Raw genomic sequence first — 63,488 nt, forward strand, 5'->3', positions numbered from 1 at the left:
TACGCATATATGACATATGATGTGAACATGTACTATCTCATCCACCGAGTCCCTCACGGCAGGGCCGGGACACGTTATCTGTACATCTGATATATGACATGGATTTGCATGATTTTCATTTGAAGAGGCAAGTACTTTGATGTTCTAAAAGGGTCATACTTGATTCTGGTAATTCATTGTTTCAGTTATGATTCTCTTTTCTATATTCCATGCCTTACATGCTCAGTACATATTCCGTACTGACCCCCTTTCTTCGGGGGGCTGCGTTTCATGCCACGCAGGTACACCCAGATAAGTGGAAGATATTACAGAAGATGTTCCAGCGAAGTTGGCAAGCTCCGTTTTGTTCCTGGAGTGTTGTCGGGTCAGAGTATTATGTTATGATGTTTTGTTTGAAGTTAGAGACTTTACAGACAGCGTCGTGGGTATTGGTCGTCAGTCTGTAAGCGGCTCCATCAGCCGATATGTCATTCTGTGTTATGTAATAAATTTTATATAATAACGAATTTTGTGTAATTTTGAAAACGATAAAAGAAAGAATTCGAAAGCTTAATATGTATTTTACTTTTAGTTGATTTTCAGAGTCCGAAGAAATTATGTGTGTAATAAGAATCTGTGGGTTCGCTCGGCTCCGGATATGGGGTCGGGTGCCCATCACACCCTAGGGATATTAGGGTGTGATAAAGTGGAATCAGAGCAGGTCTGTCCTAAGGGTTGTCTGCAAAGTCGTGTCTAGTAGAGTCCTGTTTATGGTGTGAAGCCGGCCACATTTATAAACAGGAGGCTATAAGGCATCTAGGGATTGTTGACCTTCTTTCTGTCCTAGATCGTGCGATAGAGCCAAGCCATTGGAAATGAAATTTTTTATGTAAGCCTTACATACGACAGAAAAAGGTAAGTGGTGACATGGAAAGTCACAGGGGTAAGTATTGATATATTTGTTCTGTTACCCGAAGTTGGAAGCTCTGGGAGGCTGGAATATGTCATATATATATGTCCTGTGAGGCATTGTTGGTATTTACCGTGCGTAGGTTTGAACGATAAGAATAGTATAAGAGGAGCAAGGTCTGTTGGAGGATTCAGAGAAAGTTGACAAGCAGGTTGCTATAAATTATTATGTACGAATGGTGAGTGGAAATCTAAACAGGCTGATAACTGTGTATATATAAGCAATGGCGATGAAGGTATGTTTATTACCATTGGGACTCTGGGAACCCAGGACGGAAGGTAGTTATACATAAAAGTGAAAGGTGAACATCGGGATGGAGAAGGGTAAAATAGTAATTGTACAAAGAAGGATGTGTTACGAACACGCCCCGGAATCTGTAAAATTTTGACTTGCTCCAGATCATGTAATAAAGGTCATGCGAGGAAGTGGACGCGATTATATCAACGTTAAGGCACCAGATTCCATCGAAGTTTCGAGGTTAAGCATGCTAAGGTGGGAGCAATTCTAGGATGGGTGACCCCCTGGGAAGTATGTAAGAAATTCTATATATTCAGACATAAGAGACAAATGAGAGGTTAGAGTAGCCTAAGGGAAACTAGAGTGTACGGAATGGCTGGAAACCATAAGAAGACGCGTAGGACGAGAAAGACTAGATTGGTGAAGAGACGGAGAGTGCGTCACAGCTCGGGAATCAGGATAGGCTTGAATAGTGTTTGGAAGTATTTTGTGGGTTAGTTGATAATATATATATATATATATATATATATATATATATATAAATGTGTAGGATGTCCCACATATGATTGTATCGGTGAACATGTGAGTTCCAGCAATCGGTGCCACGGTAAAGAAGGCACCACATTAAGTAAGGGTACCGAAGTTCGAGGGACGGCAAAAATAAATGGTACAAGTGTTACCAGGTAAACTGCTATTATTTTTACTATAGGTTAAGGTTGGAAATTTTAGTATAACGATATTTGGAAAAGAAAGGGAGTGAATAAATGGAAAACGAATAGATCAAAGTGTCAGAAAGAGGTGAAAGGTAAGAAACCTCAGTAAGGGAAGCTCCCGAGAGAAACTACCGGCTAAGCACGAGACTATTTGGGTAAGAACTCAAAGTAGGCATGTGAAAAGGAAACTGGAGAGGAGTGTATGAGGTTCGACGAACAAGGATGGGGAGACTGAAAGCTGTAAGGATTCTGTGTTAAGAACAAAGTAGCGAAACGCTTAAGGAAAATGGACGCGCAGCTATAACACAAATACGTAGTTAAGGAAGAATTACGAGCAAGTGAGCTAAGCAAGTGAAAGGACGAATAGTAGATGGAAGGGAGTGGAAATGTGGACAAATGAGGATATAGACGGGAAGTAATAGGAAAAATTTAGGATAAGAAGTTTTCGACATGTTAGGCACATGAGGAACCCCTAAAAGGGGGGGAGAACATATTATAGGCTTCAAGTCCAAAAGAAGGAAAACTCATTAGCCTGGGGCCAGAGTTTAAAGCATATCGGCCTATCAAGAGAATACATGAAAGAAGCAGAAACGAGTTGGTGCAGTGGATTAGGAAACCTATGACACAGAATGAGGACTCGTGTAAAGACCGAGGAGTTTGACCAAAAGGGAAGTAAGGTGAAGGACAAGGAACAAGCACGAAGAAAAGGACAACTATAAGAAGGACCCCCCTCCGAAGTGTTATAAGACCCCGTAAGATCAGTTGAACATTCGAGAACGAATGTTCTAAAGGGGGGAGGATGTTATATCCCGTATTTTATACGTTAGGATATTTCAAGGTAGTCGTGACAAAGTTAAGGGAATGACCATCTTCCAAAAAATTTCTAATGTACAAGTTGGTTATGAATATTATTTTTGAACATTGGCAATATGGAAATGTTGAGAAAGGTTAAGGGTAAAAAGGGGAATTTACAAATGGCCCATGGTAATATTATGGAAGACTAGGGGCAAAATGGGAATTTCACAAAAATTTCTTGAAGGGTTGGCCGTGTGGTATGTATGGTGTATGTCCATGTTTTTTATTTATTTAGTGGGGGCTAATTATAAATTATAAGGACATATGGACCAAAGCTTACAAAAGAAGACACTTAGTCTTCTTTGTTATTTTAGGAAAATTCAAGAAAAAGGAAGAAATCTCTAGAAAAAAAAAAGACTTATTAGTCATGTGCATAGAAGATTCAAGAAATTTGGAGAAAAAGAATAAGGCCATGTGTTCATATTCTTATACTTGAGGGACTTAAGAATAAATACAGATAAATGGTGGGAAAAGGAAGATAAATAAGACATAAGGGTCTTCATCTTTTAGAGAGATGAAGAAACTTGGAGAAGGAGAGAAAAATACCAAGGCCATTCGGCCATACTAGGAAAAAGGAAGAACCTTGAGAAAAAATTCTCAAAAATTATTTTCCTACTAATTGGAAGGTCCCTAGCAAAGTGGAGTGCTTGTTGGAGCAAGAGAAACACCTATTCTTGCAATTTACAATTCTAGCCAAGAAGAAAGTTGAAGGAAAAAGGTAAGGTTTAATCCTTTTTTTCATGTGTTATAGATGATTCATGCATGTTGGAGTGTGTAGAAATAAATGGAATTCATGAAATATGTTGAGGTGATGTGGCCGTGCGTGCAAGGTGTTGGCCGTGTGTATGTGTGATGTTGTGTAAGAAGAGTGGATTGATTTTGTGTAGTATGTTGGTTGTTGTTGTTATTGAAATGTTATATATAGAAATGGACAAAAATGCATGAAAAAATGTATGATGTTACTATGGCCGAATAGGGGTTGGTTTGGCAAGTTATGGTGAATTGATTCTATTTGACATTTTAGTTGTTGTATTGTGAATTTCATGAAGAAAAATGAAGGGTTGATGGCTTAAAATAAAGTTGTAATCGTTATCGGAATATTGAAGAAGTTAATGCGACTTTGGCTTGAATTCTTACATTTCATGAGTAGTATTGTTAATGTGTGGTTGTTGATATGGTTTATGAATCTAGAATAAGAGAAAAGTATGTTGCCAATGTTTTTATTGAAGTTGGAGAGGTTCGGGCGGCATTGTATGTTGGTTGGATCATTTTGAATATTGTAGTGTTGCTAGAATAATTGTTGGCATTGTTGTTGGTTTGGCCGAGTTGAATTCTCGGATTGTATTGATAAATTGGCCGAGTTAGATTCTCGGGGATGGTATGTTTACAGGGGAGATGCTGCCGAAATTTTGGCAGAATATAAGAGAATTTATTTGAGAAGTTAAGACAAGTGAATGATAATGGATTTAATGATTATATGAATTCTTTTGTATGTAGACTAGCAAGTCGGAACAAATAAGCGTAGCTAGTTGGTCGTGGAACAGGTATGTAAGGCTTACCCTTTCTTTCTTTGGCATGTCCTAGAGCCACATAAGGTATGATATGAAATGCACTTTGGGTAAATTCTACTCTTGAATTCTGAGTTTTTGCCCCTAAAGAGTTATGTATGCGTAAATGTTCAAAGTTTTGTTTGATATGCTTCTGAATGGCATTTGAAAGAAAATTTGTACGATTAACATTTTGATTTGCAAATGATAGTACGTTTAACTATTCCATTGAGTCTTTACTATATTTTGATATGTACACATGATTCTAAAAGTTATATTTGATTTGATCCATATAATATCCGGAAGAGATTTGTTTCTGAGGTTCTATCTAATATGTTTCCGAGTTTGCCTAGGATTCTGATTCACTTCTGATCTAAGTATGTCTGATTTGATCATGTTTGTTATACGATTGAGTAACGAATTAAGTATAAAGAGTTTTGTTTCTGAAGAATTTTGTAAGTCATAATGTCCCTAACCTTCGGAAAAGATCTCATATTTGCTCTAAAATGCTTATAGAACGTTCTGTACTTCAAACGCTTGTAACTTTCTCATACAACGTCGGATTGACCTGAAACTTGTTCTGAGCCTTCAGACGTCACTAAGTGTACGTATCTATGAGTCTTGATTTGTGTGCATACGGTTTCGCACTACTCTGTTCGTGCAAGCTTCAGTTTGGATTTCACTGAGCCCGGGCCAGGACATGTTCTCGTGCGTATTCCACTGCATTGTTCACCGAGTCCCTCTCACTTGCGGGCCGGGACACGTTATATGTATATGATGTTATGATGATATGGGGATGGTGGCCAGGATGGCATATGATGATTTATTCACCGAGACCCGCAAGGGAGGGCTGGGACACGTTATATGTATCTACCGAGTCCCTCAATAGAGGGTCGGGACACGCTATATGTATACATGTATATGACATTGACATGCATGATTTCATCCACCGAGTCCCTCGTTCGAGGGCCGGGACACGTTATGCATATGTGATATACGATGTTGACATCCATGATTCTATCCACCGAGTCCCTCACTTGAGGGCCGGGACACGTTACGCATATATGACATATGATGTGAACATGTACTATCTCATCCACCGAGTCCCTCACGGCAGGGCCAGACACGTTATCTGTACATATGATATATGACATGGATTTGCATGATTTTCATTTGAAGAGACAAGTACTTTGATGTTCTAAAAGGGTCATACTTGATTCTGGTAATTCATTGTTTCAGTTATGATTCTCTTTTCTGTATTCCATGCCTTACATGCTCAGTACATATTCCGTACTGACCCCCTTTCTTCGGGGGGGCTGCGTTTCATGCCACGCAGGTACACCCAGATAAGTGGAAGATATTACAGAAGATGTTCCAGCGAAGTTGGCAAGCTCCGTTTTGTTCCTGGAGTGTTGCCGGGTCAGAGTTTTATGTTATGATGTTTTGTTCGAAGTTAGAGACTTTACAGACAGCGTCGTGGGTATTGGTCGTCAGTCTGTAAGCGGCTCCATCAGTCGATATGTCATTCTGTGTTATATAATAAATTTTATATAATTACGGATTTTGTGTAATTTTGAAAACGATAAAAGAAAGATTTCGAAAGCTTAATATGTATTTTACTTTTATTTGATTTTCAGAGTCCGAAGAAATTATGTGTGTACTAAGAATCTGTGGGTTCGCTCGGCTCCGGATATGGGGTCGGATGCCCATCACCCTAGGGATATTAGGGTGTGACAGATAAGATCAGCATTGAGAAACTTGCTTAGAGTTTTCTCAGATAAAGTAAGGATTATTTCTTGGCGAAAGAAAGTCATGATTTGGGCTTGTGGCATGTTTCTATGTGTTCTAGGGAATCTTCATGCAAAAGACGGTTTTAGAAGTGTGAAATAAAGGTTAGTAGGAGTAGAATGGTTTGCCGGAATAGAGCGGGCAATGGTTTGTGGCTACATCGGAAGGATCGTGTTGTTTGGGGAATAATTGTCGAACCTATCGATCGCAGTCAGAGTTGTGGTTATAATCAAATCAAGGAATTTTAGTGGAGGCCATTCCTATATTCGAGGATCAATTGTGAAAGAAAGTTCGAGTATGGAAAATTAGATCTTTGAGCTACGTTAAAGGAAGTTTTGATTGATAAGATGAACGAGTAGTGTTATCTGTGTATTTCTTACCTGTGGAGGCTTTTGTGAGTTTATAATAAAGATTTCTTCGTTGCCATTAGTGTTAGTACTTTCCTTTATCATTCAAGGATGAACGATTGTTTAATTGGTATCTGATGTAATGACCCGTTTGGTCGTCTAGATGTTTTACCTTTTTTACCCCTGTTGACCCTTCCCTTAGTGTCGTTAAAGTATGTTTCAGTTGCAGGGATGGTTGGTTCAGTTCCCGAGGTGCTCGGGGTATTTTGGTCCTTTAGTTAGAAATCTTATTTTGGGCGTTTGGGGGTTGGCCGGGTCAAGATGACCTCTTTTGGGAATTCTAAGGGCGCGGATGAGTTCATAGCATGTTTTTATTGTAGGTTGCGTGATTTGTTTATTTTCGGGAGGTTCATGTCACGACCCAACCCCGTAGGCCACGACTAGTGTCCGAGCTGGACACCCATACGTACCCATTGACCCAAATCAGCATATAAGTGAGGTATACAGATATAAAAATCAAACGGCTTGGCTAACTATCGCAGATAAACAGATATAGCGCGTCGAAGCCTGTTATACCCGCGTTTTTGCGCATTTGGGAAAAATTTGGAATAATCTTGCCTTGTAGGAAATAAGGCTATGTTTCTATTTTATTTAACATATGTGTGATATTCATGAAGAATATTGTTGCGGAAATACGGAAGAAGGCCAAGGGCAAAAATTGGAATTTCAGAAATTAGTTTCGGGAATTACAAAAAATAGGATCCATAATTATTTGGGCTCAAAAAAATAAGAGAGATGAGGCCCAATTCTTAGAGGGGTGGCCGGCCATGGCTAGGCCCAAACCCATGAAAAATAAATTCATCCATGTGCTAATTATATTTAAAAGAAGGGTCCTTTATCATTTCTCATTTAAGAAGCTTTAAGAAAGAAAACAATGGAGAGCAAAAAATAAAAAAGGCCTTCGGCCATGGCAAGAAAAAGAAGAAAAAAAATTAAGTCCTTCAACTTTGATCCCAAAAATCTCTTTCTTCTTGGATTCTTGATAAGCTCAAGACGCTCTTCGACGTGGTATAATTAGTTTAGCGAGAGGACGACGTTTGTGGCAAGTAGAAAAATTGAAGAAAAAGGTAAGAATTTATTCTTTTGTGTTATGGAATAAGTATCTATGTTATGATGATGGGAATTGGATGAGAATTATGGAATTGTGGTGTGTGTGTGCATGGCGTGTGTGTGTGTGAAGTATGTATGGCTGTGAGCCATAGTGGTATGGGGATGGTGAATTATATTTGTTTAGCTTGTTAGTTGTGTCGTTGTGGCGGTTATGACGTAAATAAAGGTTTAACGATTCGGGTTGGTATTGAAAATGGTTGTGGGTTGTTATGGGAAATTATATGATTTTTATATAGTTTTTATATAATTATGAAAGTAAGATTCTAGAATGTGAATTAATGTTATTGTTATTGAATTTGGAAGAAGACAATGCGATTTAGTAGTTTTGTCGCATTTGTAGAAGTTTCGGATGGAATATGGAATTGGCGGGAATACTTGAATCCATGAATATTGTTTGGAATGCTATTGAAATGTGTTTGAATAATCTTGAATTAGTTAATGAATATGGAAAATGTTGATATTAGTTTGATAGTGTAAAGTTGGAATGGAAGTGTTGCATTATGTAGAAAAGAAGAATAAATATGTTGAATGTGTTTAATTGTGGTTGTTGATGTTGTTGGGATTGTTGTGAGTGTTGGTTGTTGATATTATGGCCGAGATGACTCTCGGGGATGTTGAGTTTATAGGGGAAATGCTGCCGAAATTTCAGTAGGCAAATATAGACTTAAGTTTGAATTCCTAAAAGCTTATGACTTATGTTTGGCAACTATGACCAATTGTAGATTTTGGATGAAACGGGAATTGAGTTTGGGCGAGCGTAAGGCGCAAGTAAGGTATGTAAAGCTATCCCCTTCCTTCTTTTGGCATGTCCTAGATGTACTAAGTTTTGATTTGAGCCTCGGGGATCATTCTGTTCATAGAAATCCGAGTTTACTTTTAGCACTATTCTATTCAGTGAAATTGAATTAGAAACTTATGTTTGATGAAAAGAAATGTTCGAACATTCAAAATTTTCGTAAACATGATCAAATCACCCCTAAGCTTTCATGGATGACTCCATAGAGTCTAATGCTAGTAAATTACGTATGCCACCTCGACTTGACCCGAGGTGGGCCCACTACCCCCGAGATTTCCTTCGTTTGTCTGATTTGATCTAACTTCGTATGATATAATAAAAGGAGACTTTTGCCTATGAACCTAAGGCTCCGTTTGACTTGTTCCATAAGTTATTTGAGAATTCCTTAATGTGAATGATACTGAATTTTCAGAAAATGGCCTATGAAGTATTTTCGAAAGTTTTTGTAAAGTTAAAGGCTCATATCTTTTGTATACTAAATCCGACAGACTCGATACTTACTTTGAGATTTTTGATATCAAAAAAAAAATACGTATATGTATTTATTTGTCGAGTATTGGAATTTAACTATGTATATGCATATGATTTTCGCACTACTCTGCTCGTGCCTACTATTATGATATCGTTCGCCGATTCCCGGGCCGGTTTTGTAATCGTGCACACTATGACAAATTCGGCAGTATGCTGTGTTACGGTTCCCGAGACCTTGCCATAGGGCCGGGTACCGTTTATGGAGTTATGTTGTGATATGACTTATGATATGTTTGATGATGTGATGCGTATGATGATACGATGTGTTCGGGGTTGTACGGAGATTTGAAACCTTCTGGAATATGCTGTGTGTGGCACCAGCGTCGGAGTGGTGACCACGTTCTTGAGCCTTATGCATGATTTTTTACTTGCATGATATATATACATATGCTTTCAGCACAGACTCTGATGTACTGATTCGGTATTTTCTCTCTGTACCTTTTTATGTCAGTTATGGTTCGTATTTCTGTACTCTATGCTTTACATACTCAGTACATCTTTCGTACTGACCCCCTTTCTTCGGGGGGCTGCGTTTCATGCCCGCAGGTACAGAGGTTCGTGATCCGCCAGTGTAGGCCACATATTCTGCTATCACAGAGTGCTCCTTTTAATCCGGAGCCGACATTTTGGTACATATGTCTTTTGCTACGTATATGTTTCTGTACATTTGACTATTTGGGTACGACGGGGCCCTGTCCCGTCATATGTCTTCGTTTTGATTTGTAGAGGCCTGTAGTCATATATGTGGGTCATGGGTCAGGTGTGTGTGTTCGTTTGTTTATGATCTACGTCTTAATGCGGTCCCGTTTGCTATTATGGCCAAAACGGCCCATTCGTTTGTATACGTGTATGTATCTGGCGATGTATATTCCGCCAACCTATCAGATTTGGATACTGCCAGAATGGCCTGTATATTTGTATATGTGCATATATTCGGCGATGTATATTCCGCCGCCTCTTTTGGTTTTGATATGATATTTTGTACGCGAAATCGCGTAAGATAATATTTGTTTTTAGCTTTGTTTAAAATGATGAATATGAAATCTGAGTTAAGCTATAATATGACGATTTGGTTTGTAGGTCTGTTTGGGTGTCCAAGTAGGGCACCAGTCGCGGCTCACGGGGCTGGGTCGTGACAAAAGTGGTATCAGAGCGGTTTGTCCTCGGAATGTCTACAGGCCGTGTCTCGTAGAGTCTTGTTTATCGGTGTGTTGTGCACCACATCTATAAACAGGAGGCTACAGGACATTCAGGGTGTTACCTTTCTTTGAATCTTAGACCGTGCGATAGAGCCAGCTGTAGGAAATGAATTCCTTTCTACTAACCCTTAATTTCAGCTGGAGAACGGTATCGACGTAAGACAGTGACTGATGATGTTGGAAGCTACACAGTACACAGGTAAGCAATGGTATGAAAGATGTATGCTGGGTAAGGTATTTTGAAGTAAGATTGAAATATAAAGTTGAAATTTGAAAGGGAAAGTAAACAGGAAAGTGTAACAGGTGCAGTTTGAGTTGAACATGTGAGGTAAGTTTCGACATTTTCATACTTTTATTTGAAATTGTTAGCCCTGTGTGGCTATGACACGATATGATACGATATATATACGTATATGTGTTGGCCCTGTGAGGCATGGTTGGTATTTCCTGCGTGCAGGTTTTGGGATAGTAAGAAATACAGAGGAACCTCTGCCCAAATATTTCCAGAAATATGAAGAGGGAAAATGAGATATAAGTTCTTAACATGTTTTGAAAGTTGATACCGATAGGGTAAATCCATTATGTGGGATTAAAGTTTAAGAGATACCCTCCGTGTCATTCGTAAGAAGTATCATTCTTACTTGGAAAATTTTATTTCGAGAAAGCATATATGAGCAGCAAATTTGCAATTCATTTAAACGGACCAGAATACATCCCAACCACATCGTGTTTTAGAAAAGCCCATGTTGAAGGGCAAAAATGTCCAACGATTAAGTTTCAATTCATTTGAAGAATACTAAATGTATGACAGGCAGTTGGGAATTAAATGGTTCGCTCACGACTTAAAAAGAAAAATAAATATGGAGGTAAGTATGTGAATTAAGTGCTAAAAGATTTCGCGATGTTCGTCGGACTTTAGTTTTCTTTTGCTAGTGGTTGGAGAATGCCTTACAGTAACATTTTATCAGTTCTCATCGACTAATTGGAGATGGAATTTGTGGGATGAAAACTTAAATTTGTGGGCCGTCTAAAATTTTATATGTATATGCATGAGGGAAAATATTGAGGATTTACAGGGGGCGACACGGTGACTATATAGTCAGAAAAGTAAAAGAATCCTCTCTGGACCAGGGTGGAACCACTACGAGAACGTTTTGAAAGTTGTTAGGACCCCGACTTGCCTTAAATTACGTGATAAAGGCCGTGCGGGGCAATTGATGCAATTATACCGGCCTTTACACGTCTAAATGCATTAAAGTTTTAAGGTTAAGCGTGCCAGGACCAGAGCAATTTTGGGATGGGTGACCCCCTGGGAAATGTACAAAAATTTTCACAACTATAGATATAAGAGACGAATAGGAAATGTGGGGTAACCTAAAGGGAATTAGAGTATGTGGAATGGTTAGAAACTTTATAGAGGCCGCGTGGGCTGAGACGAGTTAGATGGGTGAAAAGGGAGAAAGAGCAACGCAGCTCTGGAATTAGAGTAAGTTTGAAAAAGTGACTGAAGATGTCTTGTAAATGAAATGGCAGTGATATATATATATGTGTATGTGTAGGACCCCCATTTATGACTATGTCGATCGATTGGTAAACTCTAATAGCCAATGTTGTAATATATGGGAGACATTAGCTGAACAGAATTTATGAGACAAAGCGAAAGGTATGGTACAGATGTTACGAAATAAACTGATATTCATTTTGCTACCGGTTGAGATTGGAAGATTCTAATACAACGATGTTGGAAAGGAAAGAGAATAATTGAGTGAAACGTAAGCATATCAAAATGTCAGAAAAAGTGAAAAGTAAGAAACGTAATTAAGCAGAGCCTCAAAAAGAGCCGACGGGTAAAGCACGAGATTATTTGCAAAAAGGAATTGGAATGTAATAGTGCAGGGCAAAAGAAAAAAAAAACCTATGGCATGGAATGATGAATCATGTGAATATTAAGTAATTCGACTATCGAGAAAATAGAATGACAGATAAGGAACAGGTATGAAGGAAGGATATCATTATTAAAAGATAAACTGCTACATCAATTACATTATTTGAGTGCCAGCTACCAGATAAGATTTTGTACTATATAATCGAGAGTTCTCATCGCCTCGTGATTTGGTTAAGGTCTTGTACGAAGAAAACCAAGTTATAGATTAGAAAGAAAAGTCATGGATATGGTATGAGTATAACCCCAAAGGGGGGGGGGGGATGAAAGTAAAGCATGTATAAACGGAAATAATTGACACACAGAAGATCAAGTAGTAAAGAATTGGCCTAGGCCTTTGACATCGACTGAGGTACGCAAATTTTTGGGATCAGCCAGATATTACAGAAGATTTGTGGAGAACTTTGTGTCTACCACGGCACTATTAACGAAGCTAACTCAGAAGGCAGTGGAATTTCAGTGAACCGGTACTTTTGAATGCAGTTTCCAGTTGCTGAAGGAAAAATTAATTACAGCTCCAGTTCTAGCTCTTCCCGAGGGGCCAGCTGAGTATGTTACTTATTGTGATGCTTTTGGTATTGGGATAGGTTATGAATTAGTGCAGCACAGTCAAGTTATAGCCTATGCTCCCCAGCAGCTCAGACCGCACTAAAGAAATTACCCCACTCATGATCTGAAATTAGCTGCGGTGACTCATGCTTTGAAGATATGGAGGCATTATTTATATGGGGGCCATGTTGATATCTATACGGACCACAAAAGCCTCCAGTATATTTTTAAACAAAAGGAGCTAAATTTGCAGCAGAGAAGATGGCTTGAATTATTGAAAGATTATGATGTCAATATTTTGTATCATCCTGGAAAAGCTAATGTGGTAGCAGATGCACTTAGCCGCAAGTCCATGGGCAGTTTGACTGATGTACAGCCTGATGAGAAAGAATTGGTTCGTGAAATTTATCAATTAACCAACCTCGGAGTCTGTTTGGTAGATTCTGAAGATACTGGATATCGGCTCGAGAAATTGTTGAATCATTAATTATGAAAGAGGTAAAACAGCGTCGGTTTGAGGATCCTATTCTGGTACAGTACAGAGATACAACCCTTGATGAGGAAGAGACCCAGTTCGAGGTTTCACCTGATGGATATTGCAATACAGAGGCAGATTATGTGTGCCTGATGTTGCAGGGCTGCGACGACCAATTATGGGCGAAGCACATAATGTTCGGTATTCTGTTTATCCTGAATCAACAAGAATGTACCATAAGTTTAAATGTTTATACTGATGGGACGATATGAAAAGAAGCATTACAGAGTTCGTTGGCAGTGCCCAAATTGTCAACAAGTCAAGATCGAGCATCAAAATCCCGGAGGATTACTATAGGAAATGAAAATTTCAGCTTGGAAATGGGAAATGACTAATATGGATTTCATTTTAGGTTTACCGCGCACCCCACGCAGGTATGATTCTATTTGAGTTATTGTTGATAGATTGACGAAATCAGCCCGTTTTCTCCTGGTCAGGAATACTTATTCGGCTGAGAATTATGCCAGATGATATATTAAAGAGATAGCAAGACTTCACGGAATCCCTGTATCTATTATAACCGATAGAGGTGCCCAGTTTATGGCTAATTTCTAGAGGTCGTTCCAGGGAGGACTGGGAACTCAGGTGAGTCATACCACAGTATGTCATCCTCAGTCCGACAGACAGGATGAGCGCACTATTCAGACACTGGGCTCCGGATAAGGGAGCACTCCAAGACAGCAGAGTAGATGTCCTAAGCGGGCGGATCAGTAAAACGAGCGTCTGTACCTGCAGGCATGAAACGCAGCCCCCGAAGAAAGGGGGTCAGTATGGAATATGTACTGAATATGTAAAGCGTGGAGTACAGTAAACCAAAGCATAATCGGAACAGAAGGTACAGAAAATGAGTGCAATATCCAGAATATCAAAATGCTTATTTACAAAACATAAATAATGCATGCCAGAACATATGCCATATCCGGTCCCATTATGGGACTCGGTGAATAGAACATGGTCGCCACCCCGTCACTGGCGCCATAACACATCATACTCCAGAGTAGAGAATAGCTCCGTAACATATCATAACATATCAGATGGCCATATCATATCATAACATCATATATCAGAATGTATGTACATAGCACATCATACTCCAGAACCTATGTACATGTAATACCGGCCCCCTCACATCGAGACACGGCGAACAATGCAGTGAAATACACGTGATAACATATCCTGGCCCGGGCTCAGTGAAGGAAGCATTGATGCATCCACGAATAGAGTAGTGAGAAACTAAATGCAATGTAAAATATAAAACACTTACACAGACTCGATCGAATAGTCCAAACGACAGGTCATTTAGAAAGAAGTCGGACGATAACCATAGTACGCACCTTTAGGATGTGGCGGTGGATTATGTCAAAACAAAACTTCCGGATTCGTTTGTACATATCGAAACATGTCATAGGACCCAGTGGAATAGGTAAAACACTCTCTTTTAGTAGTCAGAACATTAGTCAAAAGTTTCCCTCGAATGTCGCTCGAAAACAAGTCAAATAGGGCAATATGAAAAGGTCTCGGGAGTTGTGGGCCCTGGTATAATGTGTTGTTGTGATTCTTATGTCGTAAATGATTGATTGATGAATTAAATTGGCGTTGGAAAATGATTTTGGATATTATCGGAAAGCGTATACCTTCGGTATCATTATGTATATCATTGTATATTTAGGGTGCTAGAGACTTTAAATATGAACTTATAATGATGTTAATGAATTCGGAATGAAACGACGTGAGTTAGAATGTGCGTCGTGAATTTTTGATGTTTTTGAAGAATTATGGAAAGTAATGGATTTTGAGGCAATTTCGTGTATGGCTTGGATTGTATTTAGGATGTGATTGTATAAGTTTGAATGAGGAAATGAATACAATTATGTAGATATAGAGTTGGAGTTTTGGAAGTTTGAATGAAGGTTGCCAACTTAAGTAATAAAGTTGAACTTTGAACCTAGAGTGGTTTGATTATTGCTTGTGTTGTTTGTTGATGTGTGGGCTGTTGTTATTGATATATTTTGAGCCGAGCTAAGTCTCGGGGATGTTAGATTTATAGGGGAAATGCTGCCGAAATTTCGGTAGGCGAAAATGGAGTTAAAGGCATTTTTAAGCCTAAGAATCTCAATTGGTAACTTTGACCATTTGCAGAGTTTAGACGAAACGGGATTGGACTTTTGGGAGAGCATACGACGTCTGTGAGGTATGTAAAGCTTCCCACTCCTTCGTTTGGCATATCTTAGTATGATAGGCGAATCTGAGAACTTCCGGAGCATTTCTGCTCCTCGAAACCCGATCCACAGAAAAGTTACTATTCATTCAATTCAATTGAAGCCTAAGGGCTCTATTTTGGCTAGAATGCCACCACTCGTCCGAAACCTATCGAAATGTGATCGGGTAACTTAGAAATGATTATGTATGACCCTTTGGCCTATAAATGTTTGAAAAATATGTTTGCCACCTCAATTTGACTCGAGGTGGGCCCGCTAACTCCGAGACGCCCCATTTGTCTTATTGGGCTGTCCTTTTGAGTAAAGTTTGAAAAGATACTTTCGATTTTGGAAATTTCTCCTACGGGATATGGTTTGAACATTTCGATGCGCTAAGTTACATTTTGAGCTATACGTACTATTTTGGAAATGTTTTGTGAAATGAAGCCTTATATCGACTAAGTATGCGATTATTTTGTATTATGAAATGATTTATGAGATTACTATGTTTTGAAAGACTATTTTGAAATACGATTTGCATTGTCTGCTCACGACTCCGCTCGTGCCTTGTTATGACTTCGTTCACCGGTTCCCGGGCCGGTTTTGATTCGTGCGCTTTATGATAATTCGGCTGTATGCTGTGTTACGGTTCCCGAGGCTTCGCCATAGGGCCGGGTTCCGTCTGGAGTTATGCTGTGATATGGCTCGTGATGCGATACGCTCACCTATGATTATGTTTGTGTTCGGGGATGTACGGAGATTTGAAACCTTCTGGTGTTATGCTGTGTGTGGCGCCAGCGTCGGAGTGGCGACCACGTTCTTGAGCTTTGCATGATTTTCGCCTGCATTATGTATATGTACACGATTTGATACGGATTTTGACACTCCGGTTTGTACTCCACTTTGTCTTTTGATTTGCTTCCGGTTTTGATCCATATTTCTGTACTTCGTGCTTTACATACTCAGTACATATTTCGTACTGACCCCCTTTCTTCGGGGGCTGCGTTTTATGCCCGCAGGTACAGAAGCTCGTTTGGGATGATCCTCCGGTTTAGGCTACTCATTCTGCTATTTTGGAGTACTCCATCTGATCCGGAGTCCACTTTGGTATAGACATTCTCTGTTATGCATACACTGTGTTCATTGACTATTTGGGTACGGCGGGGCCCTGTCTCGCCATCTGTCTTTGTTTTGAGTTCGTAGAGGCCTGTAGTCATATATGTGGGATAAGGGTCCTATGTATGGTTGTTCGATTTTGTTTTCTGGTCTTAAAGCGGTCCGTTTGTTATGATGGCCCCAAATGGCCCTTATGCTTATGTTTGCACTGTTGACCGGCGATGTCTATTCCGCCGCTCCGTTTGTATTTTATAGGGCATTTTGATTTGGTATGACCGCTTAAGACATGTTTTTGATATAAAGTATGTTTGATATGATTTTCGAAAAACTCTGAAATGAATTTGGATCTGGAAATAAATATGCGATTTGGTCTGGGTACCCAGGTAGGGTGCCAGTCGCGGCCCACGGGGCTGGGTCGTGACAAAAGTGGTATCAGAGCAGTTTGTCCTCGGAATGTCTACAGGCCGTGTCTCGTAGAGTCTTGTTTATCGATGTGTTGTGCACCACACCTATAAACAGGAAGCTACAGGGCATTTAGGATGTTACTTTCTTTGGAATCTTAGATCGTGCGATAGAGCCAGCTGTAGGAAATGAATTTCTTTTTCTAACCTTCGATTGCAGCTGGAGAACGGTATCGACGTAAGACAGTGATTGTTGATATTGGAAGCTACACAGTGCTCAGGTTAGCAATGATATGGAAGATGTATGTTGGGTAAGGTGTTTGAAATACGATTGGAACATAAGCCGGACATTGGAAGGAAAAAATAAAATATGAAAAGTGTAGCAGGTACAGTTGAGTTGGGCATGTGAGGTAAGCTTCGGCATATTTATATTTTTGTTTAAAATTGTTAGCCCGTGTGGCTATGAGATGATATGATGTAATATGTATGTACGTATATGTGGTGGCCCTGTGAGGCCTGGTTGGTATTTCCTGTGTACAGGTTTTGGGATAGTAAGAAATATAGAGGAACCTCTGCCCAAATTTTTCTAGAAATACGAAAAAGGGGAAATGAGATATAAATTCTTAACCTGTTTTGAAGGTCGATATCATTATGATAAACCTATTATGGTGGATTAAAAGGTACCCCTCCATGTTATTTGTGAGGAGCGTTACCCCTAGCGGAAAAATTTTATCTCAACAAAATATATACGAGGAGTAGATTCGCAAGTTATTTGGAGGGACCAGGAATGTGTTCTAACCCCATTTTGTTTTGGCACAACCCATGTGAAGGACAAGAATGTCCGACGATTAAGGTTCCTCAAATTGGAAAAATACAAAACGTATGACAAGCCGTTGAGAATTGAGCGGTACGCTCTCGGCTTAAGTATATATATATATGTATAACCGTGGGGGTAATTATGTGAATTAGGCATTTGATGATTTCGCGAAGTTCGTCGGACTTTGGTTTTCTTTTGTTGATGGTTGGAAGACACCTTACAGTAACATTCTGTCAGTTTTCCCTCGATTATTTGGAGATGGAATTTGTAGAATACGAATTTAGACTTGTGGGCTGTCTGAAAGTACATATGTATGCATGGAGGTATATGTTGAGGATTTACAAGTGACGACACGGTAATCACCAAGTCAGAAAAGTAATAGAATTCTCGTAGGCCGGGGTGGGACCCGCTACGGGGACGTTTTGAAAGGTTGTTAAGACCCCGATTTGTCTTAAATTACGTGACAAAGGTCGTGAGTGGCGATCGACGAAATTATATTAGCCCTAACGCGTCAAATGCGTGAAAGTTTCGGGGTTAAGCGTGCTCAAGCCAGACCAATTCTGGGATGGGTGACCCCCCTGGGAAGTAATGCAAAATTTTGCACAAGTATAAGTATGCTAGAGATAAATGAAAATTTGGGGCAATCTAAAGGAAAGGGGAATGTGTGGAGTAATTAGTGCCCTTACAGGAGTCACGCAGAACGAGGCGGACTAAATGGGCAAAGAAAAGGTACAACACCGCTCGGGAAATTGAGCGAATTTGAATGACAGTCAGAGACGTTAGTTAGTAAGGCATGGGTAAAAATGTCCGTATGTGTGTATATGTATGTATATGTGTGTGTGTAGGATTTTTGTTTGGTGCCGTGTGGGATGAGAGCCGAGTCCCGGCAACCAAAATTGTGATAGACGAAAGGTTTCACTAAACCGGATACATGAAGCGAAGCGGGGGCGACGATCCGAATGCTGTCAAGGGATAGAAAAGCCCCATTTACATTATAACTTAGTTTGGAACGACGATGTCTGAAAGAGAAAATGAGTATGGGGGGTAGGAAAGATGAAAGATAAGCAGTGTGAATAAGCGGAATCTTTGAAAGAGTCGATACGCGAAACGCAAGACAATTTGTGTGATAGCTTGGCGAATGAGTTTACCAATAAAAGGGAAATTTTTCATGAATCATTGGAGCCTGCACTCCCGATGTTGATAAGGCCCTGTCTATTACGCCTCTATGCTTCTGGCCTCGATTGTGTTCCCAATTGATAAACCTTGGTACATCCGGTTCGGAATCTGATCTTGGTTGAAATACCTCTGCATGATTAGCTTTGATTGCGAATCCGTCCGACACATTTCTGTATGTCTGACTCTGAATATAACCTGTCTGATATGCCTCTGTACATTTGATGTTGATCACGCGTTTGTCTGATATATCTTCGTATGTCTGACTTTGACTACGACTCTGTCTGATACATTTCTGCCTGTCTGAATTTGGTCACGATTCTGTGTGATATAATTCTGCACGTCTGATTCCGGTTTCGAATCTGTCCGATATGATTTCGTACGTCTGACCTCGATTATGAATCTGTCTGATAAATCTCTGGTGTGTTCGTATACGGATCTGTTTTGCCTTCTTAAGCGACCCGTATACTGCTATGGCCAAGACGGCCCACGAGTTTGTACGTATGTGTGCATTTGAGCGATGTATATTCCGCCACCTTTCTGATTTTGATATGGCTATTCTGCACGGGCGACTGCTTAAGATAAGGGGGCAATAAGTGTTGCGTGACGTCTGTTGTTGACTCTCAGTTCGAACAACGTATGTTGAGTCTGAAGGAGTCTGAATACGATGATCTAGTTGTGAGTTCGTTTGGGGTGACAGAATATTCCCGTATGCTTGATTCTGATTACGAATTCGCTTAATACGCCTTTGTACGTCTGACTCCGACCTCAGATTTGTTTGACATACTTTTGTACTTCTGATTGTGACCATGAAACCGTCCGCCATAGTCGAGTACGTCTGCCTCCGATTACGAGTTCGTTCGATATGCTTCTAGGCGTCCGGTCCTAGTTCTGAATCCGTTGATGTGGAGTGTTGGGTATGATTCTGGATTCGTTGGTGTGAACTTTCTGGTATGAGGTGATTTTGAATCCGTTGGTGTGAGGTGTCCGGTATGAAGTGGGATTACGATAATGTGGTAGAGAACTCAGTAGTGTGATAAGGAATGACATTAGCTATGATGTCTGGAAAGCGTTTGTCCGTTACAGAAGATAGCGTGTGGCCCTTAATAAAACAAAGACTCAGTTTGAAATCTCGCCTGAAGGGGTATTATTATATGACGGCAGATTCTGTGTACCGGACGTTGCGGGCTTACGACAGCAGATTATGGGCGAGGCACATGAGGCACGGTATTCTGTTCATCCTGGTTCCACTAAGATGTATGGTGATCTCAGGTGTTTGTATTGGTGGGACAGCATGAAGGAAGATGTTACCGAGTTTGTTAGTCACTGCCCGAACTGCCAGCAAGTTAAGACCAAGCATCAAAAGCCCGGTGGATTGTTACAGGAGATGGAAATTCCAGCCTGGAAATGGGAGATGATTAATAAGGACTTCATTGTTGGGTTGCCGCGTACTCTACGCAGGTACGACTCTATTTGGGTTATTGTGGACAGGCTGACTAAATCAGCCCATTTCCTTCCGGTCCGGACTATGTATTCGGCTGAGGACTATGCCCGATTATATATATCAGAGAGATAGTCAGACTTCACGAAGTCGCTGTATCTATTATTACTGACCGAGGTGCCCAGTTTACAGCTAACTTCTGGAGGTCATTTCAGGAGGGACTAGGGGCTCAGGTGAGCCTCAGTACAGCTTTCCATCCTCAGACCGACGGGCAGGCCGAGCGCACTATTCAGACGCTCGAGGATATGTTGCGGGCCTGCGTTATTGATTTTAGGGGCAACTGGGATGATCATTTGCCGCTTATAGAGTTTGCTTACATTAACAGTTATCACTCCAGCATTCTGGTGGCCCCGTACGAGGCCCTTTATGGCAGGAGATGCAGGTCTCCTATTGGTTGGTTTGACGTGGGCGAGACTAAGTTGATTGGGCCGGATGTGATCCAGGAAGCTGTAGATAAGGTGAAGCTCATTTGGGAACGACTGTTAGCTGCTCAGAGTCGACAGAAAGCTTATGCCGATAGACGACGTCGACCGTTAGAGTTCCAGATTGGCGGCTGGGTATTCCTAAAGGTGTCGCCCATGAAGGGCGTTATGAGATTTGGTAGGAAGGGTAAGTTGAGTCCGCGGTACATCGGGCCATACCAGATTGTTCGGAGGATAGGCGCGGTCGCCTACGAGCTAGACTTGCCATCAGATTTGGAGTCCGTGCAACCGGTGTTTCATGGGTCTATGCTGCGGAAGTGTATTGGTGACCCTTCCAGGATATTCCCAGTAGATAATCTTCAGGTGACGGAGCAGCTGTCTTATGATGAGCAGCCGGTATCTGTTCTAGACCGTCAGGTGAGGAGATTGCGCACTAAGGAGGTGCCTTCTGTCAAGGTTCTGTGGCACAATAACAACCAGGAAGAGATAACTTGGGAGGCGGAGGATGAGATGAAGAAGAGATTCCCCCATTTATTCCCTACGCCTCCTGTAATCTAGACTTGTGTATTTGTTGTACCAATGAACGGATGGACCATGTGTGCTATTTATATATAAAATGGTTTTCCCGCTATGCTTGTGAGTCTTTATAAGATTTATTTAACATTCGGGGACGAATGTTCTTAAGGGGGGGAGAATGTTATGTCCCGTATTTTCGTATAGTTGGAAATCGAGAAATAACTACGATTGGTGAGTTATAAGGAAATATTTTGATTTTTGTGAATATGACTATGTTGGTTATGGAATCATTAATGTCAAGACCTCGGGGAAGGCCGAGGGTAAATTTGAAATTTCGGAAATTAGTTTCGGGAATTACAAAACGGGACTTTTATGAATTGGGCCAAGAAAATATAAAGCAAAATTGAGGCCCAAAAATCTTCAAGTGGCCGGCCAAGGGAGCAAGGTCCAAGCCCATTTTATTAAGGTCATGTGCTATGCACATGACCTATAAGTGGATATATATCATGTTTGGTTCTTAGAATTATCAAGAACAAGAATAAAAAATTGAAGAACTCCACAAAAAAAAGGGCTCTCGGCCGTGACTAAGAAAAGAGAAAGAAAAAATTTCTCCAAGCCTTGTTTGTGATCCAAAAATCCTAATCTCTACATAGTTGTGAAGTACTCAAGGCCCTCTTCAACGGGGTATAATTAGTTTGGCACAAGGACTACGTTTACGACAAGTCGGGTTTTCAAGAAAAGGTAAGAATTTTGCCCCTTTAATGTTATAGAATTGATATGAATATGCTAAGGATTGGAAATAGACGAGAATCCCGTAACTTGGATGTAAATAGAAAGTCGTGGGTGTGTGTGTATGTGGTGTGTTGGCCGTGGGCCATAGGGAGGAGAAAATGATGTGAATTGATCTTGTTTAGTTGGTATAATGTGTTGTTGTGATTCTTATGTCGTAAATGATTGATTGATGAATTAAATTGGCGTTGGAAAATGATTTTGGATATTATCGGAAAGCGTATACCTTCGGTATCATTATGTATATCATTGTATATTTAGGGTGCTAGAGACTTTAAATATGAACTTATAATGATGTTAATGAATTCGGAATGAAACGACGTGAGTTAGAATGTGCGTCGTGAATTTTTGATGTTTTTGAAGAATTATGGAAAGTAATGGATTTTGAGGCAATTTCGTGTATGGCTTGGATTGTATTTAGGATGTGATTGTATAAGTTTGAATGAGGAAATGAATACAATTATGTAGATATAGAGTTGGAGTTTTGGAAGTTTGAATGAAGGTTGCCAACTTAAGTAATAAAGTTGAACTTTGAACCTAGAGTGGTTTGATTATTGCTTGTGTTGTTTGTTGATGTGTGGGCTGTTGTTATTGATATATTTTGAGCCGAGCTAAGTCTCGGGGATGTTAGATTTATAGGGGAAATGCTGCCGAAATTTCGGTAGGCGAAAATGGAGTTAAAGGCATTTTTAAGCCTAAGAATCTCAATTGGTAACTTTGACCATTTGCAGAGTTTAGACGAAACGGGATTGGACTTTTGGGAGAGCATACGACGTCTGTGAGGTATGTAAAGCTTCCCACTCCTTCGTTTGGCATATCTTAGTATGATAGGCGAATCTGAGAACTTCCGGAGCATTTCTGCTCCTCGAAACCCGATCCACAGAAAAGTTACTATTCATTCAATTCAATTGAAGCCTAAGGGCTCTATTTTGGCTAGAATGCCACCACTCGTCCGAAACCTATCGAAATGTGATCGGGTAACTTAGAAATGATTATGTATGACCCTTTGGCCTATAAATGTTTGAAAAATATGTTTGCCACCTCAATTTGACTCGAGGTGGGCCCGCTAACTCCGAGACGCCCCATTTGTCTTATTGGGCTGTCCTTTTGAGTAAAGTTTGAAAAGATACTTTCGATTTTGGAAATTTCTCCTACGGGATATGGTTTGAACATTTCGATGCGCTAAGTTACATTTTGAGCTATACGTACTATTTTGGAAATGTTTTGTGAAATGAAGCCTTATATCGACTAAGTATGCGATTATTTTGTATTATGAAATGATTTATGAGATTACTATGTTTTGAAAGACTATTTTGAAATACGATTTGCATTGTCTGCTCACGACTCCGCTCGTGCCTTGTTATGACTTCGTTCACCGGTTCCCGGGCCGGTTTTGATTCGTGCGCTTTATGATAATTCGGCTGTATGCTGTGTTACGGTTCCCGAGGCTTCGCCATAGGGCCGGGTTCCGTCTGGAGTTATGCTGTGATATGGCTCGTGATGCGATACGCTCACCTATGATTATGTTTGTGTTCGGGGATGTACGGAGATTTGAAACCTTCTGGTGTTATGCTGTGTGTGGCGCCAGCGTCGGAGTGGCGACCACGTTCTTGAGCTTTGCATGATTTTCGCCTGCATTATGTATATGTACACGATTTGATACGGATTTTGACACTCCGGTTTGTACTCCACTTTGTCTTTTGATTTGCTTCCGGTTTTGATCCATATTTCTGTACTTCGTGCTTTACATACTCAGTACATATTTCGTACTGACCCCCTTTCTTCGGGGGCTGCGTTTTATGCCCGCAGGTACAGAAGCTCGTTTGGGATGATCCTCCGGTTTAGGCTACTCATTCTGCTATTTTGGAGTACTCCATCTGATCCGGAGTCCACTTTGGTATAGACATTCTCTGTTATGCATACACTGTGTTCATTGACTATTTGGGTACGGCGGGGCCCTGTCTCGCCATCTGTCTTTGTTTTGAGTTCGTAGAGGCCTGTAGTCATATATGTGGGATAAGGGTCCTATGTATGGTTGTTCGATTTTGTTTTCTGGTCTTAAAGCGGTCCGTTTGTTATGATGGCCCCAAATGGCCCTTATGCTTATGTTTGCACTGTTGACCGGCGATGTCTATTCCGCCGCTCCGTTTGTATTTTATAGGGCATTTTGATTTGGTATGACCGCTTAAGACATGTTTTTGATATAAAGTATGTTTGATATGATTTTCGAAAAACTCTGAAATGAATTTGGATCTGGAAATAAATATGCGATTTGGTCTGGGTACCCAGGTAGGGTGCCAGTCGCGGCCCACGGGGCTGGGTCGTGACAGCCCACCTCAGGCTAAGTCGAGGTGGCGTACATGAATTATGAACATTAGACTTTATGGAGTTATCTACAAACGTTTCAAGGCGATCCGGTTCTGTTTGTGAAAGTTACGGACGTTTGAAGTACAAAATGTTCTATAAGCGTTTCATGAGCCATTTTTTGGAAAATCTAGCCGTACACATGTCAAGTGCCTTTCGGATATCGTTATGGGTCAAATCAAATAGAACTTTAGCACCATATGTACGAATCAAAATATTTATCAAAGACTTAAGTCATATCGATTTTCTTTCGAACAACATTCGGAAATATACCAACTAGAATCTTCGAACATCATATATATATACATATCAAACCATATGGAATACTTATGGAAATCAAAGACATCGTCCGTCCTAATGGCTCTAAGAATAGAATTTCCTTTAGAATCATACATATACGTTATTTGTTCGTCCCATAAAGGTCATGCCAAAAGAAAGAAAGAAAGGTAGGCTTTACATACCTCGTTCACTTCTCAAGCTACTCCAAACTCAAGTTTCGGATTTTCCAAGATCTACAATATGTCCATAGATACCAACATTAGCTATAGGCACTTAGGAATTTAATCTTAAGTTAACATTTGTCTACAGAAATTTGGGTAGCATTTCCCCTATAAATTCAACATCCCCGAGAATTCAACTCGGCCAAAACATCAATAACAATACCAACAACCATACTAATAACATCACAATCAATTTGGAACGTATTATAACATTAGTAACCTTCTTCTCCACATAGTTCATCAACATTCAATTCAACTACGTATATTCACGCCAATATCGACGCTCACATATTCATTACTAATCCGAGATCATTCAAACACAATTCAAGAACATTTCAAACAATCTACACAATATTCGAACAATTCTACCAACCCACCATACTCCACCCAAAACCTCCAATTTACAACAAGAATAATCACAACACATTTTTATCTTCCACATTCATGAACTACGCTAACAATTCACACGTTAATAACATTATTCTCGCAAACACAAGAACTACACTCATGGCCACGGTGGCTTCCAAAACAGCCCACACTAGTCACAACTTCAACTTGAATCATCAAATTCTCATTTTCATCATAGAATACATATCAACAACAACCAAATTACTACATAAAAATTAGTTCATCTTTCCTACACCTTACACACATGCACGACCAAGCCTCCAACATGCATAGTTTCACGATTTTCATCCATTGCTACATACTACGACATATATGAACCATTTATAACATATAAAAGAGGATTAAATCTTACCTTTTTTCTCAATTTCCCAACTTAGATAGGGTTGTGATTTTGCGGCAAAGAGCGGTTTTCTTGTTTCAACAATTATATCACGTTGAAGAGGGCCTTTGAATTAGTAGGAATACTAGAAGAATCAATTTTTTTTTGGACAAGATTTTTGATCTTCTTTTTCTCCCTCTCTTTGGCCGAAAGTGGGGTGGTCTTTTTTTCTTCAAGCTTCTTGATTCTTCCTTGGTTGAAGATGAATTAATCATCTTTTAATTCATATACTAAGTCCCCCACATGGGCCTTGGCCCATTAAGGGGCCGGCCACACTTGGCCCTTGGTGCAAGCCCACTATTTTTTTTCTCTTCTTTTTGTTCCAAGCCCAATTAGTTCATGACTAATTTTTGTAGTTCGTGAAACTATTTTTCAAGTTTCCAATTTTGCCCTTAGCCTTCCTCAATATTTCCGCATCAATATTTTCATGAACAACTTATGTATTAAATAAGATCAAAAATATTGCCTTATCTCTTGCTAGTCGCAATTATCTCAAATTATCCGAATGTGCAAAATACCGGATATAACAGTTCAGATGAGTTTCGGGTTTCGAGTTGAACTTGATGAAACACTAGAATTTTCTGGTTTCTGGTGTGCCGCTTTAGCGGTGGTTGGACCTCACATGCGGGCCCGCCTCTGCGAGGATTGGTCCACAGATGTGAGGTTTTGTTTGGCCAGGCATGTAACACCCCGTAAACTTGAACTAGGTGTGAATATGAAAAAATCTAGTGTTAAGATGATATTATATCTATATGAATCCATTCTTGATGAATTTGGGTGGAAGATGGTCGTTTTGAAGTCAAACCAACTAGTGAAGTTCTTAAGGGCTCTTAAATTCGCCTAAGTTTTGGTAGGTCTATCTTCTGGCCGATTTTCATGAAAATGTGTTACGAATTTGGAAACACTTCCTTGATGAAAGTTGTTGATCTTTGAAATAGCTTTCCAACGGTAAGTCTCCCAGCTCAAGCAAAATTACGTACAAAAAGTTATGCCCATTTTATTGAAGCCTCTCTTCGGTGGAAATTTGGCTTGTGTTACGGTGAGACATTACGGACCGTAACACGTGTTACGGGCCGTAACATGGAACTGTAATGCCTCAAAAATCACCAGAACTCTCTGGAAATTTACACTAAAGGACGGTCCAAAGAACGGTCCATAACACGAAGGACGGACCGTCCTTCGGGGGCGTCCTTTGGCCCGTTTTCACTAGAAAAGTATAAATAAGACACTTGTTTTGTTTATTCCTCCACTTTCTGAACAACCCTAAGGATGAAAATCATTCCTCCAAGTCTCCAAATCAAAGGTAAGAACATCCATAACATTACTAATCGATTCTAACATCAAACCCATGATTCTTAACATGATTCTTGTGACCAAAACCTAGGGTTTGCAACATAATTTTTCGCAAAGTGATTCAAGCTAGGGTTTAGGTGTTCTTCATTAGAAAAGTGAATTGTTAAACTTTGTTTAACATATTAAGGTGTGTCTCTTTTAAAATCATTGTTGACTATAAATGTGATTTGCATGTCTCTCTTTTAAAAACTTATTTTGAATGAAAATCACTTTTTGAAACTATTGTTGGAGATATAAATTTTATTCAAGATTCTCTAATGAATGAAAGGAAAAGTAATATTTTCATGTTTCTTGAACTCCAATGCATGTCTAAATGGTGGTTAATGTGTGTGAGGGGACAAACCCACATTAAACCTAGATTGTAACAAACCCTATATATGTATGTGATATTATGAATGTTTTCCTCTGTAAGAGATGCTTAATAATGATGGTTAAGGGTTGGTAATGATATTCTCATTGATGAATTAGGACATGGAATCTTTCGTAAAGAAGTTATACGTTTTCAAAACATTCTTTGAAATGATTTATCTTTATGATATGGCATAATGAACCTTAATGGTAAATGGTGATGTGACTAACTTGAGATGAATTATAATTAGGCTTTTATGCTATGAATTCTGTTGATGTGATGTTGCCTAGCCATTCGGGAGGATGAATGGTCATCGAGGATTTCATATTCTAGTGTATATATGCCTAACCATTCGGGAGGATGAATGGTCACCGAGGATTTCATATTCCGGTGTATATATGCCTAGCTACACGGGAGGAAGGGTAGTCACTATGGATCCTAGTGTGGTAATTGCCTATCCATAAGGGAGGAAGAGTGGCCATTACCGGGTTCGCTACCCGGAGTGTGGTTAATGCCTATCCATTCGGGTGGATGAATGGTCACCAAGGATTTCATATTCCTGTGTATATATGCCTAGCCATTCGGGAGGATGAATAGTCACCGAGGATTTCATATTCCGGTGTATATATGCCTAGCTACTCAGGAGGAAGGGTAGTCACTATATATCCTAGTGTGGTAATTGCCTAGCCATTCAGGAGGAAGAGTGACCACTACCGGGTTCGCTACCCTGAGTGTGGTTAATGCCTAGCTATTCAGGAGGAAGGATAGCCATCGAGAATTTCATATTCCGGTGTGGTGCGCTATGACAAGGGAACCCTACGGTCATCCCTTCGATATGATTGATTCTTGGGCATGTATTAGCATGTGTGATATTCGTATTCTCTCATGGAATTGTTGTTGACAATCATGATCAATTTGAAAGGCATAATTGAAAGTTGTAACTTGACAAAAGACTTTATAATCGATTTTGATAATTCTTATTGAGATACATATGTTGAATACCTGTTTTTATATTGATTAATGGTTTTGTAAACTGTTTAACAAATGATATTAAGAATCACAAAGTGGAATGACTATTTTATACTATCTTTTCAAAACTAATTTCTTTATGTATTATTATATTTTATTTTAATAATACTTGTTGTCCCCGAGGCACTCACTGAGTACGAAAGTACTCAGGCATACCATTGTTGTTTTTGATGGTATGTTTGGAAACGGAGAAGAGCAGGTTTGTGATACTCTCGACGCTTAGGAGAACTTGCTGTTGTTGTTGATTTGGTGAGACCACATCCTTGTTCGTAGGACACTTCCTGTTTCATTTATTATTCTAGATTTTCGGGTTGCGTCCCGAAGTTAGACGATTGTTGTGTCTCTTAGAAGCTCCATATATAGTTGTCAGAATGGTGGGTAAATTGTCAAAGTCTCGTACGACTTAATGGGTGTTTGCCACGTTTATAACTATTACTTATGTTAGACTTCCACTGATCTTATTTAATAATTATTATCCTGATATATGCAGTTATTTATAACTTTGTTTAATTTAATAAGGAAAGATTATTAAAAAGGAACTTGACGTTACATTTACTTTATAAACTATTGGAGGTGAATGTTGAACCTGGCGGGTTCAAGTGTTATTATTGCATTGTTTAGGTTTTTCCGATGTTGTTCATGACGTCGGATGCCGATCACGTCTAGGGTGGGTTTTGGAGCGTGACAAGGCAGTTCCGTACCAGCGAGGTCTTTCCTGCAGGCGCGAGACTGCATATGCGAAAGTTCATACTCTTGGGGGTTAGTTCCCTATACTCTTTTATGATTTTATCATGTATTATATATGGAATCTATAGTAGAAATTATGAATTAGATAGGGGATTTGGGTTATGAACCCTAAAGTGAGTTTTGAACCATCTTTCATCCAATTTGATTTTTGTTGGGAAATTTCATAGATCCAAATATCATTAGGTGGCTAGTTCCTAAGTTTGAATCTTGTTTTTTCTAAATATTTTTGTTATGAAAAATAAGGGTTCGATGAATGTGAACATGTTACATCCCGTATTTTTGAACGTCGGATTAATTGTAAGTTGAGGTGGGGCCCACACGTCAAGATTTTTTTTTGGGACATGTGACAAATTATATGAATCACATATGTGAAGTTAAACACAACTCAAGAAGGGCCCTTGGGCCAAATCAAAGTGGAAGTCCTCCAAACGAATATTTTTAAGAAAACGTTTTCGGGTGACCTGACTTTGGGGGGCAAAAACTGTATTATAAGTTTGGAATTTGGAAAAATACCAGGAAATAGAAGTTGTAGATAATTGAATTAGCTTTCCATCCATAGGTCGTGGGTTCCCAGGTGACGTCGGTACACGGCGATATGGACGTTTTAAGGTCGAAAGGTCAGTGGGCTAGGCCCAACTCGGGACCAACCGGGTTGACCCAAAAAAATAAAAAATAAAAATCAAGCCCAAGGGAGAGGGGTGGCCGGCCATCTTATGGCCCAAGCCCATAATTCCAATTAATTTTCCATGTGGAAAATTAATATAAGAGATCATAAATTGTCTTGAAACATTAGAAGTTTCAAGACAAAACTAGAAGGAGAGAAAACAAGAAACAAGAGCAAAAAAAAGAAGGAGAATTTCGGCCCTAGCTAGGGGATTTTTCCCCCTCAAAATCTTCCTCCAAAAATTATTATTTTGTGGTTTTTCTACTAAATTAAGGGTCCTTTACAACTTGGTGTAGTTGGTTTGGAAGAAAGAGGATTTGTTTCTTCAAGTTGACAACTTATTCAAGTGAAGAAGATTGGAGAAAAAGGTAAGAATTAATCCCTTTTTATTATGTTATGAAGGTTGGTTTATGTTGTAGTATGTAGAAATGAGTAGAATTTATGGAAATATGGAAGTTTACAAAGTGGGTTTGCATGTGTGCATGTGTATGTAATGTTGTATAAATAAGATGAGTTGAATTTTATGTTGTATTCTAGTTGTAGTTGTGGTGGACCTTATATTGGAAATGAAAGTTGAATGAATTTGGTTGAAGTTGGAAGTGGGAATTATGGCCATGTGGTGTGGAGATAGAAATGGAAATGAATTAATTTTGTTTAATATGTTAGTTGTGTTGTTGTGATTCTTATGATGTAAATGAAGGTTAAATGGTTTAAGTTGGTATTGAATTGGAATGTAGAAGATTATGTCACTTTAGAATGATTTTGTGATATTATGGAAATGAAGTTGTTAAGATGTAAATTATGATTATGGTTGATGAAATTGGAAGATGGAAACATGTTATAAATATGTATGTTGAAGATTAGAAGTTTTGGATGGATTATGGTTTTGGTGAAAATTTTGTATACTTTGTATATCTTGTGAATATTTTGTAGAAATGATATGAAATGCTTCCGAATTATATTGTAATGATCTTGATTAGTAATGAATGTAAAAACGTTGAGATTGGTTTGGAAATGTGAAGTTGGAATGAAAGTTATTACACTATGTTGGAAAGAGGGCTAGTTATGCTATATTGTGTTGTGTAGTGATTGCTGTTGTTGTTGGTGTTGTTGTTGGGTTGTTGTTGAATTATTTTGGCCGAGTTAAATTCTCGGGGGTGCTATATGTATAGGGGAGTTGCTGCCCAAATTTTTGTAGAAAAGTATAAGTTAAGATTCAAGTTCTAAAGGCTTGAAATTGATAATTGGTAAATGTGACCAATTGTAGATTTTGGGCGAAACGGGAATTGAATTTGGACTAGCGTAAAGGGCGAAAAAGGTATGTAAAGCTACCCCTATTCTTCTTTTGGCATGTCCTAGGTGTACTAGGATCGGATTTGAATCTCGGAAAGCGTTCTATTCATCGGAATCCGCGTTCAAAAATGCCCCTTTATCATTCAATGGAATTGAATCCTTTAAGGATATTTTGGTTGAAAGAATTATGTCAACTTTTACAAATAGTCTAGAAAGTTATGGAATGTCCCTAGGACCTCTATAGGTGATTCCATAGGCATAATATACGTAATTCGAGCCCTTCGCTTCGGTTGTCCCGAGGTGGACCACTATTTCTGATTTTACCCTTTTGTATCTATGATTTGTCTTCGAGCGGTTCTAAAGGAAATATTTTAACTACTCTTCTAACTACTAAATAAAAATTGTTTTAAATGCTCCCTTAAGTCTTATAAACTATTTTGGAACATGGAAACGATCGTAGAAAGGTTATTTCTCCGTAATCCATTATGACATCCGAAATACACTCACTATGATTCTGTCCGATTTCATTATTTCGATTTGTCATCCGATAAGTCTTATTGAGTCTCTGGAAATATATGACATTCGTTTGAATTATTTTGATAAGCCCCATAATGTATTTTGAAATATGAAAATGATTACAAAAAGCTTATTTTGACATATGCTATTGGGATATCCGAAATGCATACACTATGATTACTGCTCCGCTTCTGTCATATGGTTTGTCATCTGAATTATGCTACTGAGTCTCCGTAAATGTGCTATATTTTATTTGCATTAATTTCTCACTACTCTATTCGTGGATGCCTCAATGTTTCCTTCACTGAGCCCGGGCCAGGATATGTTATCACGCATATTCCACTGCATTGTTCGCCGCGCCTCGATGTGAGGGGGCAGGTATACATGTACATGGGTTGTGGAGTATGCTGTGCCATGTACACCTGTTCTGATATATGATGATATGATATGATATGGCCATCTGATATGTTCGACATGTGCACATTCTGATATGATATGTTACGGAGTTATTCCCTACTCTAGAGTTATGTTGTGTTGTGGCGCCAGTGTCGGGGTGGCGACCACGTTCTGTTCACCGAGTCCCTTGGCAGGGGCCGGATATGATATGGCATATGTTTCTGCATACACTCTTTATGTTCTGGAAATATGCATCTGATAATCTGGATATTATACTCATTTTCTGTATGTTCTGTTCCGGTTATGATTTTGTTCCGTAATGGGACCAGATACGACGTATGTTTTCTGCATGCACTATTTATGCTTTATGATCAGCATTTTGCTATTTTGGATATCCCGTTCATTTTCTGTACCTTCTGCTTCGATTATGACTTTGTTTACTACGTTCCGTGCTTTACATATTCAGTACATTTTCCGTACTGACCCCCTTTCTTTGGGGGGCTACGTTTTCATGCCGCGCAGGTTTAGACGACAGATTTGCTGATTCGCTTGCTTAGGACACCTATTCTGCTATCTTGGAGTGCTCTTTTGTCCAGAGCCTATACCTTGGTACAGTCTGCTACTGTTGTATATATGTATGCTATTCAGGGGTATGATGGGGCCCTGTCCCGTCTTATGATTCTGTCATGTTCTGTAGAGGTCTGTAGACATACTTGTGTGGGTTCTGTATATGCTCTGGGATGATATGATCTGTGACAGCCTCATCGGCTTCCATGTACTATGTCTGTGCATCTATGATAATTAATAACGACAATTGACTTTTACATTTAAATATATCCTGTTAATATACTGGTTTGGGTTATTGGGTACGTTTGGGTGTCCAGCACGGACACTAGTCGCGGCCTACGGAGTTGGGTCGTGACAGAACCCTAGGTTGATAATGGTCCTCCTTAACTAAATTCATGGATGGTTTTGAAAGGATTATATGATTTGTGGCTTGGGTTAGCTACTTTTAACTTCAATTTCGATTTTTAAACAAATTTCCAAATAGATTAAAATGTGGGTTTTCTTGTAAATTAGGGGTTTTGATGAAATAATGAAATTGATGCTAAAATAAGACTAGTGTGTGATGAAAATTGGTATTTGGACTTCCTATGCTTTGGGTAAACCGTTTTCAACTTGAATTTCCAATTTTGCCCTCGTGAGGGCGGGTTTCCTTTTTGAAGGCCTTTTTTGATTTCAAATAGTATTATGGCAATATGGGTATCATTAGTCTCGAAATCTAATGTAGAATAATAAATTGTTAGACTTTGATCGTTCGGAAGCCATTCGGAGGGGAAAGGCTTTGGTTTGATATTCGTGGCACCTGTTCGGCATTCGAGGAAGGTTACGACTTACTTATGTTTAGACCCCGGTTAGAGAATCGTATGTAAATGGTAGTGATTGACGGGGAAAGCATGATAGAACTTCGGGCATGACGTGGAGGTGGATTTCAATTAGGTTGGTATTGTCAGCTGTTATGTTGGTCTGCTGCCATATTTATTATTATTTGTGATTGTTGTTTGGACTTGCTACCTACATGATATTCCACGTATCTCATAAAATAAATGAACTAGGTATTGGTGATTTGAGTGGTTTTCGATATTTATGGTTGCTCACTTTGGTTCCCTGATTTGTGATATGGTTGGATTGATTTCCTGGCATTTGGAATATGATTTCTGATATTAAAGAATTGAGTTTGCATTTCACGGCAAGTGTCTGTTAATCCTATGTTATGTGATGTATTTGAGGTTGATTCCATGCATGACATTGCATCCCATATTTCATATCTGATTCATTGTAATTGGAATTGACTGTACTTATCTCTATTTCTTAATGTATCACTTATTATCCGGAAAGGAAGATTATTGAAAGGGAATGGATTATGATGTGCATTACATGGTAATGTGATTGTTGATCCCACTATATTTGGTAAATCAAAAATTAATTTTTTTAAATATAAAGTATATATGAAGAACTAAATTGATTCTTGAGGTTCATTTTAATGAATTTAAGAATATTTTGAATTTCTCCTAATTAAAAATAAGCTTAAATTACCACATTTAATTAGCATAAACCCTTGGCATATAAAATAATGAGTGAAAATTAATAGATGTCAAAATAAATCTATTTCTCTATCTATACCTGAAAATCCCGTGCTCACAAGTTCATAAAATGTCGAGCTGCAATTGTCACATTTTATTGTGTTAGTTTATAACAATATCGAATCACTTATGACCCTTTGGTGTTTGCTAATTTTCCTGCTAATCTTGCTTCCTCATAAATAAGTTTTTCCTTAAAACGTATCTATTTATTTGACTAAGAAAATTTAATAACTATGAAACGTATAAAAATATGATTAACTGCAATTATATTAAATTAATTATGTAGTTAAAAATAACATAAGTTACACTTATATTTGATTAAAATGACTATTTTTTGTAGTTGAGTTTGGGCCCGAGCCTCGTGCAACTAGTATCTAAATATACGTCCTTATGACACTTGACTTAAGGATTAGATAGAAGATTGGGACTTTTTTCGAGGGAGGGTGCCCTCTTTAGCTTAGAACTTTTTAGAATTCGGCAAATGATCAAAAATGTACTAGAAATGGTGCAAAAATGTTCTTCTTCCACTATTAATTCAAATTTGCCTTTCCTTTCATCTATTTGAATTAAAAAAATATCCTTAACGTATTAGAAATGACTTAAAAGTGCTATTTTCCCACTTATTAGATCAAATTTATCCTTAATATTATTTTTAAAAATTATTCCTTTATTAATGACACAATTATATAAAATTTAATTAAATTTTAACTAAACAGTGATGTTCAATTTTTGTTTTTATATTAGTCTGAATATATTATTTATACATTAACCAATGTAGGCATCGTTTGGATTGGAGATTATTTTATTAAGGTTTGTTAAGAGAATTATAGAAATTGTAACCAGGAGTTTGACAGATACCACTCGTACATTTCTAGCATAAACAAATTCTTGTACTAGTAAGTATAGTAGGCTAGAATAAAAAGAAAGAAAATAACTTTTTTTTTTGTTTGTTTTGGCAACCATGACCAAGGATACTCAAATTTCACCCTTTTCCAAGAGTACATATAGCTTAAAAAACAAAATGAATAGTTGGGTAAACTGAGTTATATAGGGTGATATGTACCAAATTCTCTTTTAATTCAAAATTTGTTTTTTTTTGTTTGACTCCCACGATCGATTTTTTTTTTTTTACAGTCCATATTCGAATTAATTGAACTGGAATCTTAAACAATTTTTATATAAACCAGGACAACAAAAAACTATTCTTCATACTTTAACCAATCGGAATATCCGGCAACATTTATCAAGCTACTTTAATAAATTTTAAACAATCAATATAGAAGAAAATTAACATATATTTATGTGATGGAAGTGAGGATATATATTTTCGGACCAAAGTAATCGTGCTATAGGTATGATTAAAGAGGCCACATGTTTAATTAAAGTTTAATTAAATGGCATATAATTGTGTCATATATTAAAGATTAATTTTAAACATAAAATAATATTAGCAATAAATATCCAATAAATGAAAAATGATATTTTTGAGTCATTTTTAATATGTTAAAGAATACTCCTCCCGTTTCAATTTATGTGAATCTATTTTATTTTTAATCCGTATTAAAATGAATGATCTCTTTTCTAATTTGAAAAAAATTCACTTTATTAAAAATAATTTATAGTTATATAAATATTCAAGACTTGTTGAATAATAAGTTTTAAAATTTTTTACTCTTTTTTAAATATCACATTTAGTTAAATGAGTTTACATAAATTGAAATAGAAACAGAATTGATTATCCAAACGAGTAATGGAAGGACGACATTCTAAAACCATTTTTTAAGAGGTTTAGAGCATTTTAAACAATTTTCGGTCTTGAATTCCCCAAATCCGACCCCCGGCCCCTTCTCTGGGAGGGTTTCAAATCAAACACCAAAAGTAGAAAATGCTTTATTACATCCGCTTCACTCTCCCAACCATTCTTCTCTCTCTTTCTTTCTCCTCTCCCATTTCGCAATTTCCCATCTTCTGAAAATTCGAATCTGTACATTTCACACCCAAGGATTATAGAATCTATTCACTGTAATCCCAGTGAATTTCAGATGAATTCCACAGATTCGATAAAGACCTTTTTGGCCGCTACTGGGGGTGACACCGTTAAGCTTTTTGACCTCTCTCTGGAGTCCCGTGATCCCTGCTTTCTTAGCTACATTCCTTCGCCCGGCGTCCAAGTCAACTCCGTCAAGTGGAACCACACTAGTTAGTTCCCATTCTATGATTTTTGTTTTCCTTCACATTAATTTCAAATATTTACAGTTTTGCTAAATGGATTTAATTTGGATGCTCTGGGTGTTGCAGATTTGGTGGTGGCAAGCGCTGGAGACGACAAGCAGATATCCTTGCGGAAGAAAAATGGACAGAGTTTGGGAACTATACCCACTGATGCCGGTGACAATATCGAGGTACTTTTGTTTACCTTTTGACATTTTGGTTGTCAAATTTAGCTGCAAAGATGAAATCTAAGATTATTTGGTTTTACCAGCAAAATATGCAAGTTTAAACCTTTGTTTTTTAAGCAAAAAGGGCCAAAAAGGTCAAGTTTATCATCCGTTACATTTTTGGCTCAAAAATTCCCCCCACCCCCCCAACAAAAAAAAAAAAAAGCCAAATAGCTCTTTTGCCAACGATTGCTCCAGAAAATGGGTCAGTTTTGCCCTCAATTTAAAGTTGGAGAGAAGTGCTTTTAATTGTGAAGACTTGAAAAACTTATATTGGAAAATATGAGACTTTGACTATTTTAAATTGCAGTTTTTATACCATGCCAATTTTATGTTTTATATAAAATTTAATTACCAACATTAATTTTTCAACTAATTATTTACTCTACTCTTTCCTTCAGATACTATTTCACCGACCTTCGATTGAAACTTTGCATGACTTAACGTTACAATAACTAATATAGTGTACCAAGATATAACTGAATTTACTGAATTTGATTTCTTTTATCATATCATACTTAAGTTAGTAAAATAAATTTATTATTATTAATGTAGAGAAATAAATTTTTAACTAATATGTAAGAAAAGATACATAATGTCATGTTCAGAAATAATAACTCATACCTACTGCATAAGGAACCAGAGGAAAACAAAATTATATGTCATCGTTTTTATTTGTCAAAATATGAAGTGTTTATACTACTTATTGTCTTATGTTGTTACCCCCCCCCCCCCCCCCCCCCAACAAACCCCCAAACACCACAAACAACAACCAAAGCAAAAAAAAAAAAAAAAAAAAACATTAAAAGAACAAGCACAAAACTGACCCATTTTCTGGAGCAACCGTTAGTAGGAATGGTATTTTTGAGCTAGTTGGAGGGCATTTTTTTAATCCAAAAATGTAACGGCCAGGGTTAATTTGATGTATTTCGAATAGTTCAGGGGTATTTTTGGCCCTTTATTGTTTTTTTCTTTTGGCTGCTTTTTGTCCTGCTGATAACGTGATCAAATTCAGTATGCCCTTTATTGCCAATTATTTCAATGGATTTCGGCAGCTTTATTGAAAATGGTGAATTTTGAGAGGTAAAAGATACGCTGAATTGCAGCAGCTTGGAGAAACATCTTTTTATCTCTATTTGTTGCTCAAATTTACAGGAAGGCTGATGCTCTCATATGATAATTTCGTTTAGAATGCACAGGATAGGTCTCTATGACATGTTCTCACATTAGGTTCCAAAACAGGATAGCATACTACTAGCACATCTCAAAACAGTGAAATTATTCTACACATTGACCAGGCTGCTTTTGCCGATATATCATTGATGCAACACGGAAAATTCTATGCTATGCTCATAATACAGAAAGGTAGTCTAAAGGGAAAATAAAAAGGATTTGAGTTGTTTTACATGGTATTAGCTTCATAAGAGCACATCACATGATTTGTGAGCTAGGCACACATCACAGGTTTGAATCTTGCTGCAGACATAAGCTTGGTATTTAAGTGGGAGAAGGGTAGATCGTGGGCTCATTATCCACCGAGTTTGGACTGTTCACTACGGTGTCTTGCGGATTTCTTGATTACAAAAAATAAAATATTGATTTTGATAAATTAAACATTTATCATCTAATACAGTTATACAGTGATGGTGTCGCTTTTGTTGGTGGATGTTGCACTCTACTCAAAAAAGGACTTGAGTTATTTTGCCTCATAGTAACTTCAAATATTCATTGTTTTATATAAAGTAACTTCGAATATTGACTCTGAGAAATCACACCTTTATCATCTAATACACTCACTTTGGTTAGTGGATATTGCACTCAGATATTCGTCAATATTTTGTGGTCTGTAGGGACATCAGGTATTAAATGATGAGTTTCAAAAAAATGTTAAGGAGCGTTAAATGCCAACTGAAAGGTCGTAGTTTCAAGTTCAAAAAGACATCTAGACGACATCGTTTGAACCCCGCAATAATTTTTTTAACCGGAAGTCAGCATGAGGTTGTTTTGCTAAATCAAGTGTTTTTGTCATTGGCTTGTTAAGAAAACCGTAGTTTACTACTCTATTTACTGATAAAACAATAAAAACATAGTGTACATCTTTGTACATGGAATCCACTTGTTGTAGATGTTGGATTCACCACTGTGTTTGAATTGGTCAAAGATAGAGTTTTGTAGGATAAAGGAATGGACCCCTAAGGTTGGATAATCCTATAGTTTATAGGTTAATGTAAAGAAGGATGCTGTATAAGTGAGCTTTATTGTTATCTTGTGGCAAAAGGTTAAGATGGGAATCTTGGTTAGAATAAAGTGATTAACTTCTGTCTCATCCCCCGCAATCAAACAGGAGAATTGGTTTAAGCTGTCACTTTTTTCGGAGCCCACATTGTTTAGTGGGCTGTCAGTCAGTTATCCAAAAGTACTTACTCTCTATCACCTGCAGGAGTCTATTTCAACAATTAACTTCAGCAACAAAGTATCCAGATATGTTTGTTCTGGAGGCAGTGGTCAAGTTGTGAGAATATGGGATTTGCAGCGCAAGCGTTGCGTCAAATGGTTGAAAGGTCATACTGATACTATTACTGGTGTAATGTACAATTGCAAAGATGAGCACTTAGCTTCTATCAGTCTTAATGGGAATCTTATACTTCACAACCTTGCTTCTGGTGCAAAGGCTGCTGAACTCAAGGATCCAAATGGGCAGGTTAATTTATTCTTTCTAAGTGCCACTTTATTATAAGCTGCTTACAGCTTCAATTTGCTTTTGGTACTTGGAGTGATGCTTTGTTCTCTGATGCCATCGATCTTTGTCTGATTACTGCAAGACCAGGTTTTGAGAGTGCTTGATTATTCTAAGATTAGCAGGCACTTACTGGTGACGGCTGGTGATGATGGATCTGTCCACTTGTGGGATACTATTGGTCGAAGTCCCAAGGTTTATTGTTTTGCCTTTTGGTGTTCTGAGATGATAAAATTTGATTCCGTTACATTTTGTGTTACTGCCTATATCCTTCTTGGTTAAAAGGGTCATAAATGGACCTTATCAAAAAAAAAAAAAAAAAAAAGGGGGGGTCATCACTGGAGAATTACAAGGGAATTCCTTTTCTATCTCCTCCATATCTACGTTGGCAAGTCAAATCTCATACCTAACTTGGCTAATTTGGAATTGACACTAGGCTAGGATATGAAGCATTTCTGGTAGAGTGTTCTCTAGAACACGCATCGGCCATGCATTTGAAACTTAGACTGTTCTCAGAGGATTTGACAGTCTTTTGCTCATATAAAGAGAAACTTATCACTGCTTTTTAAGGGTTGGCAGTCTTTTACTCACAAAAAGAGAAATATATCTCTGTTATTTGGGATGCGACTGTTAGAAATTCTATCCTTATAGCTTGTGAGCTTCAAAGCTGAAGTCTGAGCTTACGTGCATCACAAGAAACTGAATAATGGATTTGTGTACTGGATTTACACTCTCTTGGTGCTTTTAAATACAGTTCTTCCTTCTTTTTAACAAAAAGCAAAATACTGAATAAGTATTCATGAATTATAAGAAGTTTCCAGAGATATTTCTGAACCTCCCAATCCTTGTCTCATTACATACTTCCCCTCCCTACCTGCTGAATTTAAGAACATGTCATGATCCTTCCTATGTTGCTCGGACTCTTCACTTCCGCTGCCGCACCCGTGTCGACACGACATTGGCGTTAGTGTGGGTGTGGGATCCGTACCCGATCTGGTCAATCAATTTTGGATACTTTGACAAAAATCAAGGGAGAAATTCCAGATAGATTCAAAGATTTATGTAATCAAAAGCTATGGTGAAATTGAAGAAAATGGAACATCTTATATATAGAAATTTCTATGTCACTCCTTTTACTTTTATCTCCTCCCGGGATTATCCTCTTGATCATATTTTCTACTTAAGTTTTCCACATAATATCTCAGAATTTAGGTTTATAACTCTATTTTTAGATATTTGAATTATTTTTAGCCGAATCCCCGCACCCGTATCCGTACCTGGATCCGTATCCCCGAATCTTAAAATTTAGATCATGAAGGATCCAACCTCTAGATCCGCACCTGTATCGGACACCTGCACCTGAGTCTGAGCAACTTAGGATCCTTCTCCCCTGCCCTTCCTTTTCCCGTTCTTCCCTCCCTTTATTTGAAAGATGAATGTGGATGTTCTTCCCACTTCCTTTCTGCAAGTTCATCCACTCTTCATCCTCAGACATGCTTTAGTAGCCATATTGGTTGAGTTTGCTGAGTGCGGTGAAACTTTCTTGCTTTGTGTTTTACATTAACCTTTTACTAAATTTAATTTTGTGGTTGAATTCTTTTGGTTGATGTCTCTCACTTGTGTCTGTCTTGCCTGCTGTATGCAACTCAATTTTTTTAATGACTGGTAAATATTTTCACGTCTGATAGGTTTCTTGGCTAAAGCAGCATTCTGCACCAACTTCAGGCATTTGTATCTCACCATCAAATGACAAGGTTTTATCTTTATTATATCACTAATTAGTTAACACCTGTCCTATTGGAAGAAATGTTGATCCATCCTCTGGCCAAATGATTGGAAGCATTTCTTTGGTATGGTTTCACCCTTATGATTGCAGATTGTTGCTAGTGTTGGTATGGATAAGAAGTTTTACACTTTTGACTCGGGATCAAGAAGGCCGGCATTTTGCATCCCGTACGAGGCTCCATTTTCTTCACTGGCATATATTGATGATGGATTCACACTAGCAGCTGGAACAAGTAGTGGCCGAGTGGTATTCTATGACATTCGTGGAAAACCACAACCTTTGACTGTTTTACGCGCTTATGGAAATTCCGAGGTCATTTATTCTTCTCTTCTGAAAAAAGTATTTTGTTTGAAGTATCAATTTTTCCTCCACTCTCAAGTTCAGTTATATGTCAATTTATTACCTACCTTGGTTGACGAAAAATGAGGGGAAAAAAAAAGGCAAAACAAAAGTGCAGTTCCTATTGCTAGTGGATGGAAATATCAAACCATATAACAAGTCTACATGTACTAAGATAGGGTTGGATATGCTTGCAATGGTCTATGGAGGCAATAGTGGGGAGGGGGAGATGAGGTGGTCAGGTATGTGATCCATCGGTGGTCCTTTCAATACGGCATGTAGATGTTGAGACGTTAAGGATATCCAGCTTTGGCTTCTGTTGAGGGGAAGGTGGTTCCACAAGCTGTTGACCACCTACCTTGATATGTTCGGGATGTGGTGATAGGGTTCAAAAGCAGTACCTCACTTAGTCAAGCATGACAACCAAATTTCTGGTTGATCAAATGTGAAAAAGAATTGAAGATACTTCTCGGTGCAGAAATCAAAAACGTTGTTTAACAGGGATATCCTTCTTTCTTCCTCGGTTAAATGTTTCTTTGTATATTGTATATCGAAGCTAGACCAACGTGGATAATCTGATTGATAAGCTGGAAGATGGTACACAATGTTGGCTTTTGTGTATATATTGGGTGGGGTAGCTGATATGAGAAGCTCATCGTCTTCTTCTTCTTCTTCACACACATTCTCTCTCTCTCTCTCTCTCTCTCTCTCTCTGTGTCGGCAATAGAACAGAACTGTGCATCTCTGTATCTATTTGTACTTGAGTATAAGCAGACCAAAATGTTCTGGTTGTCTTATATATTTTTTTATTAGTTGCTGCTCTTGTCAAATTTATAGCCTGTTTGGCCAAGCTTTTAAAATCTGCTTATTTTGAAAAGTGCTTTTCAAAAAAGTACTTTTGATAAGAAGCAGTTTGTGTTTGACTAATCAATTTAAAAAGAACTTTTTTGCAACAATTTGTGTTTGGCCAAGCTTTTCAAAAAGTGCTTTTAAATGTCAAATTACGAATAAGAACATGTATAGATTTACTTAATAATTAATAGTATTATTAAATAGATAAATAATTTAAATATTTATTATGAAAGACTATGATTAAGCTTTCATTTTATTTAAGTAAAATATGAAAAATTACTTGGTTGAAGGGGATTTTGTGGTTGAATTGTTGTGTAACGAATAAGCTGTAGAATATCGTATTTATTACTAGGTTTAATTAAGTAGAATTATTTTAATATATAACTTCTTTTACCAAGGGCATTATTGCCAAGACAAAAATTTAAAAAATTGCATCTGTTTCTGCTTTCGGGGAGAAGCTATTTTTTTTAGCTTCTGAAAAACTGCTTCTGCTACTCCCCAATAGTGCTTTTTTTTTTTTCCAAAAGCTTGGCCAAACAACTCATGTTTTTTCAAATAAGCATTTATCGGAAAAAATAAGTACTTTTGGGAAAAAATAAGCTTGGCCAAACAGGGTGTTAGCTCTGTTCCTCATAGTTGAAACTAGTCTCTGATTTATTCTCTTATTAGCGAAGTGTAATATGAATTTACAGGCTGTGACATGTCTATGTTGGCAAAGATCAAATCCTGTAATGGTCAATGAACACAATTGCACAACAAAAATGGCTCTTCTGGGCAGTGCTGTGGATGACTCAATTTTAATGCCTGATCCACTTCCTGCTATGATATCATCAAGCCTGTCGACGACATCAGGTTCCAGAATCCCTGATCATTCAGGTTCTGTGGACTCATTTTCTTTTCCAGCAGGCAGTACTGGATCAAGGACACTCGGTTTATCTGCAGCCGAGGAAACACCCATACAAAGTAGTTTATGGAAAGGTGGATCTTTGGCAAGATTACACGCTCCTCTTAACTTTAAGGATGACATGGAAGTTTTTTCCCCTCTTGTCGAAGTTCAGCCAATTACACCTTCACTTGATACGTTGTGGGATGATCACGGAGGTCCTGATCAAAATGATCATGAAGGTCTTAAAAAGGATCTTGATAAGAAAACATCTTTGTTATTTCCTTCTTCCCTAAGGTTTTCCATTCAAGTTGAGGGTGGCAATGGGAACCACCCCATATTTGATAGGAAATCAAGCTCCTTGCCCAAACAGGTTTGCATTTTGTCTGGTTGATGTACTTGATCTATTTGCTTTTGGAAAACAAATCATTGATTGTTGCATATTTGGTGAAATTGTCAGCTGCTCTTCCATGTGCTGAAATGGTAGGCTTGTCTTGTTGAAATTCTAAATTGGTTCGCTGCAAATGGTGCTTTTGATATATAGTAAAAGTAATTACTGTCTAACTCCTTTAGAGCAATACCTACAGTGACTCTTGGGTGCTAAAATTAATTTGTGAAGTCAGTCCAAAAGGTGGCGTCAGTATTCTACTGCTAAAGTCAATAATTGGATATACCAGCACAATGCATGAGTTATTTTCCTTTCTTGACAAGTATTTCATATCTTCCACAATCTTGCAGGAGGATAAATCTTCTTCTCTGGCAAAGTTGTCTTCTACTCCTATATCTTCCCGGAGTGATGACTCTTCCTCCATAACTCCTCTAGAAGCTTCGGGTGGTGAGAGGCTATCTGACAAATTAACTCACCTTCGGCTGTCAGGAAACATGCCTTCTCGTTTTGCGATCTCGACATCTGGTCCTCTTGCAGCACGAACAATGTTTTCTGGATTACAGGATAATTTTCAAGCAACTCAGAGTATCAGCTCTTTGACCAGTTCTAATCTGACCTTGGCAAATTTGCACATTAAAGAAAATTCAAATGAAGAAACTTCTCTAGGATCATCAGAACATGTTCCCTCGAGTTCCACATACTTTTCAGTTGGAATAACAGGCACTACTGGACAGGATACTGTTGGTTCAACTATGCCCCTTCCTCGAAGATTTTCCAGTTACGCCGAAAGAATAAGCGCTACACCATCAGTCAGTGGCGGAACTCTTTCAGTTGGTTCTCCGAAAACTAAGAAAAATGGATCTGAAATAAAAGAGGAGCTTTTGAATGGCTTATTGTCTAGGTCTGATGCATTATCTGCTACAGCGGGTGGTGTTTTCCAAGCAATGAATGTACGAAACAGGAAAAGCTGGCTGTTCTTCTGTTTAACTTAGGTGTCATTTGTTATGATTCATCATTGAAGTTTTCACCTTTGCGTTCTTGAGGAGAATCTGGGAAGCATTAGCTGGTGAAAAGAGCCTTAATGATGAATCATTCCAAATGCCATAGGTTTATCTTTTCATTGGAAGTTTTCATTTGACCCATGAACTTTTACAGGGTGGAATCAAACAATCACAAACATCCACACCGCCTGAATTGCATCAGGGAAGCTTTTTCCCACTCCAGCTGCTTCAACGTCAGCATGAAGAATCTGTGTCTGCCCTTCAAAAATCCGTTCATGAGGGAATGAGGAATCTTCATTTAGAATTTTTGAGTCAATTGCATATGCTGCAGGTACATCTCTTAATTTAATACTTACCTAGTTCTTCAGTTGTATAGCATTATGTCACGTAGATTCTGGAAACATTATGCAGATGGAAATGTCTAGTGCTAATAACTTGATCTTGGGCAACCAGAAGTTGTTGTTCGAACGGCAGAATGTTATCTTGGAAAACCAGGCGGAGCTGATGCGGAGGTTCTTCTAGTTCGGAGAGAAACGCAGCAGCTTTGTCAGTTATTGGGATCAGAGTAGCTAGGGGTCTTGTTCTAAATCCGAGTAGGTCTTGTCACTATGTATTCCTTTAGTTTTAGCCATTATTGCAATATTTATTGTTTTAGAAGATTGTGCTGACATGTGTGGAAACTAGCGAGTATGGAAGTGTTATTGTGTCTATCTAAGGGTGTAGTTGGTAATGTTTTCCAACCTTCACGTTTCGTTGGTCGAAAATAAGCTTTCTGAAAAATCTGGAGAACTTCTTTGACACAGGTAGGGATGTCTAAGGGTGTATTTGGTAATGTTATCTGACTTTAACACAGGTAGGGATGTCATTTTCCATTCTCCCTTGTAATCTGAGTTCTCCAATCTTTGCATCATCCAATTTTGGGCAAAGGTATCGATGGCCCTGCAAACGAGTCATGATTTTTTATTTCTAACACCTCCAAGTCTAGGCATGACTATTGAACAAAGTTTTAGAGTACGAAAACAAACTGCAACCACAAAACAAATAACAAAAATTTCTCCATGATTTGTGGGCCGTTAATAGCGTGTTTCTCAAAAGTAATATAATTTGAACTTCGTTGTGATGTCAGTGGCGGAGTCAGGATTTATGTCAAGGGGGTTCAAAAATATAAAGAAGTCATAAATGAAGAAGCTAAGGGGGTTCAACGTCTACTATATATACATAAAAAATAATTTTCACCTTATATATACAGTGTAATTTTTCGCCGAAGGGGGTTCGGATGAACCCCCTCGGCTCTATCTACGTCCGCCACTGGTGATGTATTTGATCGCCAAGGGTAGCACCCAATATTTCTAGTTGATCTTAGAGGAAGATCGCCTTTTTGATCATTTTGACTTGAGAAAGACAATGTTTGATGATTTGATCTCTTTGTGAATGCCTAAGAGTTTATAGGGTATTCAGAGATGTTTTTTCAAGGGAATATGTATTCTTATATATGTCTGAGTTAGGGTTTAGGATAGAATAGCCTTTCAAGAAACTCTTAAGGATCTTAGAATCTGAAGATAGAGTTGACTTGTTTTGTAGAGTTTTATTTTAAATTTGGTAAAATTTTGATGTCTACAGATGCTCCTTACTTCGAGGTTTTTCGGAGTGTAGGCTTGATGAAACTCACTGATAGAACTTGAAGTAACCATAAAAATGGAGCTCCCATATTTGCAATTTTATTAAGGGCAAAGGTGCTAATATATTCCTCAACTTTGCGATTTAGAGCATATATATTCTCTGTTAAAAAAATGGTGTATATATACCCTTGCCGTTACAAAATAGTGCAAATATACCCATGTCCTTACACAAATAGTGCAAATATACCATTTTCATTAATAGGATTTTGTAAAAAATTATTTAGCTTATTTTTTAATTTAAAAAAAATGGCATGTGGCTTTAAAAAAAAGTCTACCCATTTTATTTGACTAGACATTTTTCTAACGCCACATCGTAATCTTTTTTCTGATGAATCGGGTCTGGTTCGTTTAAAAAAATATATTTGTGGCTTTAAAAAGAATAAGTCTACCTATTTTTTGAAACGAACCAAATCCGATCCACCAGGAAAAAAAAATTATCCCGTGGCTTTAGAAAAATATGTCTAGATTTTTTTTTAAAGCCACGTGGTATTTTTTTTAATTAAAAAATTAACAAAATCATTTAAAAAAAAATCTGTCAACAAAAAAGATATATTTGCACTATTTTGTAACAGTAGGGGTATATTTACACCACTTTTATAATTTTTTTTTTGGGGGGGGGGGGGGGGGGGGAGGGGTATATTTACTCTAAATCGCAAAGTTAAGGGGTATATTTGCATCTTTTCCCTTTATTAATGAGGAACCATTTATATAGAGAATAAGAGATTTGTCCCTAAAGATTGCCCCTATTATTGATTTTTTTTTTTTGGTGTCATTAACATAGATATTATTGCCTGCAATGTTAATGATCTTCCTTGAGGCCATCATATCTATTGGCTCTAGATTTTGTAGATCTATTTTGTGAGACCATGTCAATTTGTTTGCAACGAACTTTTTCAAATACACAAAATAAAATGCAATCATAAAATAAATAAAAGAAGTGATTAAATTTATCAAGATCGTGAGTACAATTTTGTGTATTACCATGATTTTCTATCCTAAATTTTTCTGTGATTTGAAGGCCGTTAGTGGCGTATTTCTCAAACACAGGATAATTTGGATCTTTTTGAGATGTATTTGATCTCTAAGAACATCGGGGCAACATTTCTACTTGATATTGAGGAAGAACTTTGAGTTGATCTTATGGAAGAATGACCACACTGTGAGAAAGGTAGCATTTGATGCCTTGATCTCGTTGTGAAAATCTCATAGAGATGCCTTTTCAAGTAATATGTGCCCCTTTTTATAGGCGTGAGCTAGAGTTCAAGTGGAATAGCCTTCAAGAAACTCTAAAGAACCTTAGGGTTTAAAGAATATGAATTGGATTTGTCTTGTAGAGTCCCACAAAATTCAATGTCTACAAATGCTCCCTACTTCAAAGCTTATCGAATTATAGATTTGATGAAACTCAAAGACGAGACTTGAAGTATCAATAAAAAGGAAGCTTCCGTCTTGAGGCTATGTGGCTTGGTGAAGGATTATTCTGTTTGTCCATTCTTATGGTTTTGCGACCTCACCGAGAACTATTTGGATAGAGAACAAGAGATTTGTCCTTATACGACCACCATTGTTAAAAATTAGATCCAATTTGTGAGAGAAGAGATGAAGGGTAGACCCAGTTCCACCGAGCGTTCCAAATTTGTAATAACTAATTTTCATTTCTAAAAATAATAATCAAGACATGAAAAATAGTGACAAGAAATAAATTTAATTTCAATAAAGTGTGCGAGGGTTAAAATCTTTATAAAATCTTGAATAAAAAGATGTAATCTTCTGATATTTCTCTTCATGACTGTCAACTCAAGTGTTTTGTTTATTCTTGAATTGATGGATTATTTGTTGTTGAAATTTCACCATGAATACGGAGCCAAAATTTGATCACAATCGTAGAGGTATGGAAACTTACACCTCATCACTTGAAGATGAAGACCTTTTGGTATGTGGAAGACTTGCGGATCACCACTAGAAAGCAGAGCTTCTTATGTATTTTTCTTCATGCCTTTTGGCCTTGTGAAGACCCCTATTTATAGTTGTAGGGGAGGGAGTTTGTGATGAATACATACTCTTTTTTGCTCATTTGATTAGCCTACCTAATCAAACCTATCACAAGTATGGGGATAAGTGTCTATGTAACTGGTTGGACCATGTCATTTGAACACTTGGCGACATTTGATTGATTCTCATATTAACTTGCCATGCTACATTAGCTATGCATGTTGCATTATTTTATTGGTTCTTGACTTGATTTGTCGCCACACGTCATTTGACACATGAAATGGACCTTTAGGATAAGATGACATCTTAGGCTAGCATGATGGGTTCATCAGTTGCTCAATTAAATGAACAAGACCAATCAAGATCCGATCATTGATTAATATTGGACTTATATAACTAATCTAAATATGTTATCCAATAACATTTATTTGGACTAATATATCTTGAACTTAGTATAAGGTCAATTTCTTCTGAACTTAATTTCGATAAAATTTCATTGTCCACACATATCACTGCTTAATTACTTGATGACCAAAACTCACCCAACAACACCACTGATAGTTAAAAAGAATCCAAAAAGTATTCAAATACCAGAAGTTTCACAAGCGTATGTGTGAGCACGCGTGCGTGCTAGGGAGCCATTTAGCCTATCTAAATGTCATGCCCCAAATCTGGAGGGGCATGGCTGGCACCCGATCCCACACTTGGCTGAAGCGAACCATTCTGAATCTGTAATTCTGGAGGGGTAACCCTCAAGGCCGATTGAGCCTACCTACAAACAGACAATACCAACAAGCCGACGAGGCCACACTCTGAATGTATATAAAGACTAGCTATCTCATCTGAACGGGGCTCACACACCCAAAACATATATATCACTGAGCAAGCCGACGAGACTGCTATAAATGTACTCAACCAACAGTATCAAAATAGACATATACAAGGCCCGGCAAGGCTACGACACTTAGTATAGACATGACTCGTCTACAAGCCTCTAAGGAAAGCATAACTGTATCACGGTCGGGATAGGGCCTCGGCCTACCTATCAAGTCTATAAACATAAAAGAAAGACTCCAAATGGACCTGGCAACTCCGGACAAGGGAGCTCACCAATCAGCTGATCTCTGGTCCTATTTACTGGGGAGGTCTATTAATCTGTCTATTTGTACCTGCAGGCATGAATGCAGCGCCCTCGGTAAAAGAGATGTCAGTATGAAACAATGTACCGAGTATGTAAGGCAATAGGTAACTGAAACTGAAAATGAATTGAAAAAACATAATAATCTGGAGATCAAGGAATGCTCTGAATATCTCACTTGATCTGACTCATATCAAATGCTACACAATAATATCATATATCTCATTAACCAAGTGGCCAGGCAACTATAAAATGGCGCTGACTATAAGGCCAGGCAATAAGGTCTCACTGACCAATAGGCCAGGCAATAATGTTTCACTGACCCGTAGCCCAGGCAATAATGTCTTACTGTGGCCAGGCTAAAGAAAATATACGTATATCATGCTGTATATTATGCATAAACTGAAAAGTAATGAAAACAATACATGTATCTTCTACCTCTCTATAATCTCAAGGACATAGGAAGGGGGATATGAATCCCTCGGAAGGTATATCACAACATTTAGAAATGGTAAATCTCTTACGACAAGCTCTAGTCATAAGACTCGTCAAACCTTTACTATATATGGAAATCATGCCAAAGAAGGAAAGGACAACCTTTACATACCTCAAGTTGTCAATATAATCCAACAACGAACTCGTCGTAACACTTACGCCAATCCTATAACAAAGGAATACATACATGAACTTAGATGACGCTAGTAAATCCCGCATATCAAACGATAAATCGATTCTAAAATAAAACGGGCAGCATTTCCCCTATTCCTCAATCACTACAATACAACCAACAACCAAAGATGACAATAACAACCTCGTAAGTCTCTTTAAACCCAAATCATCAACTTTCAAAGATATACATCAAAACACCCCAATATACGCTTCGTATACGATACTTTCTACACTTTATGCTCCCAAATACATCAAGTATAACACCCTCAACACTTCCTCAACATTAACTACTATCTATAACTAAAGAAATTAGCTCAATAACACATCAAAAACATGGCTCAAAACAGAGTACAACTCAACATGAACTTCAACATATATTTGAACCTTTTCCCACAACTTTCTTCTTTCAATACTAAGTATAAACATCTAACAAACTTATAAACAAGGAAATAAGGTGAAATCTAACCTCAAGAACTCAAGAACACATCAATTCCAAGATTATTTCACCTTGAAGTATCCCTCAAATCTACTAGAAGAGGAAGAACTAAGCTTCAACAACAATCTGAAAATATTTGGCACTTGATTCTCTCTTTTAATCCTTGATTTTACTTGGGGGTTGATTAATTATGTTGGAGAGGATTTCTAGGGGTATGGAAGATCTATGGAATTAGAGAAAATGAATTAAAATGAAGGAGATACGAAATATATGCAAAAAGAGGCTGCCACTGCCAATGATATAAATTCCAATATATGGAGCGTAAATCAATATTCGATTCGTATATTTGGACCACAAATGACCAACAGTAGCCCATCCCCGCTGTTATAAAAATACAATGGGGCTCATCCAATATATGGTTTGTATATCCTACCATAAATCCCAACTTTCATCGAAACGTATTCTCTTCAATTCGTTTAACCTCTAATCCTTCCAACACATACTAAACATGAAATTAAACCCTCGTATACTCGAGATGGGCATATCTAATCTCGAATAATCTCGATGATAATCTCTCTCTCTAAGTCTGTGATGACCAACTCACAAGGAAACTCTACGTACGAAAGTACGAGGTGTAACATCTTTCCCCTTTAGAAATATTAGTCCTCGAATGTTAAACTTTTAGAAGTCTACAGAAATTTCAGCAGAGTCTCCTATGTAATCATACTACTACAAACCTGCCATATAGCCCAACAACACAGTACAATGCCATATAGGGCTACAATAATCAATAAAAACAATGGCCCACACGACCAACAAAAGTAATTGACAATACAGTGCCTGCCTGAAGATGATGGTATCGCGGCCTGAACTTGCTCTGGGATCGAAAACAAATGGGGGTATCTGGACTTCATATTTTTCTCGACTTCCTAGTTCATCTCTTCTATATTCTTATTCCTCCAGAGCACTTATACAAAGGCTACATCTTTGGTGTTATGTTTTGCATTTCGCGGGCAGGATTAGCGCTCGAAAAGCTACTTCGAACTTGGTGGTGCTCTTTCGGACTTGTTTTGAAAAAGAGTCGCCACTTAATTTTTGGGAAATTAGGAAAATCAGGTAGAAGGGTTTATTTAAATACCGTGAAAAATCCCGTAATCCAGAGTTCTAGGTAAGGGTTCTGATAATCCCCCTAAGGAAGGTGTTAGGAACTCTAGTATTAAGGATCCATACTATACGGTTGACTTTCGAATTCAAATGTGTGATTATGCTTAAAACTGCTTATTAAGTGTTTAATTTCAGCATTTATAAAAATTGTCATTTATTGCATATCATTTGGGTTTCAGAATTTTTTTGAATATATTCCCTTTATCTGTGGGTACTTTAGGTTCTGATTTATAGTACCCAGGTAAGAATAGTGTCACGACCCAATTAGAAAGCTATGACGGGTACTAGAAACTGGCTACCGAGCACCACTCATCATGCTATCTATTATATTTAACCTGGACATATATCATTTTAAACATAAAACATGTCATAAACCAATTTCTAAATCTCCGAAAACGTGTATATATGCATAAGCCCATGAGGCTAAAAAATGATGTACAAAATATACACTGAAGAAGCCTCGTAGCATCTACAACCTGCACATAAGTATCTACGAGACTCTAACTGAAGTCATAAGGACCGGACAGGACCCCGTCATGCCTCAAATATGTACACAAAAGGATATATCAATAAATAGCACCTCCGAAGTAGTGGAGTGCTCCTCATAGGCTCTTACGAATCTGTACCGCCTCCCTATCTACATGTGGGCATGAACACAACGTCCATAAAAAAAGGACGTCAGTACGAGCAATGTACTGAGTATATAAAGCGTATGCGATAACATGGTAAAAAGATACAAGAATATAAGATAAAGAGATAACCTGTAACTGATTGCCTCTTAAGGCGGAGTCATGCATGCTAACTCATATAATAAATAACATCATATCATGTATGCATATATAAACTGCCCAACTGTATAGGTACAGTGTGATCATCATTAGCCCGCGTCTGGGCCTCCCACATCCGGGGTAAACATCTCATGCCACCCCGCTAGTGGTGTCTGCCCATGCCATCTAGACATGGTGTAATTGTCATCATAGCTGCCCACTATCCCCGTCGTAGTGGTAACTGCTCGACCAACTAGGCACGGTGTAATTGTACATATACATATCATAAAGCATGCATGAGATCTCAAGTAAAAGCAATAACCCTATCGGAGTGACATAAGATCGGTAACCTCCGATTATATTATGGAATAATTATGATCGTCATGTCTCATCTTGGAGGAACTAGTAGCATGAGGTGAGAATAACAACAATGAATATTATCAAGGAAAACATTGGATAAGCTCATGAACTTCATAAAGGCATTAATTCGTGACTTTGGGGTCTTTAGAAATAGAGTCGTCACCATCAATATCATGGAACACATCTAATCTCTTTCTCTTAAGGAATCATCAAGAACATTTAATTTTCCACATTTAGAATATAAGTCATGAAAATATAGAGGAAATCTTAAGGTAGGGGTCATGCCTTCGGAAGAAGGGGGCTAGCCTTACATACCTTTACGTCGCTCTAGCTTTTCGACTCAATGCTTTCTTCCAATATTCACAATTCTACCTTCAAGAGAATTCGTACTAAGGTTAGATAACCGGAAACATACTTTAGGTCTCAATTAACAATCTAAGAGCTAATGAAAATTGGACATCGTCTCCTTTGTTTCAATGACTTCCTCCACACAATAAACACTCCCAAACATCAATAACAACACCCACAATATCATAATTAATAACTTTATCAAGCTATACATTATTCAATTCTCAACATTCCCTATCAAAATCATTCATAACCATAACTATGGCGCTATACCATACCCATTCTCATATAATACTTCTTTAACACCGTTTGCATCATTCACAACAAGATTTTACTCATGGCATGTCAAGAATCATAATTCATGTCAAGCTACTATTCAAGAATACCATTATTTCTACATTTGAGCTTCATTTTCCATTTCCTTCCCCAATCCAAGTTATTCAACTCTCCAAGACTCTTAATAACATGAAATAAACATAAAACTCACCTTTGCTTGTGTAGGAACGAAATTTGGATGAAGATACTTCACTTGAAGAAAACCCTAACTCCAATACTAAAGAAGTTCTTGACTTGTATCAACCCTAGTAAGCATCCACGCACTTGGTTTTCTTGGTGCTTGGTCTTTGATTTTTCCTTGGATATGTGTTGATATAGTTTGGAGAGGGTTCTAGAGGTTTTGATAGAGTTGGAGAAGATGAAAATGAGAGAAATGAATTTGGGGGTCCTCTTTTATAAAATTAAAAAGCTGCTGGACGAGGATCATACAGACCCTTATATGGTGCCTATAACTTATATGGTCTGTAGAAGTGACCGTATAATACCTCTAGTGAAAGATCCCACTCTGGACAGGTTATATGGTCCCTTATATGGACCGTATAAATGGCCGTAGAACTCACAATTTCTGAAGTTGATCCCATTGTTTCGTTTAACTTCCAATCCTTATGGAACCTTCTCGACACTTGTATAATACTTCATTAACTATCTAAGGAGCCTTAGAAATTCTCCTCAAGGCATTACTAAATCGACATTAGCTCGATTGTTTCGAAATCTTTCCGAACACAACTTATAGTTGACCTTCCTTTGACGAACTTTGCTTCGATAATTCATATAACTTCAAAATCTTATTGTACGCACTTTAAAGCCACCAAATGCCCCTCTTATAATCATAATAGCCTCATGTTGACCTTAATCTCACGTTAGTCTATTTGTGACACAACGACATGAAGTTTCCGAGGTGTAACAAAGTCTCCTTTTATGTATAAGGATAGTATGTGAAATATCAAAAATGTTTTGGTAAATATATATACAAGTATTTATATAAATCTCTTTTTATTTTTTCTTATCACACACATTTCGTCTCAGGATCAACCCATATAATGCATCGGAACGTCTTTCCCTAAAACTTTGTATTTACGAATGTATTTCACTCATTTTTAAAATAGACTAACAATTTATGAAAATAATTTTTTTATTATCACGGACCCATACATATATGTATGAAAAATTGGTATTTTTCGCCTTGAAATGGATTTGAACCCAAAATGTGTATGTTTCTACTAAAATGTGACTCAGTGAGCCTAGCCCAAGTCTTGTCCTTGTTCCCTTTGAAAATCACATGGGCTGTGGCCCAAATGTTGATAATTTCAAGTGGGCACTGGCCCAAAGTTTTGTTTTCATTTGTTGGGCTTGGCTCCCAAAATCACGTCAATTTATGCCCAGAAACTGGTCTTAATTTTCTCAAAACATATCCATTGGTTTTAAAGAAAATTGATTTGGTTCCTTAGAAAAATGCCATAATATTAGGTGATTTTGGAAAATTCTTTTAACTTTCGAATTCTGTTTATGTCAAAATCAGTTTTTGTTATCCCTTTTAAGATTTTGAAATCGTTACATCTAATCCAGTTTCTTTTTGGAAATCATTTAGGGGACCTAAAGTCGACTAAACGGCATATGTATCGTTGTCCTAAGATGACTAGTTCTAAAAATAAAGATTCCAATATGAATTTGTTTTTTGCAAGTAGTAAAAGTACAAATACAACAATCTAAAAATAAAAAAAGCATTAAAAAAAAGAAGAAGACAGGTTGGGGGCGTACCAAGCCCCCTAATTTGTCATTTTCACCTATGGCTGGGCTTTTTGCGTATTTATAATATTTGCTTCCCTTTCCTCTTCATCGGACTCAATCATGTCACGAAGGAATTGCCTGTTGGGCCTTGGCCCAACAGGTGGGTTTGGACTCGGCCCAAGTGACCATGCAGTAGAGGAGATGAAAAAGAAAAATTAACTCGCTGAACTTATCATGTATATAAACGCATACACACATCATATATGTACATACAGATAAAAATATATAAGCAATGTATTCAATTTTAGAGGACTGGGCCTGGAGCACCTACTGACTTTTCAATTCATCCCAAGGCCTTCTTTATTTTCCTACTTTTAGACTAAGTGCTGCCCTTATGCTCAATTAAACTGGGCCAGGCCCATATCAATGATAAATCTAGAGCCCGTTTGGATTGGCTTATAAGTCGCTTATAAGTTGCTTATAAGCTGTTTTCAGCTTTTTTGAGTGTTTGGCTGGCCAGCTTAAAGTCATTTTGTGCTTAAAATAAGCTCAAAAAAATAATTGGGCCCATTTGACTTAGCTTATCTAAAGCAGCTTATAAGCTGTTTGCAGCTTATAAGCCAAAAAAAATAAGTTAGACTACCCCAACTTATTTTTTTTAGCTTATAAGCTGCAAACAGCTTATAGGCATAAGCCCATCCAAACAGGCTCCTAAGCTTGGACTTAAAATTGAAGCCTAAAGGACTCTACTCCTTTATACTTCCTTTATTATGCCAAAATATCCCCATATACATACGGTATACTGCTGATATACGCAGGTGATATGTATATCAAACATATGTCTCATGTATATCATTTTCTGCTATCAAAATTCGTGTATATCTTACATAACTCTAGCCTTTAAACCACAAATCCTATGCCTATAACTCAATTAAACACTTAATCAGTCTCTCAATTTTAAAAGCAACATTCTCATTTAAGCTAAGGCCAATAGACCTTATCAGATATACACTGTAAGATGATCCACTTAGGTTTAATATGGACTCTGGTATCTAGCAGTTAACAGGGCAGATATAAAGAATCCAAAAATAAGTGCTTGCACTGCCCATAAACGTGGGCAGTGTCAACAAAAAAAAGGAGCATGTTTATCCAATGAACACAATACAAAACAAGGAAGCTACTAGAGGGGAAATTTATGAACCAATCAATCAAAACAGATGGAGTACAAGACTTAACAGTTCAGATAGACAGAGATAACATAAGAGAGTACAAGCTCAAACATAATAGGAGAAGTGTACAGAAGGAAATACCAGATTCATGCATACAGGGACTTGGATGAAATGAAAGGAAGGAAAGAAAACATCTGTGACATGCAGTTTCAACCAAATTTTAAGGAGGAGGGGTAACACAAGATATTCAAATAGATCAAATGCCTCAGACTCAGCATTTTATTTAAAAGTAAAAAATTTCAGATTTCAACTTAGCCAATTCCTTTCCTTGTTCTAGAAATCAAAGACCTTAGGTGGGCAGTCCCTCTTCTTTAACCACGCAAGCTATATTTTCACTTAGCAAATCCATTTTATTGCAACCTCTGATCCAATAACAAGAATAGAAGACCAAAACCATGAACATGACCAAACACACATCCCATAGACCAGAGGCATGCCATGGCATCTTTTATCTGGGGGAAAGATACTATGGGCCAAGTTATGCTTGACTCTCTTCAATCCCCATCCTAAGGTACCTTAAAAAGGCTTCCCAGCCCAAGTGACTTATAGTTTTGCATGTGCACATGGCTTGGTCTTCTTATCACCCAACTAAGTCTTATACGTAATTAGTGATAACAACTAGCCTCAACTAGCCTTACAGCTAACGTAGCCTATAATTTTAGTCATGAAATGGTTTTTAATCCTTTTGTTTTTGTCTGAATCCTATTAGCTTTAGGTGTTCCATTTTAAAAAAAATCTGATTCCTTGTATGAACCAAATCAAGACAACCTTGGCAAAGCGCAGACCTCAACTAAGTATAGTATACTTCCCTTATAAGATTAATCTTCACCTCATTATTCCATTATCAATCATGTCCATTTTTACAACTTAGCAGATTATCTTAATCATAAGCTTAACAATTAGACAGGGAAAGACATACTTTAGGGGATTTCATTCACAAACAGTCCAGAATCACTTAGCAAGATGTCAGAGGTAGAAACATAAGGACAGAACAAAGGACTTCACACAACCATATCTTCTAGCTTGACAAAACTTATTTCTTGTCCAAAGAGGTCAGGTACAAGATACAATAAGACTCAAACAAACCTGCTATGACTTGTACGATCAAGTTAACTAGTAATGTTAAGGTTTGGACATTTATGACACCTGTCCACTCAAACCATTTTAAACTCCAAAGCCAACTGATTTCTTAGTTATTTAGGTCAAGAAAAATCTATGTGATCAGACTCATGTCTAGATTTTTAACTAGGTGGAATCATTTTGTTTTAACTATTGGAAGTTTAAGCTTGCACACAAAGGTCCACAGTATACTTGTCAACAATATTGTATTCATTTATGATAATTAGTGATCAAGGAGAAAGAAGACAACTTGAAGATTCTATTTCTTTACTCCTAACTTAAACTTAAGATCTCTAAGTTAGCATGTTTGAGTTGATAAATTAGCACATCTTCAGTTAAACTTAGATGAGTTATCACAGATGCATTAATAGTCTTAGGCATTCAGAAGTAATACCACTTTAATACCATTCAAGTCATTACTGTCAAGTTTGCAACCATATATCAACATATTAAGAGATACAAGCAGTCAAACAGTGGTCTAAGTGTCATTTAAGATACATCCAGGTTTATAACATTCTTATAAACAAATACCATCAGAATTTATACTCAAACAGGTATGCATTAGTCCATTAATTATCTAACTAGCAAAAGCAACTAAGGCAAGATCAGACAGTGACTAAGATAATCATAACACTTAAAACAATTTATCTCAGACTCATGATAACAAATTCAAACATATATTAAGGCAATAAACATGATCATAAACTAAGTTTTAAACTAGGCATTCCATAACAGGAAGATTATACTATAATCAAGCAAAAACTTTAAAAAAAAAAACCAACAAGAAGATAACGTATTACCTTTTTTAGATGTAGCTGTGAACAAGATTGAATTTGGAGCCTTGGATGCTTCCAATTTCCTCCTCAACCTCCACACAAGAACAAAAACCAAATGTTTAGAACTTAGACACTTAACTTTTTCCGTTAAGTGTAAATTTTTTTACTAGCCTTAATTTCAAGTCAAATGCTCAAAATTCAGGCTTTTGTGCGTATGAAGGTATATTCAACTTTGAGGTCTTAGAACCCCCAAAACATGAAACCCTAATTTCCTACCGATGTGGGACTTCGAAAATTTTCAAGAATCATTAATGCATCGTACTTGATTCAGATGAGAAAATGAAAAAAAAGGAGAAAGAAGGATGAAAATTACCTATCTAGGTTACGTTTGGGTGGAGTTTGGTGAGACAGAGGGAGAGCAATAAATGCCTTGCATCTTTTCAACCATTCACGGAACATGCTCATCTGCAAATCCTGGGTTTTTTTCCAAATGATTAGGAGAAAGAACGGGTAGGGGGTGGCGGTTGTTATAGTTCACTTTTATACCGGTTAAGGCATAAAAGCTACTGAGACGTTATTGGTGCTCTAATTGGATTTTAATATTTTAGAGTTGCCACCTAATTTACTAAGAGAATCGGGTTTAAAGAGTTTCTCAAGCTACAGAAAAAGTCTTATTGTACCAAAGTTCGAGGTAAGGGTTTTGGTGAAATCGCTAAGCTAACGTAAATACGAATTCTCTTGAAGGTAAAGACGTGAGCATCAAAAGAGAACGAGCAAGCAATAGAGTAGTTAAACGACAAAGGTATGTGAGGCTATTCCTTTCTTTCTAAGGCATGAATCTTATGGCATGATTTTCCTCCTTCTTCATGAATCTCCCATCTTCAAGAAAACTAAGAGTCCTTGTCCATGAATAGCCATATGAGCTAAGAAATGCATTGTGATTACGATAATGATGATGATAAGCTTAAGTCTAAAGATTCTAGAAATCCATGATATGATATTTCTATAAAGCTAATGAGGCTATCTATAGCTTATTGATGTTGATAATTATGTACACTCACCTTATGCTAATTCCTTCAAGGCGAGGCAGAATGTTTATGAATGCTCCATAATGCAATCGGGGGTTCACGACCTTACGTCACCCCGATAGAATATAGTTGTCCTTGAGTCTTTATGCAAGTATTATGATGAGCATATTATGGTGAGCATTATGGTGTGCATACTATGATGAGCATACTATGATGAGTATATTGTGATGATGTTACACCGCGCCTATATGGTCGGGCAGTCACTGCTAAGGCGGGCAGCATATAAACCATGACCAGATGTCATGGGCATACACCACTAGTGGGCGGCATGGGACAATACCCCGGATGCGGGAGGCCTGGACGCAGGCTAGTGCTATTGATTATTACACCGTACCTATATGGTCGGGCAGCTTATGCATATATGTATACATGACATGATGATGATTATGAAGTGAGTTAGCATGCATTATTATAGTCTTGGAGTGACAGGCAGTTATAGGTTGCTCCTTATTGATGCTCCATTTATTTCATTTATGTATTATCATTGCTTATGCCTCTCATACTCAGTACAATGTTCGTACTGACGTCCTTTCTTCTTGGACGCTGTGTTCATGCCCACAGGTAGACAGGGAGACGGTGCAGATCCATAGGAGCTACCAGCAGATTCACAGGAGCCCTCCTTTATTCCGGAGGTGCTATTTTGAGACAGTATTTTTGTGTCCATATATTTTGGGCACGACGGGGTCTTGTCCCGTCAGTATGTTTAGTACTCTAGTAGAGGCTCGTAGATACGCAGTGTGAGTAGTATAGTCCCACAGTTTTCATTGTATGTCTATATAAGTATGTACATGTATATGTATTATTTTGATTGTGGAAGGGCTCATGTATATAAAGTAAATATGTTTCAAATAAAATATAGTTTTCTATGACTTTGAGTATAAGAATATGAATGAATGTAGAATGAGTGGTGCTCGGTGGTTAGCCCCGGGTGCCCGTTACGGCCCCTATCCGGGTCGTGACAGAAGTGGTGTCAGAGCAGTTCAGTCCTAGGAAGTGTCTGTGAGCCGTGTCTAGTAGAGTCTTGTTTATGGTGTGTTGCGCGCCACTAATAAACAGGAGGATATGGGGCATTTAGGAAAAATAACCATCTTTTATCTTAAGAGATCGTGCGATAGAGCTGTGTTATAAGATTTTCCCCTCCTAATAGTGTGCTTTGATTTCAGAAATGCCGCCAAAGGGAAAAGCTACAGCCGTCCAGAAGGGCAAGACTACGATGAAGAGGCGGGTAGAAAGAGAGCCACCAATGAATGTAGGAGAGGGTGAATCACATAATGAGGCCCCATCTAATACTTCCTCTACCCCGCATAATGTAGAAGAACAAGGAGGAGCTTCAGCTCCGATTCATCCACTGGCTACTTCGGGTCAACAAGTGACTGAGGCCATTCATCTAGTGACACAGTTAGTTACCGTCCAGGCACAGCGGCAGACTGCGGGTTCAAGTGATCGGGCAGCTAGTACAAGAGCTTGTGACTTTATGAGTTTAAATCCTCCGAAGTTTTTCGGGTCAAAGCCGGATGAAGACCCGCAAGGTTTTATTGACGAGATGCTAAGGGCATTAAAGATCATTCATGCTTCTGAAACTGAATCTGTGGAGTTCGCATTTTACAGACTCCGAGATGTGGCGGTATTGTTATATAATAATTGGATAGCATCGAGAAAAGAGAATGCGCCTCCTCCCATTTGGCAAGAGTTCGTGGATGCTTTCTGTCACAACCCTATTAGAGGCCGTGACGGGTGTTCGATACTACTATATCAGACACCTCTTATCTCGCATTCTATTCTTACTACTGAGTGGGCCATATGGACGATACCGTCATCTTTTACTCAAACAGTCATTAATAGCATACTCGTAAGCAAATGTCAATAAGCTTTACTAATATATTATACAACGACAAGGACAACAAGACTGTGAAACATTTGATAATACACATCCGTCTACGATCCTCTAGATAAGATACATATATTGACAAGGAAAGGCCGGATTCTGCCGTGCCCAAATGTACACAAAAGTAGTACCGATAAACTGAAGCTCCGGAACAACTGGAGCGCTCTCAATGTACCGCTGGTGGAACTCCTATGGATCAGACGCGTCTACCTATTTACCTGCGGGCATGAACGCAGCGTCCACAAGAAGGGACGTCAGTACGAGCAATGTACTGAGTATGCAAGGCATGAACAATACCATAAGATCATAGTAAAAGACGTAATGCACAACATAGAGTAAGGAAATAACCTGTACCTCTATTTGCCTTTTAAGACGGATATCATGCATTCTAACTTTACCTTTTGCAAGCAACATATAAATATTTACAAGTAAACTGCCCGACCATATAGGTACGGTGTAATGCTGCCCGACCATTTAGGCACGGTGTGATCATCATTAGCCAGCATCCAGGCCTCCCGTGTCCGGGGTAATGATAAACTGCCCACTGCAGTGGTGTGTCTGCCCGGCCGCCTATTGGACGGTGCGGTACTATACTGCCCGGCCATGTAGGCATGGTGTTATTAAAATAGATACATATTTATAAAGCATGCATGAGAGCCCAAGTGAAAACTACCACTCTATCGGAGTGACGTAAGGTCGGTAACCTCCGATTTATATTATGGAATAATCATCATCGATATATCTCACCTCGAGAGAACAATTCATGAGGTGAGACCAACAACAATGAATAAAATTGAGAAAGTTAGGAAAATAGCTCATTATTCTGATAAAAATATCGATCTCATAACTTAAGGCATTCATCTATAAAAACACCATCATCATACATATTGTAGAAAATATTCTCACTTTTAGCATCATCATTATCGTTGTAAAAACATGTTCGTCGCTGTTATCACAAGAGCTCACATAATCACAACCTTTGGTGTGGAACATACAAGCATTTTGGAAAGACATTTATGGGTTATCGGGAAAGAAATCATGCCTTGGAATCATAAGCATCTAACTTGGAAATAAGGAGGCTATGAAAACATTTATGGACTTGTAATCATAGGAATCATACCTTTGAAAGAAAGGGACGAGCCTTAACATACCTGCTCGACCTCCTATTGTCTATATTTATCTGCCCGAGCTCGTAAATCTACATTCGAGAAGGTTCACACTAATTTTAGTCCTCTTACCACACATTTATCCCATGTTTCAATTTAAACTATTCTATATTCTACCGAAAATCGGGCAGCATCTCCTCTGTTTATGTGGCTAGCCCGAATTCTCAGTTCATCAACCAACAATGCAACAACAATACCAACATCAATAATATCATTTTCCATATCAACATATCCCATAAAACAACCCACACGCTGTTTTCCAACTTTCCATAACTAATTAACTTACCATATAACCATTTAACCATTCTATCGTTGTAAATAAACCAGTATCATCATAAATAGGAAGAAATTCATACCTTTATCCCGTTAATAATATTATATCTTCACTTCTCCACCTTAATTTTAGGCCACAACGCACCGTTATATGATTCTGCACCAATAACTATGCGCTACCCAAACTGAAATTTGAAAATTATACCTGGTTTGGGCTAAAAGTGGGTGTGGGAAGGTTGGGGAGTTTTCCAGAATATTTGGGACGTTTTTGGGGTCTTTGGTTGAGAAATTGGGGGATATCCCCCTTTTTATAACGTTTCAGGTTCTGCCTGAAACCGACATAAAAACCTTCAGCGCGATCGCGCCCCCTTTGGGCGCGTTCGCGCAGGTCTAAATTTTCTGACTGGATGTTCATTTAGTAAAACGGTCATAACTCTTGATCCTGATATCGTGTGAGGGCCCACTACCTATGGTTGGAAAGATAATTCAATTATCTACAACTTTTATTCTTGGTGCCTTTCCAAATTCCAAACTTGTAATACCATTATTGCCCCTCCAAGTCAGATCATCCGAAAACATTTCCTTAAATCGCCCTTTTAGAGGGCTTATGCCCATTTTTGGCTTATGGGTCCTTCTTAGGACTTGCTCAACTTCCTATGTACTACTCATATATCCCTT

The 63,488-nt window shown here is 38.0% G+C and overlaps 1 long non-coding RNA gene and 1 pseudogene across 1 annotated transcript; one reads left to right on the top strand and one right to left on the bottom strand.

Annotated features, from left to right (window-relative positions):
- Window positions 1-36,028: 36,028 nt before the first annotated feature.
- On the top strand, window positions 36,029-45,542 carry LOC132642544 (protein NEDD1-like; annotated as a pseudogene).
- Window positions 45,543-48,792: 3,250 nt separating this feature from the next.
- On the bottom strand, window positions 48,793-58,950 carry LOC132642555 (uncharacterized). Its single transcript, XR_009583234.1, has 4 exons — window positions 58,772-58,950; window positions 58,423-58,490; window positions 50,074-50,127; window positions 48,793-49,497 (listed from the first exon to the last, which is right to left on the bottom strand). It is a non-coding gene; the product is annotated as an uncharacterized LOC132642555 (long non-coding RNA).
- Between the last annotated feature and the right edge of the window lie 4,538 nt (window positions 58,951-63,488).

This window comes from Lycium barbarum, chromosome 1, assembly GCF_019175385.1.
Source record: "Lycium barbarum isolate Lr01 chromosome 1, ASM1917538v2, whole genome shotgun sequence".
Classification (NCBI taxonomy): Eukaryota; Viridiplantae; Streptophyta; class Magnoliopsida; order Solanales; family Solanaceae; genus Lycium; species Lycium barbarum.